Source organism: Apodemus sylvaticus, chromosome 20, assembly GCF_947179515.1.
Source record: "Apodemus sylvaticus chromosome 20, mApoSyl1.1, whole genome shotgun sequence".
In the NCBI taxonomy this organism is placed as follows: Eukaryota; Metazoa; Chordata; class Mammalia; order Rodentia; family Muridae; genus Apodemus; species Apodemus sylvaticus.
Window position 1 is genome coordinate 54,782,488 of NC_067491.1, and position 71,510 is coordinate 54,853,997.

Here is a 71,510-nt window from a genome sequence, read left to right on the forward strand (position 1 = left end):
TTTTGTTTAAAGTTCAAAGGTTGCTTTTCATACCTGTTGAATCCTTTGTCGAATACTTAGGCCATGAAATTCCATTTTTCTCCAGATACTGTATAATTGAATTCCTTGTTGATATGTTTTAATTTTCTTGGCAGAAAATGGGTAGACTGAAACACAAGGTTTGAGAAAGCTTTGGCTTAACCTCCCCAGATTTTGAACTTGCATGTCAGATCCTCTTTTTTTTTCCCCTAATGCCCCCCAGACTGACATAGGGACTCCTCCTAAGGTGATGTCTTGGGTTTTCTCCTTGGGGTACTGAGTCTAGAGGCTCCACCGTAAATGTAGCACTGTTTCTTTAGGGCACAGGGTGCGGAGTAGGAAGGACCCACTGACAACACAAGGCAGCAAGCACAGGCACTACAAATCCTGCTGAATGTTTCCTTAAATGCCACAAAACTTCATGTGGTGCCAGGTTTGTTCCAGCGAAGGGCAAGCTAAAAGGGTCATGAGTGACAGCTGTCATTTAGCTGCACTGGCACGCAGACTGATTTCTTTTTAATTAAGCTGCTAGGAGTTATTCACCAATCAACGCTGCTGTTCTTCCCCTGTCCAATAGGAAGCGCAGATAATCGATGGGTTGCTCCTGCTGCCATCTTGAAGCCCGTGCAGCTGCAGGAAGAGTCGTGGCAACTCTTCCCCAGTTAATGTCACTTCTTCCGATTTCGTGCTCCTTGGAGAGGACACAGTATGCATCAAAAGCAGAGGATGGTGAGTGTGTCGCGGGCTCCTGGATTCGAGGGTAGCAGATTTGTGACACTGCCCGGAGACCAGCGTCCAGTTCTGTCCCTTCCCTGTGAAACGGCTTCATGCCAGTCCGTTCAGTGTGAGCCTCGAACTTGGCGCCTCTGCAGAATTCGCAGCGCCGGCAGGTTGGTGATGCTGAACCCAAACTGCTGTTTTGAACGACAGTGGGTGTGTGAGCTCTGTTGCCGGTCCTTCTGCCTTTGCACTTTGGTTTGCTCTGCTTTCGGTTTCCTCTGTGATTCTTTTTTTTTTCTTCTGCGGCTGGGGTACCCCCAAAACCAAAAGAATACAAGCAGGCACAAGAGTCTCGCAAAGCAAGATCTGTTCTTCCCTGTCCAATAAGAAGCGCAGATAATCGAAGGATTCCGCTCTTGCTGGAATTTTGCTGAAAATTGCTTAATTTTTAATTAAGCAGAAAAACAAAACAAAACAAAACTGACCGGTCAGGGACCATAGCATAGACCGCATCCCAGAAGGAAAGTTTAGGATGAGACCTCAGAGCGAAGGGAACTGGAGAGGGCTGTAGCATTGTCCAATCGTGTTTTGACATAAGAGGTTGGGCAAAGGAGTCGTCAAAGTGATTTTGACTCCTGCGGCTTGTCACCGCAAAGGGGTAAACATTGGTGACGAAGCCTCCCCTGGGTCCCCTGGTTTCCAGGTCTTTTTCTCAGAATCTTGGTGGTCAGACTTCATCCTGGACATTTGGTGCGTAACTCAAAATGATGAGGGTACAAAGGAGCTGGTTCCTGGGCCTGGGAACGTGAACTCGTTTGTTTGATCCTGTCAGCAAGGTAGAGAGAAGTTGTCCTTGGGATGCCTGGATTCAGACAACTGTGTCCTTAGAGTACTGCTAACCCTAGTACTGAAGAGTACTGAACCCTAGGGCTCATTTATGTTAGGAAAGGCTGCTTGTTGTGTAGAAGGCATCTTTCTCCTCTGGAAATCTATTTCAACCTCTCTTTTGAGCTCTCCTCTTTTTAATAATAATGCAGGCCAAAATAGTTAAAAATAGAAATAAGGAAAATGGCAGGGGGGTGGAGCCCCGAAGGAGGGGTTCCTGTAACTGTAATCTCGTTTTTTGCTCTGGTGGGCTTCGCCGGACAGAAAGAATTAGGAGGGTTCTTCAATCAGTATTTAACTGGAATACAGTTCTTGGAAGAAATATTAAATCTTCAGCTTTTTTTTTTTTTTTTTTTTTTTTTTTTTTTTTTTTTGCCTTCTACTGCTTGTTCTATGTAGGTGGCAATTTCTGATGATTGAGAAAGTCTGGGATGGTCAGCCTGACGCAAAGGCACCTTTTTTTTTTTTTCCTGCTGAAAACATTTTTGAGCTTGAGTGCAGCACATTAAAAAAAATATTACGGTTAAGTGTGTGTGATACTTTGTGTTGTCCCCTGGGCCCTGGTGTGCTTGTGGAGGTCCAAGGACAATCCCCTTCCACTTTGACGTGGCTTCTGGGGATCAAAACTGAAGTCATTAGACTTACTTTGCAAATTTTCTTAAAAGTTGAGGCCTCTGAGATCTTTCTTCTCTACTCCTTTTTTTTGAGGGGGGGCGGGCAAGAGGCAGGGGATGGTGAGACAGGGTTTCTCTGTGTAGCTCTGGCTGACCTGGAACTTGCTCTGTAGACCAGGCTGGCCTCAAACTCATAGAGATCTTCCTGCCTCTGCTTCCCAAGTTCTGGGATTAAAGGCATGTGCTGCTACCACTGCCTGACTTTGGTGTGTGTGTGTGTGTGTGTGTGTGTTAAGAGAGGCAGGTTATTATGCACCTAACTAAGCTGAAGGTGACCTTGAACTTCTGATATCCCTGCCTCTATCTCTTTCTACCTCTAAGGTGTGACTGCAGGCTTGAGTTACAGAATTTAGGTTTTCTCCAATGGCTAGCAAGCACTGTAAGAACTCAGTGAGAATGTAAGCCTCATTCTCAGCTCTGGTGTATCATTTTTAAAAATTTGCATCAGGAAAGCTGATATACCAAGTGATATAATTGTAAATTTAAATGTGGAGTGTGTGTGCGCCAATTAAAAGGCAGTGACATAGTATTAGCATCTAATACCCATTTCTTCAACAGAAGAAAGGAATATGAATGTGTATGTGTGTGTATGAAAAACGACTCTGAATAGATGGATGGAGGGAAGAGGGGGATAGTTTGTAAGGGGAAGACAGTTGTAAGATTTTTCAGAAGGGAAGTATTTCCAAAGACTGATCACACTAAAGCAAGAACAAAATCCAGTAGGGGAACTCAGTAAATCCGGAGGCTCTAACTAGCACCTAGGATGCCTCTAACAGAAGTGTCTCAATTCCAAAGGGCTCAGATAGGCCTTCTCCTTAGGATGTGTTGCCTGTAGCACAGAAAACCTCTGTCCTGGTCTTATATATGCAGTGAACATCTCGTGGTTGTGGCTGCCCTCTCTGTCCTCTTGAGGTTTCCATTGCGACTTGGGCTTCATCTTTACTGTGTCACATGTTTGTCCTTGGTGGCTCCCTGCATCCAGGATTCCTCAGTCTTGTGTCCTTCATGCCCCACCCCCCAACTAGCACCACCTAGATAACTCAGTTGTAACTTCTTCCATCTCTCGATGGAACCTGACCCACTAGGGCCACCGTAGTAATCAGCTATTCCTCTTCCTCCTCTTCCTCCTCCTCCTTTTTCCTGAGACAAGGTCTTATTATGTAGCTCTGGCTGTCCTGGAACCCACTATGTAGAAAAGGCTAGCTTTGAACTCATAGAGATCTACCTACTTCTGCCTCCCAGGTGCTGGGATTAAAGGAATGTGTCACCATATTTTTGTTTTTATATTTGATTTTGGTGGTGGTGGTGATGGTGGTGTGTGTGTGTGTGTGTGTAAGTGATACCTAGCATTATTTTAAGAGGAGATCATGGATTCAAAAATATGCATATCTTAGACTTTGGAATACTAATGAGTGTTTTTGACATGAAAGCCAAGAGCTTGACTCTCTTTTTCAAATTTTTTTTAAATTTTTTTAATTTTATTTTTTCTGTGGATTGGTGTTTTGCCTGCATGTATGTCGGTGTGAGGATGTCAGATCCTGGAACTGGAGTTGTAAACTGACATGTGGTGTTGAGAATTGAGCCCGGGTCTAAGGAAGGGGCTGGAGATAATAGGCACAGAGTACTGAGTAATTGGCCAAATTTTGAAAGTAGATTAAGATATTGGTGATACAGCAGAAAAACATAGGATCATTTCTTTGTAACAGAATTCTTCCTATCGTTCTGGCAGTGGTTAACCAGCATGTGGGACTATCTGAGTGAAAAGTATAAATATATAAACTGAGCATTTGGGTAAAGTTTGATCATGAAGTCTTGGCTCGCTTAGTGAAAGGATAAAACAAAAATCTTTGTTCTTTGTGCCAGTTTTGGGAAAATTGTTAATAAGTGCAGACATTTAGTACAATAAGTATTTAAGAAAACCTCACTGTTGTAAACTGAGTCAGGCATCAGTTTTTTACCAAGGAATACTGAAAGCATCAGGTGGGAAGGGGGACAGCAACACAGAGAGATCAGTGTAGGTCTCAGATATTGTCTGATACATGCAGCTTTTGGACTGATGAAACATCAGTATAGGATGCTAAAATGTTCTTCTTAGAGACATGGAGGACCACCCAGGAGTGGGTCATCAAGTCTAAGTTCGGAGTTCTCTTCTTGGGCTTCCCTGATTCCTTGGTAAATGGAGGAGTCTTGGTAGAGAACCATCGTGGTCTGAGCAGAGGGAATCTCACCATTTTCCTTGTCTTCTACAGAAAAGATCTAGGGGGAAAGTAATATTGTAGTTTGAGGCTGCTGCTTTGGTGTTATGTCTCTGTGGGCCCCTGTTTGTGCAGTATTAAAATTAAATATGACAGCTTTTGTCTGGGTCCAACTTGTGCTAGTGATTACCAATATACTGAGGCTTTGGGCAGGTGGAGGAAATTTGGCACCACAGACAAGGAGTTTCCCTTGGTAACCTGTAACAGGAAGGAGGAAATGGAGAACCGCTGACAGTCTCCTCTGAAATGGTGACTTCCCCTCAGAGAGGGAAGATCAGAATATAGAATCTGGGACAGCCATGTAGAGTCGCTGCTTCGGATGCTGAGTGTCTTCAGGCGTCATGCCTGGAATAGATGCCGCACTTGTTTTTTCTTACTTCCATATCTCTTTGTGAGTTCCTTCATAATCTATCCTTTTGTGACTGCAGTGTTCCTTATGCAGACAGTGGCTTTTGTCCAAGCTTCCCAGTGAAGCACATAATCCCACCACAGATGTCCTGTGAAAGGCACTGTCTCATGTATTGGGTCGCTGGCTGAATGAGAGTTGGTGGAAAGGTTGGTTAGGAGTGTGCGCTTATGGTCATTGTAACTATAGGGTTGGGGCTAGAGAGAGATGGCTCAGTGGTTACGAGGTCGTTTTGGAGAGGACCCAAGTTCTATTCCTAGCACCTACAACCATCTGTTACTCCAGTGGCAGGGCATCAGATAACGTCTCGTGACCTCATGTGTACATATTCACACAGACATAGACATATCATGTGCACACAATTAAAAGTAAAGTCTAAAAGAAAAAAGGGTCTTGGTAGGCGAGGCTACCTATCTAGCAAGTCAGTAAAATGCTTTGCTCCCAGAATAGTTTTTCCCTCAGGGTTTCTGTAGGAAGTCAGAGGATGGAAATCTACAAGATGTTTATTTTTCACTAATCAAGTGGTAGGATATGCTGGCTTTTGATACAGAAAAGACAGGAAATCTGAGCCCTTGACTCTAGAGAATGTATTAACCTTTCTGTGGCAGATGCCCTGACGCAGCCTGCACAGCGAGAAAGACAACAAGCTTTAAAGGTAAAAGGATGAGTCGAGGAAAGTGTGGTGGTTTGGTAGGAATGGCCTCCATAGACAGTGTGGTGGGGCACTGTTAGGAGGCGTGGCCTTGTTGGAGTAGGTATGGCCTTGTCGTGAGAGTGTGTCGCTGTGGGGGCGGGCTTTGAGGTCATATATGCTCACGCTATGTCCAGTGTGGAACACAAACTCTCCTCGCTGCTGTGATGATAATGGACTAAGCATCTGAAACTGGAAGCCTGCCTCATTTAAATGCTGTCCTCTGTAAGAGTTGTCCTGGTCCTGATGTCTCTTCACAACAAAGAAAACCCAAACTAAGACAGAAAGGAAAGGATCCAACAATCCCCAGACAGGGGCTTAGGAAAGCAGTCTTGCCTTCTGTCTTGCTTAGGGTTCTTATTGTTGTGATGAAACACCACGCCCAGAAGCCGCTTGGGGAGGAACTGGTTAATATGGTGTACTTTCAATCACAGTTCATTGAAAGTCGAGACAGGAACTCAAACCAGGTGAGGAGCTGGATGCAGGAGTTGTTTCGGAGGCCATGGAGGGTGCTGCTTACTGATTTCCTCTCATAGTTTGCTCAGCCCGTTTCCCTATAGCACTCAGGATGACCAGCCCACAGATAGCGCCACCCTATCTCATGTAGTCAGTTTCTCAATTGAGGCCCTCTCATCGACTCCAGCTTGTGTCAAGCTGACATAAACTTGCTAGCGTGCTTTGGGAGTAGTTGCCTCGTTTCTTCAAATTTCACCACCATTTTTCCTCCTCATCTCCCAAAGATTTGATGCAGCCAGATCTATAATCCTCTGTAATTGTTACAAGTTATCTACCCACAAAGATTTTTGAATGTGTGCATTTGAGTGTGCGTGTGTGTATGCGTGTGTGCATATGTGTGTATGTGTGTGCAGGTGTGGGTGTGTGTATGTGTCTTGATTATCCCCAATACATCAGATCTACTCTATCAGTGGCCTGCCCGACACACATGAGAACAGAACAGAGAAAGGAGAGAAAGTCTAGGAAAGCAATTAAAAGTAGCATCGGAGTTCAGCGTTGGTCCAGAGAGCAGAGACACTATTAGGAGGCAGGAGAATTTATCCTGTTATACAGTTTCTTGATTGAGGCATTGGATTCATTTGGCTTTCTGTGAGTCTCTTCCAGTTCTTAGACAGGGAGGTGCCTGCTGACTGCACGTTCCTCCTTGTTTTGTATCCTTCTCTCAGTCACCTGTGTTGCCATCACAGCACAAGATTACAGATGTTTTAATGTTTCAATTATAGGCGGAGACACTTCATAATCTAAACAGATGTGAAACTAAGAAAAGGCAAGGCTGGAAAGAATTTTTGTTTTATGAGACAAGGTTTCTCTGTGCAGCCTTGGCTGTCCTGGAACTCACTCTGTAGACCAGGCTGGCCCTGAACTCACAGAGATCACCTGCCTCTTCCTCAGTCCTGGAATTAAGGGCCTGTGCCGCCATGCTTGGCCCAGGAATAATTCTTAAAATGCAATCAGCTGTAGGGATAGGTTCTGCTCCAAAAAGCAGAAATGATTTCAGAGAATCTAGAATCTCTAGATTAATTAGTTAAAACCTGCATTTTAAATATGGGATAGCAAAATGTAGCAGACTCACTTCAAATGAATTCAAATGATTGTGAATACACAATCAAAGGTAAAATGGAAAGGAGAGAAAGCGAGAGCGAGAGACTCTGCAGCTCCACCGAGCACAGACTACCCTGAGGGGAGGGGCAGGGATGTGTCTTTCTTCTGGTTGGAACCGAGAAAGCTGTGTAGGGAAGGGAGGCCTTAGCTTGATGACTTTGTCTTTTTCATTGTGCGCTTATTAGCCTTTGATGGTTGGGCTATCTCTTCAGCCCACGATGACTCTTTTTGACCAAATCGATTACTTTGGTCATCCATTGTAACCGTAGTCATCAATATACCGGCAGAATACTCAAGGGTTTAAATTATTGTTTGAGGCCTCGTTTTAGTATGCAGTTGAAAAGTTTATTTGCTAAGGTGTGTATCATGGTCAGATGGTTCTTTGTTTTGATGCTAGTCCAATTAGGATAAGCATAAGATACTAGCGAAATATCTCTAGAGATTCATTTTATGCCATGGTTAGAGAGTGGTGAGGGAAAGTTTTACTAGTGAGAGAGGAGGATTTGCTTTCTTTCCCTGTGGAATTTGCCAAATATGTTACTGGTAGATGGGGATCTGAACAGGGTGTTTCCAAGTTCTGTTTTATTTAATTTAATTTTATTTTACTTTAGTCTATGTGTCTGCCTGTCTGAGTATATCTATGTATGTGCACTACATCCATGAAGAGGCCAGCAGAGATCAGAAGAGGATGTTGGATGACAGGTGTTTGTGAGCTGTCATGTGGGTGCTGAGAATTGAGTCTGGGTCACTGGAAGAGCAGCCTTTACTGCTGAACTGTGTCTCTAACCCCCATTTCCAGTTCTTTGTCTTTGTTTAAACCAGTGATTCAACCTTCCTAATGCTGTGGTTCTTTAATACAGTTCCTCATGTTGTGTGGTGACACCCAAACATAAAATTATTTTTGTTCCTACTTCCTAACTGTAATTTTGCTACTGTTATGAATCATAATATAAGGTGACCCCTGTGAAAGGGTCAATCAACTCCAAAGGGGTCATGACCCACTGGTTTAAACTGTTGATCCTCATAAATTTCAAAAAGTAGAGAGGTCTAGTAAAACCATCATACAGATCAGAAATAAACCGTGAAGAATGACAATAGTTGTGGGGATACCCAAGAGTCCAAATTACTGTTTGAGGCCTCTCTTTAGTATAAAGTTGAAAAGAAGTTTAGTTGCTGAGGTGTGTATCATGTACAGATGGTTCTTTGTTTTGATGCTAGTCCAATTATGATAAGCATAAAGTAATAGAGAAGTAGCCCCAGAGATTTATTTATCAACATAATTTGCTTATTGTGCATATACCCAAAATCATTTCATGGCCCATAGGTTCCTCAAGCTTTACAGAATTTATTTGAATAGAAACGTGGTAATATGGGAGTGTTTTCATTGCATCAAGCAGTTATATATGTTGCGCGATGAATGTTGGGGTTCTAGGTTGCTAACTGGTTGATAGGTGTATTGTTCACAGAGGGCTAATTGCATAGCCCTAGTCAGTGGTGTCTCACGTGGCTAATCCAGCCCCTGCGTGAGCATGCCTCACTGTTGTCAGTGCTCATCATGGCCGCTTTGTTGTCTGTACCCTTCTTGTCCCAAACTTTAAGCTTGTTCACACTCATTTTCTGTGTCAAATTATCTCATTTTCTTTAAATTTAACTTCATTCAAGTTGTCAGGCTCTGGGCAGAATGAAGCCAAATTTTAGTTAAAATAAATCACAAGTGGCCTTTCTCCTGGATTCTTGTTCTCCTTTGGAACCTTGTGAGCCAGGCCTTGACAATTTCTATTTCTTTCCGCATCCTCACATTCTAAGCTCCTGTCAAGGTGGCCGGTTTGTCTTTGCTTCTCCTTGCAAGTATTCCTAACATCTCCTTTCCTCTGTGGCTCTCCGTCCTGTCAAGTTGGCAGTTAATTTTGACTTCCTCTCCCGTGGGTTATTTCAGGAGCCTGTGACCTTTGAAGATGTGGCTGTGAACTTCAGCCTAGGAGAGTGGGCTTTGCTGGACTCCAGTCAGAAGAAGCTCTACAGAGACGTGATGACGGAGACCTTTCTGAACCTGATCTCCATAGGTAACAACATACACCATGAGTTCTGTAATTATTCAGTTAAAGAACAGCTGCTTTTGCTTAATCTGTGTCGTTGTTGGAAGGGAGCTTGATGGAGAACGTAGCATTCCTGGTCTTATTGCACAATAACAAAATTTAGAAGTTAGTAAGTTTTTGTGTGATACTGAATGAAATCATAACGATTTCTTTGGGTTTGCTTTTTAGGGAATACAGAGGAAAAAGAAAATATCGAAGACAACTACCAAAGTCTAAGGAAAAATGTGAGGTAATACTCAGAGAGAGAGGAATTTATTACAAATATTTACAAGTGATAGGAAATGTGAGAACCCAGCAAATGGTTCAGTGCATCTCAATGCAATTGATTTAATCTCAAAAATTCCTCCCAAGCACACTGAGATGGAATATTCAGAATAGAGGATGACAACTCCGTAGTGTGTGAATATTGCCAAAATATAGTGCAAGATCTGTGTAAGATCTATTTTAGTATTTCATTGTGCCTAAATTGTCTTTTATACAGAACATTATTTAGTGTATTTTATCAAGTTACTGTTCAGCTTTGGATATAAGGTGTGTGCAGTAAAATGAATTTCAGGTTTACATTACAAACCTGTTATCAATAAATCATGTAAAGGATTTATTTTAAAACCCATAATGTTTGATGCACACCATTTTTCAATGAATATTCAACTTTATTAACTGTGGTACACATAATATGCATGAAACACCTAAAAGCAGTAGTATTTAAAAACTTTGTCTGCTATCTTTTTTTTTTTTTAAGATTTATTTATTTATTATCTATAAGTACAGTGTCTTCAGAAACCCCAGAAGATCTCATTACGGATGGTTGTGAGCCACTGTGTGGTTGCTGGGATTTGAACTCAGGACCTTTGGAAGAGCATTCAGTGCTCTTAACTGCTGAGCCATCTCTCCAGCCCCGCTTTGTCTGCTATCTTAAGGACTTGGTTGAATGGTCAGATAGCTCATTTATATTTACAAATTCTCATAGAAGCAAAACCAATCTTGCCATTGTCCCTCCTCCAGGGTCTTTGGCCCAGGCAGACTTGACACTTGCTCTTCTCCTGCTGCCCTAGAATAATCACAGGGCCCCAGCCTCAGCCTTCAGTCAGCACTTCTCTTGGTGTCCATAAGAGTGTAGTTATGCTTTTCTCCATTTTCAGAACTCAGGTGGTCGAGAGGAGTTGTGACTCCGGAGATGGCAGTCAATGTGGAGAAACCCAGCAACGAATTCCAGAGCATATCATTCATAGAAACACACCTCCTGAAATATCAGTGTATGAAAACAGTGTGCTTGCAAGAGACATCCTTGTTCATTCACCTTCACATGTGCACCTCAGATGTGAAACTGCAGAGAAACCCTCTAGGCCTCAGGAACCTGTGGAGAAGGCTTTTACACGGGACAAGTGTTGGAAAGATTCTACTTACTCTGAGTCCTTTCAGACAAATCAAAGTCTTCCTCGAGAGACACCCTATCGGAATAATGAAGCCTATAGGAGTCTTAATTCTGACCAGTATTGTGAGCGAATTCACACTGGGGATAAACTCCATGAATGGAAGCAAGTTGAGAAAGCCTTCTGGAGGTACAGTTACAGTCAAATATATGAAAGAATCACCATTGGAGAGAAACCATTTGTGTGTAAGCAGTATGGTGAAGCCATGATTAATTCCAATCACCTTATTAAGCATGAAATAATTAACCCCGAAGAAAAATGTTATACCTGTAAGCAGTGTGGGAAAGTATTCAGATATTCCTCATCCCTCCAGAATCATGAGAGAATTCATAGCGGGGAGAGGCCATATGTGTGTAAGCAGTGTGGAAAAGCCTTCATTCGTTCCTATGACCTCCTTATCCATGAACGAATTCACAGCGGAGAAAAACCTTACACATGTGAGCATTGTGGGAAGTCATTTACCCATTATAGCGGCTGGTACAGTCATGAAAGGATTCACACTAGAGAGAAACCCTATGTGTGCACACAGTGTGGAAAAGCATTTTCATGTTCCACGTCATTTCGGAGGCATGAACGAATTCACACCGGAGAGAAACCTTATCTCTGTAAGCACTGTGGGAAAGCCTTCACCCATTCCAGTGCTCGTTACATTCATGAGAGGATTCACACCGGAGAGAAACCCTATGTGTGCAAGCACTGTGGGAAAGCGTTCCTCCGTGCCAGTCATCTCAACAACCACGAAAGAATCCACACTGGGGAGAAACCCTATATTTGTAAGCATTGCGGGAAAGCCTTCATCCAACGTGATGCTTGTTATAATCACGAAAGAATTCACACTGGAGAGAAACCATATGTCTGTAAGGAATGTGGAAAAGCATTTAGGATTTCCACATCCCTTCGTGACCATGAAAGGATCCACACTGGAGAAAAACCTTACATATGTAATTACTGTGGGAAGGCATTTAGGGTTTCCACATGCCTTCACAAACACGAGCGAGCTCACGCTGAAAAGAAACCCAGTGGGTAGAACTTAAGACCATGTGTGTCCTGTGGAATTATCTTTGCTCAACTTGCTGTTAGGAAAAGTGTAACGCAGGGTCAGTCAGATGGCTCAGGGTGGGGGGGGGGGAAAGCACTTGCCCCAAGCTTGAGCGACATAGTTGGGTCCTCAGAACCCTGTGAAGAGAGAGAACTGAGTCTCCAAGGTTTGCCTCTGACTCGCACACATGCACGGCCATTTGCGTGCGTACCCTCACATACACTTAGAAAGAAATGGGATAATTGAAAATACCCTTTAAAATCTTGGGTTTCACCGTGCAGCCCTTTGGTTGTCCTGCAACTCACTCTGCAGACCAGGCCCACCTTAAACTCAGAGGTCCACCTGCCTCTGCCTCCTGAGTGTTGAGATTAAAGGTGTGCACGCCACTGCTGCCTGGCTTTAAAATGCCTTTTAATATTGTTTTTTATTTTTAGTTTTGTGTGAGTGTGTGGGTCTGTGCATGCGAGGGCTGGAGCATGCAGAGACCGGAGGTGTCAGATTTCCCTGCAGCTGGAGTCACAGGTGCCTGTTTCCCATGCGACTGCTGGAAAGCCAACGTGGGTCCTCTGGAGAACAGTATCTGCTGAGCCATCTTTCCAGTCTCTTAGGTGTAATTAAAAAATCTGGAAAGAAATTGCTGGAACATGAGACCTTAAAATGTGTAAATTTGGGCACATGTGAATGTGATGCGGAATAACAGCCAGTTCCATCAAATGTGCTAAGGCACGGGGTTTTTTTTTTTTGAAAATTACATTTGGAATAAATTACAATTCACGAACGTTAGGTTTACATAGGTGTATGCGCATGGTGTCCACATGTCAGGGTGAGCATGTGGAATTGGACAGTTCTCAGAAGTCAGTTCTGTGTTTTCCGCTCTATAGGTCCTCAGAAGGAACTCAGGTTGCCTTCAAAACCAGTACCTCAGCCTGCTGGGCAGGCTCGCTGTCCCTGCTTCATGCTTTTACTCAGTAAAGAAGTAGATGCTAAAAAATTACAAAATTGAATACAGTGGATTCGAACATACCTGGGAGAGTTAAGAACTCATTCCAACCAATGGGGGAAAAATCAGCATTAAAAATAATATAAATTGCATGTTGTCTCAAATGAGGTGAAAGGGGATTCCCTTCTGTATGTTGTAAAAGCAAGAAAATCGAGCACCCCAAACACGTTTTCTTTTGAAAGTGTGATTTTGTGGAACTTGTGATTTTGCCTATCATTTCTGCTGTTCAGAAAACCAAGGTTACAAAATCCTGTCTGGAAGAACAGCAGTGGCAGCAGTTCACACCACATGTATTGAAGTGATTTTTTTTAGTTCAATAAATCAATTTTTGTACTGAAATAAGTTCCCTCGATGAAGAACAGGCTGGATGATATTAAAGGTGTGTGCTACCAAGTTATGGTGATTGATTGGTCTTATTTCAATGGGCATTTTCTGAAAACCAAGTGAGGTAGTACCTTTTCCCATTTCATGTGAAACTGCTTGATTTGTGAAACTTAAGTGAATTATAAGAGTCCAGAAAATTTAGTTTATTTGTAGTTCTTTTGAATAATTATGGGTCATTTGAAGTTGAAAATAGGCTGCTTGTTGACTGTTAGTGTTTTCAGTTGTCCTTACGTGACAGGTTATATTTTCTTACTATTCTTAATTTATTGGCAGTTTCCTTAAATTTTATGTACACTTGGATTTTTTTTTAAGATTTATTTATTTTATTTATATGAGTACACTGTAGCTGTCTTCAGACACACACCAGAACAGGGCATCAGATCCCCTTACAGATGGTTGTGAGCCACCATGTGGTTGCTGGGAATTGAACTCAGGACCTCTGGAAGAGCAGTCGGTGTTCTTAACCACTGAGCCATCTCTCCAGCCCACACTTGGATTTTTTTTTCTTTTCTTTTCTTTTCTTTCTTTCTTTCTTTCTTTCTTTCTTTCTTTCTTTCTTTCTTTCTTTCTTTCTTTCTTTCTTTCTTTCTGTCTTTCTTTTTTTGTTTTTTTGTTTTGTTTTTTGTTTTTTGGATTTGTTTTTTTCTGAGACAGGGTTTCTCTGTATAGCCCTGGCTGTCCTGGAACTCACTCTGTAGATCAGGCTGGCCTTGAATTCAGAAATCCGCCTGCCTCTGCCTCCCAGAGTGCTGGGATTAAAGGCGTGCACCACCATGCCTGGCTTACACTTGGATTTTCTAACAGTAAAATTTCTTACACAGATTTTGTATTTTGTACCTTAAAATATATTTTCTTCAAGCAAGATGTTCGGGGGGCAAAAATTGTCTTAGTGAATAAAAGAATTTCCCACAAAGCCTGAGTGGGATTCCCAGAGCCCACGTGGCACCATGTGCGCCTGTGCTTGGAGGAATTCTCATTGATCTGTACATGTGCAGCTCAGAGTTTACACTACACTTGAACAAGGCGGTCAGGAATCTGTAGAAAGACTCAATAAATCTAAAGAGTGTGGGAAATGCTCTTTGCATCCTAATGCTTTTAGAGCCACAAGACAACTTTACAATTACCAAAAATTGCCGGGCAGTGTTGGCACACTCCTGTAATCCCAGCACTCTGGGAGGCAGAGGCAGGTGGATTTCTGAGTTCGAGGCCAGCCTGGTCTACAGAGTGAGTTCCAGGACAGCCAGGGCTATACAGAGAAACCCTGTCTCGAAAAAATCAAATAAAACAAACAAACAAAAAACCAAAAAATTACTTACCTACAGATACATGGAAGTGAATTACTGGAAAATCTTATGTATGTAAACAGTATGTGACAGTTGATTGTGGTATTGAAGCCCTTTAATCTAGCTGCTTAGTAGAGGGGTAGGAGAGTTTGGTGTATCTCTGATTCCCTAGGCCAGCCTAGTCTACATAGTTCCAGGCTAGCAAGGGCTCCCCTATCTAAACCAAACCAAACCAAAGCAAACCAAAGCAAACCAAAGCAAACCAAACCAAAAAAAACTGTATATGACAGTCTTTCCTCATTACATTTCCCTTAAAACTCATGAAAGAATTCATACTGGAGAAAAGGTCTATATTTGTAAGAATTGTGTAATCCTTCATTTATATAATATAAAGCTAGACAGAAGCCTTCTATATGCCAGCAGTGTGGAATGTCATGAGGTCACGTTCACAGTTAGTACAAGACTCACCAGAGAAATCCTATAAACATAATGTCTAAAAGTATTATTTCCATTTACCTCCACAGGTGTGAGTGGGCTGACACTGGAGAGAAACTGCATACTGTATACATGTACCTCGGAAACTATGTCAAATCACTATCATACACAGGAGAGCCATTGTATCCAATCACCTTCAAATACACAGATTTTTCTCTCAGATCAGGGAGAAAAAAGAGAATGTATTTAAGCCATGAGGGCAAGCCTTGACTGGCTGTAATTCTAATTGCCAACATGAAAATACACGAGAATAAATTTAGAGGCACAAAATGTGCAGATCTCAACATTCTGCAGTATTTTGAGCTCAAAAACTCATAGTAGGTTTATTTTTGAGTGTAATGCATGTTAAATTGCTTGTGGTCAGCTTGCTTCCATCCACAAATGAGAAGGACAATGTGTGTGTGTGTGTGTGTGTGTGTGTGTGTATGTGTGCATTCTCTCTCCATATATGTGTGTATTCTCTCTCCATATGTGTGTGTATACATATGAAAAGGCCTATATTTGTACAAACTGTGTAAACCTCTCTCTCTCTCTCTCTCTCTCTCTCTCTCTCTCACACACACACACACACACACACATGCATATATACATTTAGCCCAAAAGTTCAAATGCACACAGGCTCAAATTTGTCAGTTGGGTTTTTAAATTATTTTTTATCTATTTTATGTTTATTTGGTTATTTTTCTTGCATATATAACTGTGCTCCGCATCATGCAATGCCAAAGGAGACCAGGAGAGAGCATTGGGTCTACAGATGGCGTGAGCCACTGTATATGGAGGCAGGGACTTCAGTCTGGGACTTCTGGAAGAGCAGTGGTGAGTAGTTTTTTGTTTTTGTTTAAAGACAGGGTTTCTCTGTGTAGCCCTGGTTGTCCTAGAACTCACTCTGTAGACCAGGCTGGCCTCGAACTCACAGTGATCTTCCTGCCTTTGCTTCGGAGTGCTGAGATTAAAGGTATATGCTATAACCTCTCCTGTGCTCTTAACTGCTGGCCAATCTCCAGTTCTCCAAACTTTTGCTTTTATTAAAATATAATTAGTTATATCCTTACTCCTTCCATATTCACCCTCCCCTACTTCCATCCAAAGTCATTATTTCACTGCTGTTGGTACAGGTACATATAAATGAATAAATACATGAATACAGTTTGCTGAGTTTCTTCATTGTTTCCTGCATGTATATGCATCTCGGGCTGCCACTTCTGCCTTTCAGGTACTGAAACAAAAGGCATATGACAGCATGCTCCTCCACCCCTACAATAAGAATTTTAACACACACACACACACACACACACTCACACTCACACAATTTAAATACAAAGGTTAAAATTGAGTGGAAAAATAGGCCATGGAACATGAGAAAAATCTTTGCTAATTATAAAAACTTGCCTGAGTTGACTATGGATTAATATGTAGACTACATAAATAAAAGCTTATAGAAAAGAGTAATAATACACCAAATAACCAACATTAGACTGAACTTGTTGCTATGACTGAATCGAGTGCAGGAACTGCTATAGCTACAGAATCCACCAGACACTGAAAGGCTAAAACCAGGTGACTAGACTTCCTCCAGGAAACCTACAAAAGGTATGCTGGTGGGCAGTTTCTCCAGTCATTTCAGAGCAACTGCTGCTGGGACCAACATCACCATCTGAACAGGGGACTGAGAAACTGTGAAGTAAGTGCAAACTAAAACAATGCTTCAGGAGCGTCACAAAGCCACAGGCCAAAATCCCGTCAAATGGATACAGTTTGTCTCCGCTCTTCCCAGCACTACAGCAAGAAAGCAAACAAAGGGACCTAGGAATATGTACAGGGCATTATTTGTCAGGCTAAATCCCATTTCATTGCAGGCATACAGGAATGGTTCAACAGGTGTGAATCAGTAAATGTATTTTATTATATAAATGAACCCAAAGATGTACATCACGTAATTAGGATATACAAAAGGCCTTTGACAAAATCCTAAACCCCTTTATAATAAAGTCCTGGGGGACACTAGAAAGGGGTGGAACATATCTCAACAGGCATATATGAAAAATCTATAGCACCATTATGCTAAATGGTGGAAACCCACAATGCATTCCAAGTAAAATTATGAACAAGACTTAAGAAGTCAACTGTCACCAGTACTATTCAATATAACATTTGAAGTCCTGGATAAAGTAATAAGAGGGATAACTAGGAATGGAAGAGGCCAAGGTACCCCTATTTGGAGATGCCATATGCTACTATGAAAGACTACAAACACGTTACCAGGAAACTCCTGGAGCTGATAAGAATTTTCAGCAAAATGGCAGGTCACAAAATTAACACACTAAAATCAGTAGCCTCCCTATTTATCAAAACAAATAAACCCTGGGATAGATCTAACTAAGAAATTAAAGACCTATAGAATAAAAATTTAAATACTGAAGAAATTGAAGACACCAGAAGATGCAAAATCCTTTCATGCTAGTGAATAAGGATTAATACTGTGAAAATGATCTTTCTGCCAAAAGCATTCTACATATCTAGTGCAACTCCCATAAAGATTCTAATGAAGTTCTTCACAGAAGTAGAGAAAAAAACATCTTAAGATTCATAAGGCCCAGGAAAACCAATGAGAAGAAACAACAACAACAACAACAACAAGATCTTCAACAATAAAAATGCAGTTGCAAGTATCACTATTCCTGACTTCAAGTTATACTGTAGAAAAATAGCAATAGTAATAATTTAGTAGAAAAAAAAACAAATACTGATCAATGGAATACAATTGAAGATCCAGACAGAAATTCGAACAACTACAGTTGTTTGACTTTTATAAGACAAAAATATATATTGGGCAAAAGACAGGAAATGGTTCTTAGAAACCTGAATATCTACAAGTGGAAAAATGAAATGTGACCCTTATCACTCTTTCTGTTTAAAAAATAATCAATTTCAAATAGATAAAAGAGTTTAGTGTTAGACCTGAAATTTGAAGCTACTAAGAAGATAAAGTAGGGAATACATTAAAATACACAGGCACAGACAAGGACCTGTCCAGTAGCTCAGGAATAAGGCCAACAATTAACTGCTGACATGGTGTGGAATTTAAAAACTTTTATCCTGCAAATAATCTGTCAATCAAACAGTCTACAGACTGGGAGAAAACTCTCCACCATATCTAATAGGAGATTACTGCAGAGAATACATTAAGTACTACAAACCCCCAAACTAATGGAAAACAACTCCGTTAAAAATGGTGTATGCAATGAAAGTTTTCAAAGATGAAAAAAATTAGTAAGAAGATTATGAAAAGTATGTAATGAAAATTTGATCAACTTCATGTCTTCATCTTACATCTGCCAGAATGGCCAAGACTAAGAAAATAAATAATAAATGCTGATAAAAAAAACAAACAGGAAAATAATAATCCTGACGTAATGTTGACAAGAGTGCACATTGGTTAGTGCAGCCATGATGGGAATTATTGTAGAGGTTCTTTTAAAAGTAATCTAAAAATAGAACTGCCATATGACCTAGAAATACTATTGTGCACACACCCTAAGAGAGAGATACTTGTTCTAATGCATTGAAGGAAGTGGTACCTACCTGAAACTATCGATTGTTGAGTAGATCGTGAAAACTTGGTACTTATATATTCAGTGGAATCTCATTCATGGGTAAAGAATGAAATGAAATTGAAAGGAAAAGAGAACTGAGTGAGGTAACCCAGACTCAGGAAGACAAACACCTAAGGTTCTCCCTGCTAAGGATATGCAGCTCCTGTCTACACATTTGTATAGCAGTGCCCTTGACATTGTATGCTATAAGGGTCAGGTAAATAGACAGGGGTCACTCAAGTGAGCAAGGGGATGCTACAACCCATCAGAAATGAAGCTGGAAGGGAAGGAATACTGAAGGTAAAAAAAGTGTAACAGGGAAGTGGTAGGATAGGGATAAATAGTGGAAGAAATAACCAAATAGGAGCATATATGAAATATCCATGTAGAAAATTATACTTCTTGCAAGTATAAAGTTTAGAGTAGGAATGGAACCACCCTCAGTGGATGAATAATATTCCCACAAGGAGCCATGGGTTACTAAACGAAAAACCAAATGCCAAGTGCAGGACATGCCCCAGAGATCACCTGCCAGATGCAATCTGCTACCATTGCTCTTGGTTGCTTAGCAGCAATTGTTCAGACCCTATTGCTGAAGTTGCTGCACATGTTTTTGTCACAGGGCACAGAGAAATCGAGTTGGAACTGAAAGATGCATACCTACTGGCTGGCCTTCATAATGCCAGAGGCAGTTATGTCAGCTGACAGAGAAGAAGTCTCAACAGTCTTACATAAGTATATGTCCTGTGAACTTTAATAACAACCTATCAGGCAACATGTACCTTAAGAGTAAAATAGTGGAATAAATATTAGGGGGCTGAATTTCTGATGGGATTAGAGGGCCCCTCCCCTCTCCTTGCTTCCTCTCTCTTCTCAATTTTTTTTAAATAACAAAATAAAATGTAATAACATAAAACACAAACCATATCAATGTTGAACAAGGCAAAGCAACAAAAAGAGGTACAAGAATCAGAGACCCACCTGTTCAGACCCTCAGAGGTCTCATAAAACACTACACTGGAAGCTCTATGTGCAGAGGACCTGGTACAGACCTGCTTAGACCCAACGCCTGCTGCTTCAGCTTCTGTGAGTTCCTACGAGCTTTGCTTGATTGATTCGGAGGCTCTTGTTCTCCTGCTCTCCTCCATCCTCTGGCTTCTGCACGCTTTCCGCCCTTCTCTTGCAGGGTTTCCTGAGCTTGAGGGAAGGGATTGATGGCGATATCTCACTCTCCACATATTGTCTTGCTGTGAATCTCTGTATCTGTGCCCATGCGCTGTGGGAAGAAGCCTATCTGATGATGACTACATAAGGCAACAATCTATGAATATAGCAGAATATCATTTTATCAATAGTTATTTTTTTAGACAGAAGGATTTGATTTTACCCTATGTCCCTTGGGATATCTGATCTCTGGTTCTTGGTCACCCAGTATTGGGTATGGATTCCATGTCATGGAGAGGATCTTAAGTCAAATATCATTGATTATTCCCACAGGTTTTGTGGTACCATTGCCCTAGCATGTTTTGCAGGCAGGACAGACTGTAGATCAAACGGTTTGTGGCTGGGTTGGTATTTACACTTCTTTTCTGATAGCCTGCCAAGTACCTTCCCAAACCAAAGACACTAGATGTAGTGAGAGTTCTATGTAGGCATCAGCTCTGTCTCCACGTTCAATGAGTTGTGTGGATGCTGTTGAGAGTGGGGCCTTGCTTTCGGTTTTCAGACAACAGCCTATTATTTTGGCAGCATCCTGGGATTTCTATGGGGCCCCTGTAGCCAACAACTCAATTGGATGTATTCCTAATACTGGAAGTTTTGTTTGTTGACAAGAGATGCATACCTAGTTCTTCGAACCCAGTTTAAAAGCCTATGGCCGACGAGACCATAGGTCCTGGGGGAGGAGGAACTTATCACTATATTGCTACATGGTCACCTTGTCAAACCATCTTGTAAGCACTCACAACCAGAGATCAATGCTCCACACACTGACCAATTGCCATGAATAAGTAATGGCGGAGATTCCGGGTCATTCCCTCCCAGGACCAGGAAATAGTGCAGAAGAGTGAGTAGAACAAGGACAAAGGATAAAAAAGAGTGCTGTGAAACCATGTAAAAACTTGCTGAGCATAGTGGACTATGTCTTTAGTCCCAGCACAGGAGGCAGAGGACGACAGAACTCTGAGTTAGCAGACAGCCTGATCTACATAGCGAGTTCCAGAACATCCAGGGCTATATAACAGACACTGTCTGAGAGAAATGATGTGTGTGTCATGTATGTTAGGAACTCACTGCACCTATGGTTATCTGTACCAGACTGGGCCTATGAGCATTTAATCATGAATAAGGGAAAGAAACATGAATCTCCACATATCCAGTAAGGAGCTAGCGACAATTCCTGGTTGTTGGAGAGAAGCAGTCATCTTTTCAGTGGCTGAGACAATTTGCTCTTCAGAAGATAATTTTTAATGCATGCTTGAGCAAGAAACTTGAGTTAGACTCAGTGGGGACACATATAAGACATGGAAAAAAGAAGGGGACTTGTTAAGGATCCCAGCGCGAGAGGGAGGGTGAAGGAAAGGAATGGGGGAGAGAACAGGGTGTATGTGCATAAAACTGTCAGAAAAAATTAGAGCAAGAAGGGGCTGGAGAGGAGGCTCGGCAGTTAAGATCTCTTGCTAGTCTTCAGAGCTGACTTCAGTTCTCAGCACCTATTTCAGCTGTCTGACAACAACCTACAACTCCAAGGATCTGATAATTATGTTCTCCACAGGCACTCGTATAGCTATACACTCACCAATAACAATTTTTTATTATCATTTCCCCCCCAAAAACCCTGCAAAATATATGGCTTGTGCATTTTAATCCTGGCCATTGGAAGTCAGAGGCAGGTGAATCTGTTATGTTTGAGGCCAGGCTGTATAGAGTTAGTACCAGGACAGCCAGAACTATACTGTAAGACCCTTTCTTAAACAAACAAAAACCTGCAAAGCACATATACAAAAATCTCATTGAGCCAGAGGTAGTGGTGTAAGTTTTAATTCCAACTCTTTGGAGGCAAAGGCAGGAACTATGTGCGCTCTAGGCCAGCCAAGCCTACATAGTGAGATCCTGTGTACAAACAAAAAAGAAGCAAAATACTCTTATTCGAACACATACACTGAAAAGTACAAAATATAAAATTTATACAAACACCAGAAACATTCGATTTTTCACATGAATGTAAGGATTGCAAAGGAATTAATGTTTTTAAAATAGCATGATAGTGAGAATGTACTTTTAAGCTTACATTTTTCACTTTCAAATGAACCACACTTACCAACAAACTAGATAAAGTCTACTAATGTATCTCAGTTCAATGAATCCAACAGCTCTACAGTAAAGTAGAAAAAGCACTACCTCACTTCACTAAACAATACCCATTGAACTGAAATTAATCAAATTTACAGCACCTTGATTCAAATGTTTTTTTTTTTTTAATACTGTTGTGGTTGCTATTGTTAGAGATAGAGTCTTGGGTAGCTTCAGCAGTTCAAGCACCAGACAATATAGGCAAGCAAAATCATGACTTTATTCACCAAATCTTATTTCAGAACTATAAAAAACAATAATGCAAACTAAAGATATCATATAAGAATCAAACAATGATAAAATGCTCATAATTTTACTGGACTCCAGGTTATTTCCAGAAATATTTTGTGCAAATAAATTTGCTCAGTCTCCAGTTTATTATTCCTATAAGATTAGACTATGTAATAATTTTTTTGAAAAAACACAACTTTCTCCTATTTGCTTTATACATATATATTTTATTAAGACTCATTTTCTTTATCTGTATGTGTATTGCATGTGTTCTATACGTACACAGGCCAGAGGGCATCACAGTTCTTGGATTTGGAATTAAGCCACACAATGCTGATGCTGAGAAACAAACGGGTCCTCTGGCAGAGCAGCGTGGGCTTTGAACAGCTGAACTCTCTCTCTAGCTTTGTTCTCTTGTCTTCTTGCAAAGAAAATTCCACTTGCTTGTAACTGGCTTGTCCTAAACTTCCCATGTGGCGCTCAAATCCACTATCTCCATTATAGTTCTCTAATCTTTACTATCCCCACCTTGCCCAGTGCTAGAAAAAAAGGCACATCCTACCATACCCAGTGCTATAGGATTTTACCCTATATATGCTTGCATATCAGGGATACAACTACACCTTTTGAAGGTTTCAGTTGTTCTCCATAAGTATATACATTTTAAATAACAAGTTTATATGTGAGCCTACACGTGTACATGGAATTCAGAGGTAAATTTTTGGGAATTAATTTTCTCTCTCTACCATATGGGTCCCTGGGACGGAACTTAGAGTATCAAGCTTAGTAACAAGCACCTGTACCCACTGCCTTCTTGTGAGCTGTTCTCACCTTTCTTTCATACATGTAACATGTGCACAGACAAGGCCACCAGATACACTGCTGAAAATGTGTCATTTCGTTTGTGTCAGCTCTTTCGTGTATGTAAAGGTATGTGGAACACATAAAAGCGTCTCTCTTCTTACATGTGTAAGGTTTCTCTCCAGTGAATTCTCTCGTGCTTCACAAGGTAGCTACAATCACTGAATGCTTTCCCACATTTTTTACATACATAGGGTTTTTCTCCAGTGTGAATTCGTTCATGACGGTAACGGGCACTCTGATGTGTGAAGGCTTTTCCACAGTGCTTACATATGTAAGGTTTCTCCCCAGTGTGAGTCCTTTCATGGTTTCGAAGGTATGTGGAGCACCTAAATGCCTTTTCACAATATTTACATGCGTAGGGCTTCTCTCCAGTGTGAGTTCTTTCATGATTGTGACAAGCCTTACGTTGAATGAAGGCTTTTCCGCAATGCTTGCACGGATACGGTTTCTCCCCAGTGTGGATCTTTTCATGACTGATAAGATGACTGGAATGAATGAATGCCTTGCCACACTTCTTACACACATAGGGCTTCTCTCCAGTATGAATTCTTTCATGACTGTACCGGGTACTGGAATGGGTGAAGGCTTTCCCACAGTGCTTACATGTGTAAGGTTTCTCTCCAGTGTGAGTCCTTTCATGGTTGCGCAGGCATGTGGACCATGTAAAGGCCTTCCCACACTGCTTACACACATAGGGCTTCTCTCCAGTGTGAGTTCTCTCATGATTGTAACAAGCATCGCGTTGGATGAAGGATTTGCCGCACTGCTTGCACGCGTAAGGTTTTTCTCCAGTGTGAATTCTTTCGTGGTTGCGAAGGGATGTAGAACAAGTAAATGCTTTCCCACACTGCTTGCAGACGTAGGGTTTCTCTTCGGTGTGAATTATTTCGTGTCTGTAGCAGGCGCTGTGGTGGCTGAAGGCTTTTCCACAATGCTTACATGTATAAGGCTTTTCTCCGGTGTGAATTCTTTCGTGGACGAGAAGGTGTGAGGAACGAATGAAGGCTTTGCCACACTGCTTACACACATAGGGTGTATCTCCACTGTGAATTCTTTCGTGTTTCTGGAGGTATGAATAGTGTCTAAAGGCTTTTCCACACTGGTTACACACATAACACTCCTCTCCCGCATGGATTCTTTCATGGTAGACAAGTTGGCTGAAATGAACAAAGGCTTCTCCACATTGCTTACACATAAATGGTTTCACCCCAGTGTGGATTTTTTCATACATCTGAAAATAAGCATATCTCCGAACGGCTTTTTCAAACTGATTATATGTACCTTCACTGTAAATTCTCTCATAATTTTGGTTAGGAGTGAGACTCCTATAGGCTTCATTAGGTTGTTTCTTTTGGTAAAGTATCTCTCCCGGACGTTCTGGTCTGTGGAATGGCTCAGAAGAAGTGACATCTGCATAATGTTTCCCGCACTGAAAAGCTACACGCACAAGTCCCTCATCCTCAAATGGTTGCTCTCCAGTTTCATCTGTGAGACGCACATACGAAGGGGAGTAGCCGCTGATGCCTCTTGCACACACACTGCTTTCATACACGCCTGTTGCAGAAGGCATGTCCTTGTTAACAACGAACTCTGGAATCCGGTGGTGGGCTTCTCCACACTGACAACTATCTTCATATTTACAATCTCTCCCAATCATCTGAGTTCTGCAAAAAAAAAAAAAAATGAAAAGAGCATAACTAATATTTTATGAATAGTCAAGAAAAGCACCGGAGGCTGGGAGCTGTGGCTCACTTCGGTTAACTCCAGCTGAGAGTGCCCAGGAGGCAGCAGCAGGGTGGCACCAGCTTTAGAGCCCACATAGAAAGAGCCTGTTCTAAGTGTTGAGTTTACTCTTATAAGGATTTTTTTCTTCAGGAGTTTGGAACCTTGTGGGTTCCTCATGCTCCACTAGAACACCCTGCACCCATTCCTATAGAGGTGATACTAACGAGATTCCATGTGCTATGTAAAAAAACAAAAACAAAATAAAAAAAAAAAGAAAAGAAAAGAAAGAAACCATTCTTTTAAAAAGACAAGACAAGAAACTACCAGAAGAGGGATGTGAGGAAGGATGCTGGAGGAGTTGGGGAGGAAGGAGAATAGATCTATGATTAGATATGTTGCATACATGTATGAGATTATCAAAGAATAAGTTTTTAAAAATGTCTATACCAGTTAACAATGGGGAATACGACTTATGCAAAGGATGTGGATCAAGCCTGATGCAATTGAGATATATGAATATCCTTCATGAACTTTATTGAAGCTAGACCCCAACTTAAAACTAAAGTTCACTGTACTCGATATATATCCAAATCCTAAAGTAAACCTGATAAAAATATATTAAATACTTTTGTGCACGAAGAGAAGGTTGTACATATACAACGTCTTACACTGCTTAATGTAACACATTTAGGAAATATTAATAGATTAAAGAAATGGAATCCTCAACAACTCTGGATGCACAAACTCAGTGCAGGTTTTAGAGAAATTTGTCAAAGAATCAATTTACATGTAGATGTAGATTGAATCATTGGTTTTCATATTTCCTAAAACAAATTGCAAGCATTTGATTCCAATCCCCCTCTTTGAATGTGGATTACCGCAGATGACTTCTGACATTTGCATGGTCCTCTTCAATGTTTTCTTCTGTTTTCCCTGGAAGCAAATCAAAAGAAATCATACGACTTATCCAACACTAGAAAACACTTACTCTACTTTTTACTGCAGTCTGACATGACCTGCTCCTTCACCATCATGCCCCCTTTCCATATTCAAGTCATGAAACTACACAGACAAGCAAGACACGGCTCACTGAAGCAGCAGAAGAATCAGTGTTTTTACCTATGGAGATCAGGTTCAGAAAGGTTTCTGTCATTACGTCTCTATAGAGCTTCTTCTGACTGGAATCCAACAGAGCCCACTCTCCTGGACTGAAGTTTACAGCCACATCCTCAAAGGTCACTGGCTCCTGAAACAATAGGGAAATGGTTAGTGTTAACTGACAATGTGACCAGACCTGCCACCTTGACAGAACCAGGCAGCTGCAGTGAGAGCTGGAAGACAAGAATGCTGATGGAACTGTAGAAGGCATCCACCTGTGACATCCCACCTGTGACATCCCACCTGTGACGTCCCACCTATAACATCCCACCTGTGACGTCCCACCTGTGACATCCCACCTGTGACATCCCACCTGTGACATCCCACCTGTGACGTCCCACCTGCGACGTCCCACCTGCGACATCCCACCTGTGACATCTTAGAGAGAAATGGGAGCTCTACCAGAAACAGACAGAGGGCATCTGTGTCCTACCTTTACCACAAATCTGGATTCATTCTGCTCAGGGTTTAAGATGAAGTTGACTATAAAGACAGTGGACTAGTTTATTTGACAGAAGAAAGGAGAGTTGCAATCTTAAAGTCTTGGACAAGAAGATCACAGACAAGGCAGCTGTATTGATTAAAGAGGTCAGCAGTGGACACTGGGGCAATACAGAGGTAGGCAGAAATAGGGAATAGCAAAAATGTGGGACTGCACTTGGCTTGGATAGTGTAAACATCCATTTCTGAAAATTGCATCTGGTAACTTATTGTCAATCTAATACCCTCTATGCGCCAGAATGCAAGTATGTCTTCTTTAAACAATCAAAATACATTATTCCACATGGCAACACTTTGCTAAAATCTGGACTATATTCAAATACAAATTAGAGCCCATCCAGACTCTCTGTGTCTGAACGGAACTAGTTTTAGGTATACAGGCACTAAGGCACATTTTCCAAACGACCCTCTAAGAATAATCTATGCTTAAGAATAATTTCTATATTACGCTTATGGATAATGGGGCATGGATATTACCACATTCTGATGAATTATGGCAAAGGACATATGCTGTGAACAAAGACTTATTCAAAACCAGTCTATTAATCAGAATCATCTGGGCATGTTACCCTCCTTAGCAACCGAACTCCACTTTCATCTTTATAACAAAAGCAAGCCAGAAATGAATACCCTCACTTCTCAGTACTGAAACCCAACTTGGCAGCTAATTTTTTTTTAAGGGTCGGACAGATGGCTCAGTAGTTAAAACTGTTCCTCTTAAACAGGAATGGATTTGTTCTCAGCACCCACTTCCAGGTGGCTTGTATCTGCAGTAACTCTAATCCCAGGGGATCGGAGTCCTTTGGGCATCCCCTGGGGCTAACACGCTCATGCACACCAACATACATTTAGACAAAATTACAAAGAATCTATAGCAAAAGTGCACCTTGGTGCGCATGTGGTTCCCGTAACGAGTGGGGCGGGGGCTGTGTTGGTCTCTGTTCCCTGCCACTGGATGCCCTTCCCCTCTATCTGGACTGCTTAGATGGACCTCTGTGAGGGAGGATGTGCCTAGACCTGCTGGGACTGAGGCCCCAGGGTGGGATGCTACCGAAAGGGAGGGGGCTCCCTTCTCTGAGGCTGGGGGCAATGGGAGAAGTGATTTGTAAGGGTGGGACTGGGAAGAGAAGAGGGAGGGGGCTGTGATGAGGATGTAAAGTGAATAAAAAACAATTTAAAAATTGAAGAACAAAGAAAATATATCTTTTCATAAAAAGCTAGGTTTCTTTTTCCACACTCCATTTCCCCCCCCTCCTTAGGTCCGCACACGCGTGTGAGTGACAGAGTGTCACCGCCTCAGGAGTTGGTGTGTGCTTGTGAAGACAAGCAGAAAAGTGAAAGGACAAAGAGAAAAAAAAACCCTTTGTGGGTGTAGATTACAGAAAACAGTTACAAGCTACTGTGTCGCTGGCCACATGGAATACTGAGAAAGGATGGTGAGTAATCGCTGTGTTCTGGCCCCGGGGCGTGGAGCAAATCGAGCCCCTCCTCCCCAGGCGTAACTGCTGAGCCGCAGATCCCTCAACCTGCCCAGGAGAGCAAGCCTCTGACTGGGGAGCCTTTGCTAGAGTACTCCTGTCTTTAAAACTTCTGGTCTCTGCCTACAGTATATAACTAAGAGTCACGGTGATGTCAGCCCATGTCAAGATAGCCAGGTCACCGAATTGGGCAATCAGCCCCGTCTGGTTAAGACAAACTGTCAGGTCAATATTTGTCCAATATGAGTAACTTCCATCTTCCTTTCTGTGGCTTACTACCATCTTGTGACCTTTTCAAATCTCTCTGCTTCTACACTAGTACAATGTGCACCCTTGAGGGCTCAGAAGCCCCCCCTCTCCTTTTGTAACATAAGTTGCAATAACCTGTTCTAACTATGGTGTGATAGCCATTTTATGGATTATTTCTCTCCTATATCCTAATCAAATCCCAAGGAAGCAGGCTCTCTCAAATCACAGCACTTCCTTGACTCTCTTTACTAGATACACCTTCACCAACTCTCATTCAAACAGTAACTCAGCTCATGACTCGATGCCTTTACAAGAGGCTTATCGGGAGCTGGTGTTCTCCAGCTTGAGATTGCCACAGACATCTTTAGTTATGAAAGCAAAGCAAAGGCTTTAGCAACATGGGACTTCACTCGTCTTGGGCTGGGTACATATAACACTCAACAAGGCACCAAAGCACGTGGTAGCAGCCTGGGACACCCTCCCACACGCCTGCATCAAACGATGGAAATAAATTTCTCCCCTTGAAAACCTTTAACAGAGACGATTTCTAGTCAAATACAAACCAGTATGCAAACCAGTATGCATCCAGGACATGTGGGAACTGGACCAATCCAGTATTAGCCAGTTTTTGCTGTAAGCTTATTAGGACAAACTGCCCATCAAAGGGTTGGGTTTTGTTTGTTTGTTTGTTTAGGAGAACCATTATTTACAGTTTTATGCCTAAATATACTTAGGAGTGCATATGATTGAAACCAGATGCATTATGAAAAATAACATATAAGGTCTCTGCCAATGCTGAAGATGTGATTTTATGGAAGAAAATAAGTGGCAAAAATATAAAGGAAACAGGGCACATAGTCTTAGGACCTCAATGTCACACATGAAAGCAATCTCTTCATCATAGATGTGTCAAAGTATGAAATTCTCACAATACTTCAGACTAAGCCAGTCGAACCACGGCATAAATTTGGGAAGAGCTCACAAGATCTACTTCCTGATGGCTGTTGGGGAAGAGTCAGTATTCCTTTGTGCCTGCAGGTAGGCTGATCACGCTGCAGTGGATGAGGCCACACCCATCCATATTCATCAGTATTTCCTAATAGCTGAGGATGGTGAACATTTTTTTTAAGATTTTTTTTTTATGCATGTGAGTACACTGTTGTCTTCAGACACACCAGAAGAGGGCATCAGATCCCATTGCAGATGGTTGTGAGTCACCATGGGGTTGCTGGAATTTGAACCCATTACCTTCAGAAGAGCAGTCAGTGCCCTTAACCGCTGAGCCATCTCTCCAGCCCTAGTGAACACTTTTAAGTATGTACCAGTCATTGCATTTCTTATGAGAATGTTCTGTTCAGTTCTAAAGCTATGATCGTTTTCCTCCTCCTCCTCCTCCTCCTCCTCCTTTTTCTTTTGGGTTTCTCTGTGTAGCCCTGACTGACCTGGAACTCCCTCTGTAGATCAGGCTAGCCTTGAACTCAGAGATCCACCTGCCTCTGCCTCCTGAGTGCTGGGATTAAAGGCATGTGCCGCCATGCCTGGATGCCACAGTCCACACTTTTTTTTTTTTTAACTTTTGATCGTTTCTTTGTGAGTTTCACATTATGTACCCAGTACTGCTCATCTCCCTGTCCCCTCATATATGCCCTTTGCCCTGCAAACTCCCCCTTGGGGGAAAAAAACCCCGCAAAGCAACAAAAACCAAAGCATAGAAAACGTCTCGCCGGTCGGTGGTGGCGCACGCCTGTAATTCGAGGCCAGCCTGGTCTATAGAGTGAGTTCCAGGACAGCCAGGGCTTTACAGAAAAACCCTGTCTTGAAAAAACCAAATCCAAAAAAAAAAAAAAAAAACAAACAAAACAAAACAAAAAAAACAAAAAAAGAAGAAGAGGAAGAAACGTCCCATTGCGGAAGCTGTGGTACGTCAGTGTGGCCCACAGTATATTTTTCTGTCCACACATCTTCACTCGCAAGCGTTGTTGCGGTGGATTACTGGTCGGGTATGAGTCTCTGACTGCTGTGACACCAGCAATACTGGATCCTCACCGGGACTCCTCCTGGTCATCCTGTTGTTGTCCCGTGTCATGGAAGTTCTGCAGCTTTGTAACCGCAGGACTGGCCCGTTCATACATCCCAACTGTTCAGAGATGATACAGACTTGGGGGTGAGCTAACTCGGAGCTCTGGATCTGGGTCCGGGTGGTAGCTGAGCGGTGAGCCTGCTGGGGCTCCCTTATCTCCACCACCAGAGTGAGCGTGTCAGCACCGCTCACCCAATGCCACCTTCGGCAGGAGGGGAGATCCGCTACACTTTTGCTGTCAGAGCTGGATCCCCTGCACCCATGCCTCCCGAGCCAGCTCCACTGTGCTGCGCAGTCGAGGCACAGGGCCTGTTTTCCCAAGCGCTGCATTCTGTGAGGGGCTGGGAGAGCGCTCCTGTTCTCACACCCTCGGGGCTGACTCATAGGCTTTCGCCATCAGGGTCAACTCCACCGAGTGGCCTGGGTGAGGTGCAAGGCCCACTCACGTGGGTGTTGGAGCCAGTAAGGGGCCAGGCTAGCTCTTCTCCTCTCATGCCTTTGTAGCCAGCACTCCAGGCGAAGGGGGGTGGGCAGAGCAGAACCCCAGCACCCACACCACCTCACTGTAGATGAGTGCCGGGTCAGATCTCTTGCGCTCTCGTCCTTGGGGCCAGCTCTCCCGTGTTCTCACCCTCAGGGCTGGTGGTTCATCCGTGCTCCCCTCCACCAAGGCCAGCCCTATTGTGCTGCCCAGGTGAGGTGCAGGGCCCACTCTCCCTAGCGCTACAGCTCATGAGGGCCAGGGTCAGCTCACCCGCTCTCATCACCCTGAGGTCATCTCTCCTGACTCTCCTAGGTGGTGAGGGGTAGAGGGCATCTCCCCTCAACCCAGGCCACCTCACAGCAGAGTGGCAGGGCCAGCTTCCCCAATGTTTTTGCCCTCGGGGATCTGCACTCCTCCCACCGGGGTCAGCTCTGCTGTGAGGCCCAGGTGAGGTGCACAGCCTACTCTCAAGTGCTGCAGCTGGTGAGGGGCAGGCATCGCTCTCCCGAGCTGATGACACTTTGGGCAGCTTTCCTGACTGCCAGAAGTGGCGAGGAGGGTGCAGGGGGCATCACCTTTGCGTGTATACCACCCCGTGGTAAATGAATGGTGGGGCCAGCTCTCCCATATTCACACCCTTCATGATGGCCACCACATGCCCACCAGGCAGGGCCAGCTCCAGGGTGTTTCCTGGGCAGGGTGCAGAGCCCTCTTTTCCTAGTGCTGCCTCAGGTGAGACATGGGGCCGGCTCTCCAGAGCACTACATCCAGTGAGGGGCAGTTATGCATAGACCCTGCACCTCTACGGTGGCTGCCATGACCAGGAACATCCCCGTGTTCTCTCGTGGTAATACAAGCCCTGGAAATCAACACTGACCCCTGCAATGGCCACATCGCCTTGGACTCAGTCATGGCCTTCAGTGGCAGCTTGGGCTGAAACCTAATCACGGTCCCAGGTGGCGGGGCTGGCACCTTGTTACAGGTGACTCCTGTCCACCCTGTAGCCTCCAGTTCCATCTCTCTTCATAATGCTCAAGCTGTTCCATTTCCCTTTCTCTCCGATCTGAGCACCACAGACGCACACTGGGGTTGCTCCTGCTACAGGCTAGCTGTGCGACTGGGTGGCCCCTGGGTGGCTATCCATCCTGTGTGGTATGGCACTAAGTGGGTGACTGTGGTTCCCTGTGCCATGCACTGCAGGGCAGGTCTGTGGCTGGCATGGCTGTCTGCAGTTCTGTCTTCCTCCTCCTGCACTGTGCTGCCTGGATTTAATTTGATTTCATCTGGTTTTTATGAGTCCTAGTCACAAGACACCTCTGGCCATCAAGCGAGGCATCGGGCTAGGACGAACAGAGGACTGACTGCCATCAGCTCTACTACTGACTGACATAAGAACACCACTGCCAAGGTGTGTCTGACCATTGTTGTGTGTGTGTGTGTGTGTGGCGGGCGGGGGGGGGCACAGTCGACATTTTAGTGGGTGTTTGATGTCTTGATTTTCAGTTGTCTTATATGTTTTAGACACTAATCCTATTAGATGTATAGTTGAATTTCTTCCATTCCATGGGCTGCCTTTTCACTGAACCCGTTACTTCGCAGTACAAAAGCTTTTCAGTTTCATGAAATCCCATTTGGCTTGTTAGTTCAAACTATAGAGTCCTAGTCAGAAAGTCCTAACCTGTGCCTGTAAACTGAATTGTACCCTATAAAGCTTTTATGGAGAAATTTCTGGATATCAAATTGTGCGTTAAGGTCCTTAATCCGTTTGGAGTTGAGTTTTGTGCCAGGTAATGATCCAGTTTCATTTGTCTGTACCCTGCACATTAAGAAGCTCACCTGAGTCAAATGGATATCATGAGGAATATAAAGGGTAAAAGATGCTGGGCTGAATGTAGGTTCAAGGGAGCCCTTGTGGTGAAAATGTAAACTAGTGTGTACCCGCTGGTAATCAGTCTGGAGACTTTGGAAATTAAACAAACAAACAAACAAAGGCTGAAAGGATGGTTCAACGGTCCACAGGGAGTGCTTCCAGAGGCTACAGGTTATATTGTTAGCACCTACATGGTATCTCATAACTGTCTGTAATTCCTTTAATACTTCCTTCTGGCTTCCACAGATACTACATACTTATAGTCTACAGACACCCATGAAAATATCCATACAAATAAAAATAAATGAAACATTTTAAACATGAAATAGATTTACCACATGGCCTAGTTATCCCACTCCTGTATGTCCAAAGCACTTTGTATCTTATTATAGAGACACTTGCATACCCATGTTCATTGCTGACCAATTCATGATACGTAGGAAACAGAATCAACCTAGATATTCTTCAGCTTATGAATGGATAATGAAAGTATGGCACCCATGCTTCATGGAACATTATTTGGCTCTAGAGAAAAATAAAACCCGCATGAAAATTTCAGGCACATAAATGGAACTAGAAAAAAAAATTATACCCCAAGCTCAAAAACAGAAGCCCTGAAAAGTCTTTCTCAGATAAGGTTTCTAGATTCAGATCTTTTGTTTTTGTGTTTGTTAGTAATATATGGAGGATAAGAAAGCAAAAGTAGGCTATTGTGTCATGTGTGTGTGTGTGTGTGTGTGTGTGTGTGTGTAAGGGGAGTTAGAATATGGGTAAACTGAAAGTAGAGAGGAATACTGGGGACAAAAGGGCTCGAGTAGGTTTGGGAATGACAGAGATAGGAAAAGGAGGGACCAGAAAAAGTCTTAAACAAAATGAAATGCGCATGAAGAAGTTATCTGGGCACCTATGGTTGTGCAAATCACGGGGATAGTAGAACATGTGCAACATGAATACACAGTGAGAAAATACTGGAAACTGAAGATTTCAGGAGGGTGTAGATGGACCATGAGGGAAAAGGAGGGTTAGGAACTTGGTTAACCAAAACTAGAGATGTGTGAAGTAGCCTCATGAAGCACTACTAATTTGTAAGCTAAATAAAATAGTTTTAAAATAGTTTTCTTGGAGAGAATAGGAAACAAAGTCTTATTATGTAACCCTTGTCGGCCTGGAACTCTGTATGCAGACCAGGCTGGCCACACCCCCACATAGATTTAAACAAACAAAAGTACCACATATTAGTAAATAATGTTGCTCCCAAATGCCATAGGGACAGGTCATCATTATGTAGGTTATTGGTCAGAGAGCACCCCACCTGCACCCCTCAGTGGCATCCTGTTTTGGGGTTTCCATTGCTGTGAAGAGACATGATAACCAAGGCAATTTATATAAAGGACAACATTTAATTGGTGCTGGCTCGCATGGCAGGAAGCAAGGGAGCATCCAGGCAGACACAGTGCTACAGACAGAGCTGAGACTTCTGCATCTTGGTCCAACTGCAGCCAGGAGAGAGACTGGCATCCTCAGACATCAAGGAGGACATTGTCTTCTGAAATAGGTGCAGCCTGAGCATAGTAGGAGACGTCCCACGTTCATTCCCACAGTGACGCCCTTCCTCCAGCAAGGCCACACTTCCTAACAGTACCACTCCCTTTGGGCCAAGCATATTCAAATCACCACATTCCTCTCCCTGGTCTCCATAGCCCTGTTCAAACATAGGACTCTATGGGGGCCATACTTAGCTCTAGCGCAACGCAAAAATATATTTAGTCCAACTTGAAAAATCCCCATGAGAAAGAGGAACACTCCTCCACTGCTGGTGGGGTTGCAAGCCGGTACTACCACTCTGGAAATCAGTCTGGTGGTTCCTTAGAAACCTCGGAATGATACTTCCGGAGGACCCTGCTATACCACTCCTGGGAATGTACCCAGAGGATTCCCCAGCATGTAATAAGGACACATGCTCCACTATGTTTATAGCAGCCCTATTTATAATAGCCAGAAGCTGGAAAGAACCCAGATGTCCCTCAACAGAGGAATAGATACAGAAAATGTGGTTTATATACACAATGAAGTACTATTCAGCCATTAGAAACAATGAATTCATGAAATTCTTAGACAAATGGATGGAACTGCAGAACATTATCCTAAGTGAGGTAACCCAGTCCCAAAAGATCAATCATGGTGTGCACTCACTGATAAGCAGATATTAGCCTAGAAGCTTGGAATACCCAAGACACAATTCATATATCAAATGATGCCCAAGAAGAAGGAAGGAGTGGTCCCTGGTCCTGGAAAGGCTCAGTGCAGCAGTGTAGGGGAATACCAGGACAGGGAAGTGGGAAGGGGTGGATTGGGGAACAGTGGGAGGGAAGAGGGCTTATGGGACTTTCGGGGAGGGGGATCCAGGAAAGGGAAAATCACTTGAAATGTAAATAAAGAATATATTGAATAAAAAAAAATCCCCATAGCCTATCAAGTCTCATCAGTGTTGAAAGCCCAAAGTTCAATGTCCCTTTTGAGATTCATGCAATTTCTTAACTGTAATTTCCTATAAAATCAAAATCACAATGCAGATCACATACTTCCAACATATCAAGGAATAGGATATACATAATTATTTCAAAACATCATAGCAAGAAAATACTGGAACAAAGCAAGAAAATACCAGCCCTGCAAACTCCTAACTCCATGTCTATGTCCAATGTTAAAGCACTCTTGAGATCTCTCACTCCTTTCATCCTTGTTGACTGCTGTTGACAGATCTGGCTTTCAGCAGCAACAGAATTCATTATTTTGGGCTGGTTCCACTCCCTGTCAGCAGCTTTCCTCAGCAGGTATCCCATGGCTCTGACATCTTTAATATATTGGGATCTCCAAGGCAACTTCAACTTTACAGCTTTTTGTTCCAATGTCTGGGACCCACACATGATCTTTTGGGCTCCTCCAAAGGGTTCCAGTCACTTCTCCAGTTCTGTTCTTTGTAGCACTCTAGGCTCTGGTTGACTCCACTCCACTGCTGCTGCTGTTCTTGGCTATCATTCCAGAGTACTGTTATCTCCAATATGCCATAGTCTTCTGCTGCAACTAGGCTTCACCAACAGCCTCTCATAGGCTCCTTTCATAGTGCCAAGCCTCAACTTTCTTTGCATGACACCTTCAGCCAACTGCAACTGAGGCTGCACCTTCACCAATGGCCTTCCTTGGCCTCTTACAGTACCTAGCCTCAGCTGCTCTCCATGACCCTTTCATGTCTTCAAAACCATTATACATTACACATTACCAAGTCCAGGTGCAGCATGAGATACAACACTAGCTATCTCTGGATTATAGCTTCTTTATATTTGCAGATAACACTCCCAGAAGATTTCACCTTAGTGATGCTGTTCTCTTTTCAATTACCGTTAATTTCTTAGCTCCAGCTAACCAGCATCAATTGTCCTAGTAGTCCCTTCTATTCTTGACTCTAAAGCCAGAGCCACATAGCTAAAGCTGCCAAGTTCTGATGCTTGCTTGCACTGGATCATGGCCCCCTTGTTCTATTATATCACCACCAACTTTCTGCTTTTCAGCTTCTTTACTGCTGAATCTTGGCTGTCTGGAAGCTTGCTCTTTAGGTTGACTTTGAATTCAGAGATCTACATGCCTCTGCCTCCTGCGTTCTGGGACCAAAGGCATGCACCACCACATCTGGATCTAAGATTTTTCTCTACTCAGAACTTGCTGTATACCAGGCTGGCCTTGAACTCGGAGGTCTGCTTGCCTGTGTCCTGAGATTAAAGGCGTGTACTAAGCATTATGCCTGGACCTGAGCTTTCCATGGCCACTGTTCCTCAAGATCTGGATCAAAAACCTGTGTACTCCATTTCTGGATTGTAGTTCATTCCAGATTAAAAATCCAAATGAAAACAAGGACCAAGTAATAATAATCCCTAACATGATATAGCTATTCAATGGCAAATGCGCAAACAATAAACTTAGCTGGTAGGATCTTGCCCCAGAGTAAGCACAAAGTAATCTGTTTATCTCCTCAAATACAGGATTTAGCTTTACTGTACTTCCTGGCCCCTTTTATTACTTGAACCAAACGTTTTGCATTTTTCCTTCCTAAGCTGGCTAAGCTTGATCAAAATGCTCTCCATGAGAGTACACCAGAGGACAAAGTCTCTGCTGAGCTTTTCTGAGACTTCCTTTGTCAATGCGATCAATATAAATCTCTTTTCCTTAGCCTCAGCAGCCTCTTCAGACAAGGATATAAAGCAGCCACACTCTTATATAAAATATAAGAATAAGCTCTAGAGATCAAATCGCCCTCAGCCCAATGTCTTCCGTATTCCTACTAGGGTGGCCATCAAGTCCCACTCAAAGCATTCCACAGCTTTCCAAACCCAAAGTCCCCAAATCTACATTCCTCCAAACAAAGAAATGCTCAGGCCTATCTCACAGCAACAGCCTACTACTGTCCCGAACAGGACAGTGCGGGGACAGTGAGAGGACAGTGTGGGGACAGTGCGGGGACAGTGCAGGGTAATGTCAGAAACATTGCTGGGGTAGTGTGATGACCGTGCTGTGACTGTGCCGGCACTGTGCAGGGATAGTGAATGGACAGTGAGGTTCGTCATATTTTCCTGAAGTGAGAACATAATGGCTGGAGGATGTGAGCAGCACTGTGAAATGCTGCGTTCAGTCCGTGACATGGCTGCTGCATACATGAGTTAACAATAGCTGTGGTTACCCACACACGTTCTGCATGAGTTCACGCCAGTGAAAAACTCCAGCGCTGGTCTTGGGAATGGCTTCCAAAGTCCCGCCATTAACTGAGAAGCAACGCTGGAATGTCAGGATTTCACTTTGGATCAGCAACGGCTCATGTTTTCTGATCCCCTTAACACCACTACTAAACTCCATCTCTTATGTGACTATTTTTTCCATATAAGAGAGATAGTTATGTCTTCTACTCTAATGTCCTATATCATTCCCTTTCACATGGTATGCTTGAGCACGAATACTCACACAGGCATACGCGCACACTTACACACACACACACACACACACACACACACACACACACACACACACCCCAGACATTCAAATGGACACTAGTAAACAAAAATTTGTATGTTATGTCTTTTATGTGTAACTCCTCTCATTGCAATAAACTATATGACTATATTTTGCTTGTTTTTTTTCTTTAAATTTTATTTAGTTTTTTATGTGTGTGTGTGTGTGTGTGTGTGTATGTGTATAATTTGTGTGTAGGCTCTAGAGGCCAGAGGAGAATGTCAGGAACTGGATTTACAGGTGTTTGCGAGCTGCCCAACCTGGCTTTGGGAACAGAATTCAGGTCCTCTGCCAAAGCAGCAAGCATTCTTGACAGTTGAGCCAACCGTCTCTAGAGACCCTACACATTCCTTTTAATTTGGTATTATTTTCTTTTCAACTTCTATTAGGAAATCAAAAGTGCTCTTTTCTAAATACTGTTTACTCAGAGTTTTAAGAAATTTACTGTACAAGTAATTTAAATTAATTTTCTTTTCTTTTTTTAGGATTCATTTTCTTTTCTTTTCTTTTTTTTAAGATTTATTTATTATATGTAAGTACACTGTAGCTGTCTTCAGACACTCCAGAAGAGGGCATCAGATCTCATTTCAAATGGTTGTGAGCCATCATGTGGTTGCTGGGATTTGAACTCATGACCTTTGGAAGAGCAGCCGGTGCTCTTAACTGCTGAGCCATCTCTCCAGCCCTTAAATTCATTTTCAAATAATAGTTTCATAACTGTTTCATAACAGTGTGTGCTTCTCCATGGTCTTTCTCATTTTAATATGTAACTGCTCATTATTTTACCTGTAATTTGCCAAAATTATCTAACACACTGCTAACATTCCCATCAACTGGAGCATGAACACGACACTGAGAGAATCTTAAAAAGTAACACTTTTCTTTGTATCATTTAATACTTCTTAAACACAGCAGGATATACAATCAATATACAGTAAGTAATATCATTTCTCTACTCCGATAAAGACTAGAATGAAAGAGAAAATCGGGAACAAAATATCATTCATGGTAACAGGAAAAGAATTACTTAGAAATAAACCCCAGCAAATGGGTAAAAAAACAAAAAACAAACAAACAAACAAAAAACACGCTTCAGCGATGACAACTTCAAACAGTAAAAAGACTGAATACTCAAGTCCATGAACTAACAGAAATAATACTGTACAAATGAATATTCTACTGAAAATATTAACTTATCCTCCCCTCCCCCCCTCCGGCTTCCTCAAAGAAAGAATGTCATCTGGCAAATACTCATCACGTACTCCCAGTCACAATTTCTTCTGTTTGGAGAAGCAGCCTGCGGCACACAAGCAAACGACGAACATTCATTCACAAGCACTTCATCTCCTTAGCAGGTCTCACAAACACCAAGTCTAGGAAAGCTTTTAAAAACAAAGCAAAAAAAAAAAAAATCAAACTTATATGTCTCTACGGGCAGAACACACACACACACACACACACATACACTGAGAGAGAGAGAGAGAGAGAGAGAGAGAGAGAGAGAGAGATGCATTTATTTATAAGCTGAGGCTTGGGGAACATAGCCATGTCCAGGCCTAGTGTTCAAGTGCAGAGCTAAGAAGAACATAACTTACAAAGGCGATGAGAGAAATTAAACATCTAACGCAGCAGACACACCTGTAAGGCTCACCCCACCCACGTCCCGTTACCCCACAGTCTGGGCTCGGCGTCTCCAACCTGCCAGTGCTGCAGGGTCTGCGGAGGCGCCGGCGAGCACTCACCGCATGAAGACCGGGGCCAGGGACGCAGCGGCTTCCCTAGGACAGTCCAGGTCGGGCTCCGGTGCCCCGCCGCCTGCTCCTCACACAATCCCAATGTTTTGGGGGCCACCACCGGGCCAGTGCCCGGCTCCCAGGCACACTCTGCTGCACAGCACCAAGGGAACCGCAGGCAACAGCGCCACAACCTCTGCAGTGCCACAAACTTTTCACTTACGACTCCAGGAGCCCAAGGCACACTCACCATGTCCTCTTTCAGATGCATCCAGGTGTTCTTCCTAATAGGCGTAAAAACTAGAGATGTAGTCCAGTCCCAACACCACAGACCTTCCCAGCAGCACAGGACTCAAACATGGCAGCAAGGGCGGGGCCTCCCGAATATACGGGTTCCTCATTGGACAGTTCACGAATAGCAGTAACAACATCCCCGATTGAGGAAAGGTAGTGACAGCCTTGAGCTTAAAAGCCTTTAAGTAATAACATTCGTCTTCCCCCATGCAGGTTCTTTTGTACGCCCGTTTTTTGTTTTGGTTTGTTTTTGTATTGTTTTGTTTTTAAGCTGGGCCAAGTCCGTTCCGACCTGTTTTATAACTTTGCATTTAAGAGGAACAGGCTACGTTTTGCTGCTCACACTCGGTTCTTAATGACCTCTGAGCCCCTCTATTGCTTGGATCACAGTGTCCAAGTTTGCCTAAGTTCTTAATTGGAAAACCCGCAGACTCAAAGGAATCCCTAGGTCTGTCCAGAGACAGGAACCAGGAGCGCCTACTATGCAAACTCATAAATTTGAAATGAGGCAAAGTGTTGTAAAGCTCTCTCATACCTTATGTTTCAATTTATTGATTTTGTTTGCTTGTTTTTTTGTGGTTGCTTTGATGCAGAATCTCTGTTATGTGGCTGTGTCTGTCCAAGTATTCATCATAAAGACCAGGCTTGTCACGAATTTACAGGAATCCATCTGCCTTTGCTTCGGGAGTACTGGGATTTAACGGTGTGGGCCATTATGCACTGCTACTCAACCAATCCTTTTTTTTAAACCAATAAAATTAGGTCAACAACCAATGAATACAATTATCAAATTACAGAAACAGGAAGTTACTTAGCAGCAATATTCAACATAGAATTCAAGACATAGGAAGAGTAACTCTTCAATTCAGACAAAAAAAAGTTCCTTGGCCCAAAGTCTGGCGGAATGTCTACACCCACAAATGTAAACATAATCACAAGCTTCAAGATTGCAGTGATGAACAGTCCTTCTGTGGTGCTGAGGCAGAGACAACTGAGAAGTCTGGGAACTCTGAGAGGAAGCCTTCTATTGCTTCCTCTGGGGGGGTGGGGGACCCCTCTTTCAACACCTTAACATTCGCAAAAAGGACAATGCTGTCTACGCGAGCATTAAGGTATATAGGTGAGATTATTTGAGTCTGGAGGGCAGATCCTCTAATATCCAGGTTCTTGGGTCTCCATGCTGTGACTTGTAGAGACAGAAGAGGAAGCTGTGGGGGAGCTTGAATACACACTGTTGGTATTCTGTCTGAGCTCCACCCCACACTTACCTGGCAACAGCCAGGAATGCCCCACCCCATAGACCTGGCCCACTATAAAAGGGGCTACTTGCCCTCCTCTCTCTCCCCCTCATCCTACTCACATCTCTCTGCCCCTTGGGCTCTCCTCCCCTCCTCCCTATCTTCACGTGGTCATGGCCGGCCTCCACTTCTCTACTCTCTCTCTCTCTCTCTCTCTCTCTCTCTCTCTCTCTCTCTCTCTGCCTTTCTAACTCCCATCCTCTACCCTGAATAAACTCTATTCTATACCATGTCTGTGCGCGTGTGGTCCCTCAGGGGGGAAGAGGTGCTTGGACATGGGCCTGCCTGGGCACCCCCTTCCCCCACACCGCCGTGCCACACTCCCTTAACCCCCATTCTCTCTTCTTAAGCCCCCTTTCATTGATGCATTGGCTTTTCATACACCATGTCTGGACTGTGGCTTGGTCCTTAGGTGGTAAAGTACACCAGAGGACAAAGTCTATGCTGAGCTTTTCTGAGACTTCCTTTGTCAATGCGATCAATATAAATCTCTTTACCTTAGCCTCAGCAGCCTCTTCAGACAAGGATATAAAGCAGCCACACTCTCCACCTAAGCGCAAGAATAAGCCCCAGAGATCAAATCGCCCTCAGCCCAATGTCTTCCGTATTCCTACTAGGGTGGCCATCAAGTCCCACTCAAAGCATTCCACAGCTTTCCAAACCCAAAGTCCCCAAATCTACATTCCTCCAAACAAAAACATAGTGTGTTCTCTCTAACTATGGAGTAGCAACCATTTTGTCGACTATTTCTTTCCCACATATGACTCTAACCCTTAGGGAAACAGGCTTTCTTGAATCAGTGTTTCCTTCACTTTCTTGACTGGCTAGATAGCCTGACAGGAGTCTGTTTTTGTAATGGTTCTAGGCATCACTCTTACTAACAGATAACTCTCATGTCAACAGTAGGTGAACTTCAGAGTCAATGCCTCTATAAGAAGATTTTGGCAATTTCTCTGTTCAGATCTGCACCCTGATTTTTAATTGCATTATTTGGTTTGTTGATATCTAGTATACTCCATTATGTAAAATAAACAAATAAATATTAAAAATAAATAAATATAAAAAATAAATGGGACCTCATGAAACTGGACTTTGGATTTGGAAAGCAGTGGAATGTTTTAAGTGGGGTTCAATGGGCCATCCTAGAAGGAACACAGAAGACACTGGTGCTGAGGATGATTTGAACTGTGCAGACCTGGCCCAAGAGGTTTCAGTGGAGAAGAATATTAGTATGTGGACTAGAGACTGTTTTTGTGAAATTTTGGTGAAGAATGTGGCTGCTTTTTGCCATTGTCCAAAGTGTCTGCCTGAGGTTAAGGTGAAGAGATTTAGATTAATTACTTTGACAAATGCATTGGTACAGGAGATGATCTCCTGAATAGAGCACCAATGAAATCAGGCTCTAAGATTAACAGTTGATAAAAGGGACCTCATGAAACTGAAAGGCTTCTGTAGGCAAAGGACATTGTCAATAGGATAATATGGCTGCTCACAAATTGGGGAAAAAAATCTTCATTAACACTACATCCAACTGAGGGCTAACATTTAAAATATATGATGAACTCAAGAAGTTACACACCAACAACCCAAATAATCCAATTAAAAAATGGGGCACAGAGCCAAACAGAATCTTCCACAGAGGAATCTCAAATGGCCTTGAAGCACTTAAAGAAATGTTCAAAGTTCTTAGTTATCAGGGAAATGCAAATCAAACTGACCCTGAGATTACATCTTATACAGGTCAGAATGGCTAATATCAAAAACTCAAGAGACAGCACATGCTGGTGAGGATGTGGTGCAAGGAGAACACTCTTCCATTGCTGGTGGGAGTGCAAACTTGTACCACTTTGAAAAGCAATTGGGGTTTTCTTAGAAAAACTGAGAATAGGGTCTACCTCAAGGCGCAGCTACATTAGTCCCCAAAAGATGCTCCACCATTCCCCTAAGACACTTGCTTAACTATATTCAAAGCAGCTTTATTCATAATAGCCAGGAACTGGAAACAACCTAGATGTCTTTCAACTGAAGATTGGATAAAGAAAATGTGATACATTACATAATGGAATAGTATTCACACACACACACACACACACACACACACACACACCATCATCATCATCATCATCATGAATTTTGCAGGTAAACGGCTAGAACTTGAGAATATCATCCTTCATGAGGTAATTCAGACCCAAAAGACAGGCAAGGTATGAACTCATTTATAAGTGGATATCAGCCATAAAATACAGGATATCCATGCTATACTCCACAGACCCAGGGAAGTTAAACAAGAAGGAAGGACCAAATGAAGGTGCTTGAATCTCACTTAGAATGAGGAATAGAATAGTCATAAGAGGCAATGAGGGAGGGAACAGGGTGGGAGAGGGGATAGGAAGGGGAATGGGAGTGGCTTCAAGGTCAGGTGTGGGGAGGGATAAGAGAAATGGCCAGTTGGCCATGAGAATGAATGGCATCTCCAGGACCTGCGAAAGACTTGGGATAGGGGAGGCACCCAAGAATCAATAGGAGTGACCTTAGCTGTGAATCACAGCACTGGGGATATGGAACACAAATGTAGTAGGTCAGTACATGTAGGACAGAGGGAACTTGTATTGCCTTTGGTGAAAAACATGTAAAAGTATGTGGAATTAAAAAGGAAGAGTGTTTTCTTACTAAATCCTGCAACATCCATCATCAATTATCTTAGTTTGGGTTTCCAGGAAAAACAAAAACCACAGGATACCCAAAACAATTCTGAACAATAGAAGAACTTCTAAAGAAATCATCATCCCTGATCTCAGACTGTTGTACAGAGCAATAGTGATAACATCTGTATGGCACTGGTACACAAACAGACAGACTGACCAAAGGGACAGAATGGAAGACCCAGAAATAAACCCACATACCTATGGACACTTGGTTTTTCCAAAGAACCCAACACTAATGGGGAAAAAGAGAGACCATCATCAATAAATGGTGCTGGTCTCACTGGATGTCTGTATGCAGAAGATGCAAATAGAGCCATATCTATGACCCTGCACAGAACTCAAGTCCAAACGGACCAAAGACCTCAATATAAAACCAGATACAGTAAACATAATAGAGCAGAAAGTGGGGAATAGCCTTGAATTAATTGGGACAGGAGACAACTTCCTGAATAGACCACCAATGGCTCAGGTTTTAAGATCAACAATTGATAAATGGGACCTTGTGAAACTGAAAAGCTTTTTATAAGGCAAAGAACACTGTCAATAGGACAATATGGCTGCCCACAGATTGGGGGAAAAAAACTTCACTAATGCTGCATCCAACAGAGGTCTAAATTTCAAAATATATGATGAACTCAAGAAGTTAGACACCAACAACCCAATTACAAAATGGTGTACAGAGTGAATATAAAATGGCTGAGAAACACTTAAAGAAGTGTTCGACATCCTTAGTAATCAGGGGAATGCAAATCAAAATGACCCTGAGATTCTACCTTATACCAGTCAGAGTTGCTAAGATCAAAATCTCAAGTAACAGAATGTGCTGGTGAGGATATGAAGAAAGAGGATCATTCCTCTATTGCTGGTGTGATTGCAAACTTGTACGATCACTCTGCAAATCAATCTGGCATTTTCTTAGAAAATTGGAAACAGTCCTACCTGAACACCCAGTGATACTACTCCTGGGCATATACCCAAAGTTGCTCCACCATACCACAAGGACACATGCTCCACTATGATCAGAGTGGTCTTATTCAGAAGCTGGAAACAACCCAGATGTCCCTCAAGTGAAGAGTGGATACAAAAAATGTGGTTCATTTACATAATGGAATACTATTTATTCATTAAAAACAAGAACATCATGCATTTTGCAGGCAAATTGATGGAACTACAAAATATTATCCTGAGTGAGGTAACCCAGACCCAAAAGGACATGCATGGTGTGTACATACTGATAAGTGGATTTTAGTACAGGCTACCCATGATCCACCCCACACACCCAAAGAAGTTAAAGAAGGAAAACCCAAGTGAGGATGCTGAAATCCCACTTGAAGGCAGAACAAAATAGTCATGGGAGGCAGAGGGAGGCAGTGACCTGGGTGAGAGAGGGGAGGGGTGGAGGAATCGGGATCAGGCGTGGGAAGAGACAGGAGAGAGGCGCAGTGGGCCAGGAGAATGAGTGGAAATCTGCAGCTGCTGAGGAGGAAGCGTGTGAATCTGTAGGCGGTCCATGAGCCCTGGAACAGGGGAGGCTCCCAGGAGCCAACGCAGGTAACTTCAGTGAAGATGCCTTACAGTGGGGACATGGAGCCTGCAGAGGCCACCTCCTGTAGCCAGGCAGGGCCCCTAGCATAGGAAAACAGACACCAACCTACACACAAAACTTTCATCCCCAAATTAGTCCTGTCTAAAAGAAATGCAGGCACAAAGATGGAGCATAGACTGAACGAATGACCAACCAATAATCTTCCCGACATGAGACCCATCCCATGGGTAAGCACCAATCCCTGACACTATTAATGCTACTTTATTGTGCTTGCAGACAGGACCCTGGCATAACGATCCTCTGAGAGGCTCTACCTAGCAGCTGACTGGAACCGATGCAGAGACCCACAGCCAAACATTGGATTGAGGTTGGGGACCCTTATGGAAGAATTGGAGGCAGGTTTGAAGGCGATAGGAACCCCACAGGAAGACCAACGGTGTCAACTAACCTGAATCCTTGGCACCTCTCAGAGACTGAGACTGTGTAAGAGCCTACACGGACTGAATCGAGGCCCCTGGCGTGCATGTAGCAGAGGACTGCCTTTTCTGGCCTCAGTGGGAGAGGATGGACCTGATCCTGCAGAGACTTGATATGTCAGGGTATGGTGATAGCCACTGGGACCCACCACCTCAGAGGCGAAGGGAGGATGGTGGAAGGACTCTGTTAGGGGGAACCAGGAGTGGGAGAGCATTTGGGATGTAAATTAATTAAGTAAAAATTATAGCAACATTGTACAATATTTGGTTAATATATCAAACCCCATCATTTTGCTTTATATAACAATGTCATCAATCCTGCTTGAAATGACATTTAGTAGGATGAAGAGAAGGAGAAAGACAGGGAGACAGAGACAGACACACAGAGAAACAGAAAATTCAGTTTTAAATATTTTGTGATTAATGTATTTATTCACTTTACTTCTCAATATCAGCCCCCCTCCTCCTAGTACCCCCTCATTCAGATCCTCCCCCCATTCCACCCTCTACCCCCACACCACCTCCTCACCCTCACTCCCTTCAGCCTACCCCATCCACCCACACCCACCAGGAGCACAACAAGTTACCGCAGTATTAGGTGTATCCACTCCCACTGATGCCAGACAAGGCACCCAGTTAGGGGTCCATGATCCATGGCAGACAGGCCCGCACCAGATTCAGGGACAGTCTCTGCTCGTTGTTGGGAGATGTGCACGAAGACCAAGCTGCACATCTGCTCCATAAATGCAGAGAGCCACGCTTGCTCATTGGTTGGTGGTTCAGTCTCTGGGATCCTCAAGTGTCTAGGTTAGTTGACTCTGTTGGTCTTCGTGTGGAGGCCCCGTCCTCTTTGGGTTCCTCAATCCTTCCCCCAACTCTTCTATAAGACTCCCTAAGCTCCATCTAATGTTTGGGTGTGGGTCTCTGTCTTTTTCCATTGGCTGCTGGGTGGGGCCTCCCAGAGGATAGTTTTGCTAGGCTGTAAGCATAACAGAATAGCATTACTAATGTCAGGGATTGGTTCTGTCCCATGGATTGAATATCAGTTTGGGGCAGTCATTAGTTGGCCTCTGTCTGTGTCTATCTTCGCCCATGCATGCCCTGTAGGCGGGGCACACTTTGGGTCGAAGGTTTAGTGGGTGGGTGGGTTGCTATCCTTATCTTTCCCCTCAGAGTCCTTCCTGGCTACAGGAAATGGCCAATTCAGGATCCATATTTTCCCTACCCCCAGGAGTTTCAGCTACAGTTGCTTCCATAGGCCCTCAGGAACTTCCCTTCATCCCAGGTCTCTCAAATGTCCCAGAAATTGGCCCCTCACCCCCACTCCCACTCCCAATTTCCGTTTTCTCTCCCCTGCTCTCCCTACATCTCCTTCCCTACCCACCTCAGCCCACTCTTCATCCCCTCCCCCACCCTATTCCCCCCACCCACCCATCCACCTCCATGGTCTATTTTATTTCTCCTTCTGAAGAAGATTCAACCATCCTCCCTTGGGCCCTCCTTTTTATTTGGCTTCTTTGGGTCTGCTGATTATAATGTGGTTAACTTGTGGTTATGACTAATATCCACTCATAATTTAGTACATACCATGCATGTCCTTTTGGGTTTGAGTTATCTCACTAAGGATGATATTTCCTAGTTCTAGCCACTTGCCTGCAAAATTCATGATGTCCTCATTTTTAATGGCTGAGTAGTATTCCATTGTGTAAATGAACCACATTTTCTTTATCCATTCTTCAATTGAGGGACATCTAGATTATGTCCAGTTTCTGGCTATTATGAATAAAGCTGTGTCTTAGTTAGGGTTTTACTGATGTGAACAGACACCATGACCAAAGCAACTCTTATGAAGGACAACATTTAATTGATACTGGCTTCCAGATTTAGAGGTTCAGTCCATTATCATCAAGTTGGGAGCATGGTAGAGTCCAGGCATGCATGGCACCAGAGGAGCTGAGAGTTCTACATCTTGAAGACTATGAGAAGATTGGCATGGCAGCCAGGAGGAGGGTCTCCAAACCCAACCTGAAGGGAATAGGAACCCCACAGGAATACCAGCAGAGTCAATTAACTTAACCCCCTGGGAGCTCTCAGGGGTTTAAGCTGAGACATAAACCAAAGAGCACACATGGACTGGAACAAGGCCTTGGAACATATTGTAGCAAATTTTCAGTTCAGTCTCCATGTGGGTCCCTAAACAACTAGGTCAGAGGCTCTCTCTCAAGCTGTAGCCTGACTGTGGTATTCATTTCCCAACATGGCTGCCTTGTCTGGCCTCAGTCGGAGAGGATGCATCTAATCTGGCAGTGACTTGATTGCCAGAGTAGGTTGATACGTAGGGGCAGGCCCACATCCTCAGAGGAAAAGGGGTGGGGAGAGAAGGGGGAGGGTTCTGAAGGGGAGCAGCATTTGGGATGCAAATAAATAAATTTAAATTAAGAAAATCACTTTCTCATGTAGTAGCAAAGAGGCGGGAAAAAGATGTCTTTCTCAGTACCTATTAACTGTCATCAGTCACTGGAAGGGGTAACTCTCAGCAGGTTTTTTCTCTCTGGACCCTTTCAGACTGCATATCTATCCTGTGGTGCATGTCAGAACACAGTAGGCTTTCTCACCACCATGTTTTGGCAGGGTGTGGACCATGACAAGTAGATATATTTGCTCTGGATGTTTTTAGGCTGTGCTGAAATGTAAGCGTTTCTGGTGTGTTTTTTCCTTATGTGGAAACTCTAGCCTTATTTATTTATTGTACGTATTTGTGAGTGTGTGTCCACAGTGTATACACCGTGCAAACAGGTAAACACACCCAAGTCCACTCCAAGGCCAGAGAAGGACCACATGCGAAGACCAGATGAGGACTCCAAGTGTCCCAATGGACCGATCACTCTCTTACTCCCTTAAGATGATCTCTTGCTGATCCTGGAGCTAAGTAGACTAACAGCAAACTGGGTCATTTGGTCTCCGGGCCCCTCAGCACTGAGGTTACAAGTACACATATTCTCTAGGGTTTCTTGTATGGGTGTTGGGGGTCTGAAGTGAATCCGCATAGGGATGATGCACATGTATACATCAGATGTCCTTGCCAACTGATCCATCCCCCAGCCTCTGAAAAGTCTCTCCCTTAGAACCGAAAACAGTGTTGGATAACGACTTTTCCAAGTTTTATCTTTACCTTTGGCATTAGTTGCTCGTTTCATTATTATGACCAGATGCCTAATAGAAGCAGCTTAAAGGAGGAAATAAGTGTTTTGGTTCACACCCCAGGGGATGCAGTCCATCCGTTGGGTCTGGAGGCAGGGGGCTGCTTATTTGCATCACAGTGGATGGAATAGGACTGGGAGTACAGGAGGCCACTTTTCTCCTTTCACCTCTTGTTTTCAGTCTGAAACTCCAGCCAGTAGGGTGGTCCTGCGCATGCTCAGAGCAGGACACATGCTCAGAGCAGGACACACCCGATTTAGTGGGTTTTATTTCAATCAAGTAGACAATCAGAATCAATTGCAACATTTTAGTATGTAATTTTATGTGTCTGAGGAAGGAAGGAATGCAGTTTGCTTCAAAGTATCAATTTGCCCTAGCATCACACATGATTGCAATTCTTCCATATTTATTTATTTAGAGTAGTAGAGTGGCCCAGCCCACTAGTGGAGGTCAGAAGACTGAAGAGGTCAAGCTCAAAGCGTTTGAAAAATTCCACCAAGACCCCAGAGCAAAAAGACACCTTCCTTCCTGGGTTACAGTTCCTCAGGAAAATCGCAGGGCAGACTGACCTTGCCCACCTAAAGACAAGGGAAGTCCTTGCTGCCCCATTCCCTAAGGACCAATCAGTTTAAAGTCATTGTGCCTAGTTGCTGATGCCTAGAGCTAGAGTAAGATAAAGTTCATCTGCCTTAGAATTCCAATGTGCTTTAAATCAAGCCTGTGGACTCACGTGGTTGCCTCTCTATTCTGGTAATGGGAGACCCTATCGTGCTGGACTTCTACAGAATAAAATGCCCTTTGTATTGACAGCAAGTGCTTTTACTAGCTGAGCCCTTTCCTCTGCTCTAGACTGTGACTTCTGACGGACTCTCTGCTGCATCGTGAACTTACTTTGTGGTTATGTGTAGCCCATTAAATTCTGCTTTTATTTTTAATAATATTTTAACCACTCTGTTACTACTGTCTTAATGGAATGTATTAATGAGGTGTATAGTAATGCTAAAAAGAAGTAAGAAACGAGGCTGGACAGATGATTCTGTGGTTAAGGGTACTGCTGCCCTTACAGAGGACCCGAGTTCCGTTCCCATGACCCTTTGCCAGCTCACAAACTTCTATAACTCGAGTTCTAGGGCATCAAACACCCTCTTCTAGTCTCTGCAGGCACCAGACATGCACACGGCACAAGGCAAACCACAGGAAAATAAAATAAAATAAAATAAAATAAAATAAAATAAAATAAAATAAAATAAAATAAAATAAAATAAAATAAAATAAAATAAAACACTTTAAAAAAAATAGCTAAGAATCCTGATGTGGTAGCATATGTCTTAAAATACAACACTTGAGAGACAGAGAAAAGCAGATCTCTGTGAGTTTGAAGCCACGCTGGTCTACAGAGTGAGTTCCAGGACAGCCAGGGCTATCTAGAGAGAATACATCCCAGAACAAAATAAGCAAGCAAACAAAGCATTAAAATAGCTAAGAGAAGCAACTTTATAGTGGATTTAGGGGTTCCAAATGTCTCCGTGCACGGCTGACTGGCTCCATTTCTTTGAGTCAATGACAAGGCAGAACATTACAACCACGAGAATCAGTTTAAGAGAAGAATTATGCCCTCCATGGAAGTTGAGAAATAGAGAGCCAAGTGCTTAATACAAAACATACAACTCAGGGTCATGTTACTACTACTTCTAATTAAATCCTGCTGGCTACACTTCCCAACCACTTTCATGAGTCAGTTTACTTAGGAAACTAACGGCGAAGAACTGAAAATTAAAAATCAGAGTAGTTATAGCCCAAGGCTCCCTTCACCCTCCAGCACTGGACACAGACCTTGGGTGTGTGACTCTTTCGGAGACTTGCCATAGCCAAACAAAAATAGACGGTCCCCTTTATTTGCATTAGGCAAGATATCTTTTTTGTTGTTGTTGTTGCTATTCCAAAGATTTTAATCATTCATCAGACATCCCGGATTTCATAAAACCTTACGATCGGCGACTGGCATGTGTGTTTGGGAAATAATAAAATCTGCAGCATATTCTTGATCAAACTTTTCGGTGACTGTGGGATTCTAATGCATTTATTTTGCTGAAGTCTATCCCAGGAGAAATTCCTAGACCCAGACAAAATTCAAAATAGGATCGCAAGTATTTGTGAGAATATGCAGTCTCAAGACAGATATTGGTGGGTCTTTTGCGTATATTTTATTGTTGTGGTTCTTTTGCTTGTTTTCTTCATCTTGAGTTTATTTAAAGCAGTAAAGTTTCTTTATTTCCAAGTTGCATGCAGCACTGAGACATAAATGGCAGGGGCAGGTTCTAGTAAAACAGCTTCTTGGCCTGCTTGATCTCCCCTGGGGGCCAATAACACCCTATAAAGCATTTCTAAGAAACTCTACACCTCTATAGAACTTCCTACTAAAAACATAACCCTATTAAATTGCATTTAAATAGGATATTTTTACTAAACTATATATTCACTTAAGTATCAAGCAACAGAAAAGCTGAAGTTGAGGTCATGGATTTAAGTTTTATCTTCTCTGTTTATTGGCTGCTTTTTCCTGGACTAGTCAGAGTGACCTTCATGTTGTTCACCTACTGGGCCAGCTTTGTAGCTGATGTAGCCAAGCCTTTCTCAATGGAGGCAACTGTTACCCTTGCGCACAGGATGGTTCCGCTTCCGTCGTGTTGGTCTCTTACCTGCCCTAGAAATTCTTGGGGCATTATTTAATATCTTCCTTTGCTTTGGTCGAGATCTCGAAACAGGATGGTGGTAGTCCTTGTCATTGATGTCGTCGTTGTCGACATCATCAGTGTCATCATCATCATCGTCATCATCATCATCGTCATCAGATTCCAGGGATAAATAGATATACTTAACTTCCTTGAAGCATCCTTCTAAGCCGTCCTGCTCCACCACACAGGAATTTTCCTCCTTGCTTTCAGTTCTCCAGTATGCTAGCCGTTTGATGGGCCATTTCCTTGTTGTGTGCTGAGAAACAGGTTTGTTAGACACTGTGCCCAAGACACTGCTGGGGTTTTTGTTGCCTTGGTCTTGTCCCCCACTCAAAAACGCCTGAAGGCTGGAGGGAGCTGGTGAAGGAGGTGAGGACTGCAATTCAGGCATCAACACAGTATCCTGGATATCCTCCTTATTGCTGGAAGAATCTGCTTCATCAGTGAGGACAGCACTGCCAGGTCCTCCCACCTGTTTCCTGGCCTTAAGTGGATCAAGAATTCCATCGGATTCACTTCCATTCTTAAGCTTGCTTTCAACCCCTTCCGCCATTTCCTCATCTGTTTTATAGTTCTCTATAATGGTGATTTTGGTTTCGCCTGGTTCATGCCTTTGGTTTTGGTCAGGGCAAAACTTCACATGGGGCAAATTTGGGGTAATTTTTGGTCTTACTACCAGATTCTCTTTCTCTTTGCCCAATCTCTTATCAATCTGCAGCTCATCATCTGGATCCAAGTCAAACTTTTCTACCATCACTTGTTCTTCCACCAACCTTGATTTATCTTCCTTCTTTGTGATTTTGGCTCTCCAAGAATTGGACAAGCTCTTCACCCTCTTGGTACTGCCGTTAGCTATCAGCAGAGGCACTGGGCTCTCATTCTCTTCAAAGACATTGTCATATTTTGAGTCATCATCTAAGTCATTCAAAAAAGTACTGGTGATGTTAAACTCTATGTTTTGGGAAGAGCCTACCTTCCATTGTTGATTATTTAGATCCATGAAACTACAGCTATGTTGGTAATTAGGCCTCAGAGCTGGTCTCTCCTTGTTCATTTCTTTTTCCTTCTTGAAGATGTCTTTATACTTTGGGCTATTCTTTTCTGAACCACTTTTGGAGGGCAGTGATAGTGTAGACTTGGATACTGAAGTGGAAAGAGCTGGTCTAATTAAGGAAGAGGAATTGGTGTGGAGCTGCTGGTGCCTAAAGGTATTACTTGTCTTTGGGATGTTCTGTTGGAAGGTATCTTCAACCAGACAGATTTCCCTAGCCAGATCTTCAATGAGCTGTACGGTCTGCACTTCCTTTGGGATCTCATCCTCATGGTCTGGCAGAGCTTCTTTCCTGGTCCAGGCTTGAAAAGCTAAGTTTAGAGCTTTACTGCCACGGACCAAGTAGGATGCAGGACATCTCCCATTCTCCCGCAAACCTTCAAAGACGTCCACGATGTGCTTTCCCACATGCCAACAGATGGTCTCAAAACTTGGAAACCTGAAGAGGTCTGTTGTACTCTGATGCTTCTCAGTCTCATAGGCTTTGAGCTGCATGTCCATGTTAAAACTGTGTAAGAAGTTTCCCCTAAATGCTAGGCAATCCACAGGGGTCAGCACAGCATAGATCCATCCTGCAGGAATGAAAAGTGTCTGTCCTTGCTTCACAGAACACTTGTAACATCTGTCTACCTGGTCCCCAAAGAACATTTCTTTTTGGTTAGAAGAGTTGCTCCAACTCTCAAAAAGAGTCAGGTTATCATCTGTTGGGTGGATCAGGTAAAAGATCTTCTCACCCTTAAGTACATGGTACCAAGCTGAAGTGCCACCAAATTCAATGTGAAAATCTGTATAGCTATTCTGCATACTCATAAGGCAATACTTCTGTACCTTGGGTTTCTCAAAGTCACACTCTTCTGGCCATAAGTTTTCAACCCAGGAAAGCTTATGAACTATCTTGGGCACCTCTACTATATTAGACAGTCTAGTATTAGAGAATTCCAAATTAATAACATTAAAGATCTTTTCCCTCTTCCTGCTGTAATAATATTTCACAAAATCACCCAGCATCATCTTGCTGCTAGCCTGACAGGCCACATCAATCACATCAATCTGTCTGTCAGAACCAACGTATTGTTCAACATCTTTGACAGTGAATGATGTCGGTGGAAGTGTCATCCCCAACCCATCCTTCTTCAAGACAAGGATAGGTATACTGAAGCTACTTTCTTCCAGGAATTCCACTGTCAACTGACTTCCTGTGGGCTTCAAAATCACTTTGTCCGAGTTGTCAAAAGTCTTACCCTGGATGTGGTGGATAAAGATAGTGCTCCCAGTCTTTACTGGCTCCCTCTTGAGAACTTCACACTCTTTAGATGATCCATGCCACTTCTTCATAATGGAAGGCCCAAATACAGCTTCACAGTCTGGGCAGTGGTAGACGTCAATGTTGACAGCGTTTTCTTCTTCAATCCCAACACAGCTCCCATGAAACCAGTCCTGGCACAGGTCACACTCAATCATAAAGTGGTTCGCATTGTAAGGCTGCCGACAAAGGCAATACACAGGCACCAAGGCCATCTTCACAGGTTTTGACCAAGTTTTGGGGTGGTCAAAGAGGGCGAGAAGGTAGCAGCAACACCCTCCCTGTTGATGATGGATCACCGAGACCCAGACTTAGAGTCTCTTTCACTGAGAGAGAACAGAGAAGCAGTTCTATGTCTTGCTCACATTTGAGCCCTTTCCAGGTCACTTTCTTTGGGCCTGCGGTCAGGTGGTGACTTTCTGGTGTTTCCCATAAATACCTGAGAGCTCTGAAGAAGCTTCTGTAACCACTCCGTCACTGGCCTCCTGCTTCATGGGTTCTAGAATTCTGCTCCCTTTATTATGACACAAACTACAGCATAAAGGCTGAAGGAGGAGCCTGCAAAGAGACCTTCTCTCATCCACAAAATAGGAGGGACAAGAGGTCAAGATACTGGTCAGCTTATTAGAAAGTTACCTCAGAGTCTCTAAGGACAAGGCAAACAAGACTAGGTTCTCAACTCACAGTCCTGAAGTCGGGGTTGGTAATGACTATCATATCCTCAAACCTAAATTAAACCTCAATTTTGTGACTTCCACATGACAGGAATTCCCTCACATCTCTGATCTCTTTGAAACTGCTGTAAATAAACAACAAGAACAACAAAATCCTGATACTAAGCAAAGGTTTTGTTTTTTTCTTACAGCTCCAAATACCAGGCATTTCGCAGCAGCCACCTCAGATTGACAAGGACTCTCTTGTACCCCCATTTGACAAGAGATTTTATTTCAATTCTTTAACTCCCCAAACTTCTGAGAGGCTCTTTATGCCTCCATGACTGAAATAAAGCGTTTCATACTTCAAAACTAAGAGGAATGTCCTTGACTGCAAACCCTACATGACTTCAATCTCCAGCCTCCAACTCCTCAACCCCGGGGAACTGAGTGAGCCCCAGAGACTCACCCATTGAGCAAACCTTCACTAAGCAGAGGCCCCAAGAGAGCTGGCCACGCCCCCAGAGACGCACACTTTAAATTCTGGTATTGTCAAGTAAAAGCTTGAAACATTGGCTACTTCTAGAATCACAAGCTGTGTTGCTTTGTGCCTGTAGCCAGCGGGCATCTCAGGACAGCCTTCAAGATGCGATTACCTAGGGATTTCTGAGAGGAAAGCAGAGACTGCAGACAGCCACACCAAGGGAATAACACAAGCTGAAGGATCTGAGTTCAATCCCCGACCTCACATAGTGGGGAGAGAGAAGAACTATCACAACTCATCTTCTGATTCCCACAATACCGAGGGAGAAAACTCACACAGTGAATCGATTTGTGATTATATTCTCATGAAAAAAACCAAATGGGAAACTGACAAAGGGGGGGTCATGGATTTGGTCAAATAGTTGTTTTGACATTACTCAGATATCATGTAGACGTTTCCGTTTAATGTAGCAAAACAAATGTAGAGAATCTATTATACTTACTCATTTATGAAATAATTATACACAAGGAGCTATTATAAATCAATGAATAAAAATAAAAGATCTTCTACCCTGGTGTTGACCAATATTTCATTGCCGTGACAAATCGTATTTGATTAGCAATACTACCTACACTATTTATGTGCTGCTGAACTTAATTTGAATTTTTTTAATTGAGACTTTTTGCATCTGTGTTCATCACATACTACTTTAGGATATTCTAGGCCTCATTCAAAGCTGACAGAATGTCTGGCCTAGTGAAATGCACTGAGACCAATCCCTGGGACCTGCATGGTGGAAGGTGAGAACTGAGTATCCCAAGTTTCCTCATACACTGTGCCCACACAAAGAAAATGTTAGTTTTTTTTCTTTTTTCTTTTTTTTAAGAAAATGTATGCTGTACAAATGCCTCAGCAGTTAAGAGCAGTTGCTGTTCTTCCAGAGGACTTGAATAGGATTCCCAGCGTCCACATAGCAGTTTACAACAGTCTTCAACTCCAGCCCTACAGAGTCAGACACCTTTTGGCCTCCCCAGGCACCAAACATACATGCAGGAAACAAAAAAACCCCATGACAATAAAATTAAATACATATAAAATTAAAATAAAATAAAAATAAAAAGGCCTGGCATTCTTACAAATTCTTTGTAAACAAATAGATCAAGGTAGTGTTTTTCTCTACTATTTATGTCTTCTTTTAAATTCATAATATGTTTTTTATATTTTTGTAGCTTTCTTCTTTTAGGGCATTGAATCTCTGTCTCTCTGTCTCTCTGCCTCTCTGTCTCTCTGTCTCTGTCTCCATTTCTGTCTCTGTCTCTTTTTCTTATTGTGCATGCACACATGTATAAATATTTACATCTGTGTGGGGCATATGTGTAGACTCAAAGTTCACAGTGTCTTCCTTGAAGATTCCCCACTGTATTCCTTGAGGCTCTCCTTGTCCCTGGAGCTTGCTAGTTCTAGCTAATCTTATTAGTCAAATTGCCTTGGCAATCCTCTGTCTTTGTCTCCTGGGTGTTGGGATTTTAGGTGGCTGTCACGCCTTCCCTGCTGCTAGTCGGGTTTAGTCTCCAGGTTTCATACTTACTTGCAAGGCAAGGACTCTATTCATGAAACTACATTTCCAGTCCCCATTTTCCTCTTAAATATATTCCTATATAGTTTTTTAATTTTATCATAAGCATGATTTTTTAAATAAAATCCTGGTTACTATGGATAAAACAATTAGTGAAAAAAGAGGCCATGAATTTGCAAGAGAGCCGGAAAAGAATATGTTGGAGGGAATAAAGAAGGGAGAAATGGTGAAATCTTACTCTAATCTCAAAAAATAAAAATATGTAAACATAATAAATGGTTTTTAATTTTTAAGTTCTGATTAAGTGTTGCTATTTCCAAAAAGGAAAAAAAAAGCCAATTGCCAATAAAAGTCTGGAAGCGCTTCCCCACCTAGACTACATATAGGAAACAGTCTGTACACAGGGAAAGCCTACAGAATACATACATGGTGGGAGTGGGTAGTAAATATCTCAAAATAGCGTCATGGACCCTGAGGTCTAGTGCTTTTGGTCTTTTCCCCTAGCAAACTAGCCCACTCCCACTCTTGAGGATATTTTTCTTTTCCTTATAAATTCTCTCTCTTTCTCTTTCTAAGTATATGTCCGTCTCTCAATGCTTTGTCCTGGGGCACAAGAACCTGAAAACTTCACTCAGTGCTGCCAGGACTCTAAGTTAGAAGCTACAGATCAGGAGATGGATATACACACATAGGTATAGGTTACGTTCTTGGGGGGGGGGTGAAACTGTATTTGATATCACTATGCTTTCTGGATAATGCTTTGGTTTGACCTCTATAGGTACTGTACTTATATGTATATATATATACACACACACACACAATTTAAAAAAATGAAAATAAAATCTTTAAAAATAAGATACTCTATGTTTAGAAAATAGATAGCATGTGTGATAAGAGCACTGAGAAACCCTATACAAGTTCGAGTGTATTCATATTGATTTACCTGCATTTGTCTTTAAAAATTCTTGAAGTGCATAAAACCAGCAGCAATCCTGCTTGCTTATGAATTATAAACATAACACGTGTGTGTTTTGTATGCACATGGATATTATGCAGGTGTGCATGCTCATGCAGAAGTTAAAGCAGGCCACCAGATGTTCTCCTCCATCATTCTCTGCCTTATTTCTTCAAGACAGAGTCAGTCACTAAACCAGCTAGCTCACCAGTTTATGTAGGCTAGTTGGCTAGTAAGCTCTCAGAATATGTCTCCACAGATTCTGCTAGGACCACAGGCACATATAGTCATGCCATGCCTGGTTTTTACCTGGGTGATAAAGATGTGAACTTAGGTACTTATTATTATTATTATTATTATTATTATTATTATTATTATTTACTTTTATTACCATTATTACTATGATTATTATTGTATTTTCCAGATAGGATTTCTCTGTGGAGGCTAGCTGTCCTGGAACTCACTCTGTAAACCAGGATGGCCTCTAACTCAGACCTCCACCTGTCTCTGGCTCCCACATGATGAGATTAAAAACATTCTTCACCACAGCCTGGCTTGAACTTAGGTCTTTAATGGTTGCAGTGCAAGCACGTTCAACCACTAAGCCTTTCCCCATCCCTAAACACAATTTTACCAATTTGCTTTCTCTTTTCTACAGAAGTTAAACAATGTATAGTCTGGGTGAACATAAAGGTAGCAGGGAATGTGGAGAAATCTTCAGCCAGATCGCAGGTACAGCCATGAACAAGAAAACTCTTCCTGGAGTTAAAGTATTTGAAAGACAGGTGTGTGAAGAAAGCCTCACTGGTGACTCCTCCCTAATTGTCCTATTCATGTGCATCCTGGACACAAGCCTCATAAATATGAGCTATGTGGTAGGGGCTCTGTAAAGCTAAAGAGTGTGGGAAAGCTCTCGTTTGTCCCGAATGCATTCTGGGAAGAGAAGAGATGTGAACATAAGCTATATGTGAGGAAGCCTTCCAGAGTCAGAGCTGCCTTCAGAAAGCTCTGGAAAGTGGCGGGGGAGAGAACGCACATGTGCGTGAGCACTGCGGCAAAGCCTTCACGAAGCACAGCGTCGTACAGAGGCTAACGCTGGACAGGAAGCGCATGCGCACAGCGGCGTGGGCGAGCCGGTCTAGCTTGAGTGGCCTTCCAAGACATGAACGAACTCACTGGAGAAACACCTTACAGATGTAAGAAATGTGACAGAACCTTCAGTTATCTAAGTAACTTTCATGGCCATGAAAGAACTCAACACTGGTGAAAAACCCTGTTTGTAAGCAGCGTGGGAAAGCGTTCATTTACTACAATACCACGATTCATTTCGAAGACATGAACGATGCCACACTGGAGAGAAACCCTCTGTATGTAAAGTTTGTGAGAAAGCCTTCACAGTTCCTTACACTATCATGAAAGGATTCAGAGTGGTGAGAAGCCTTATGTCTGTGAACAGTGTGGGAGAAGTTTTATTTCCTCCCGTTCTATTCGAATACATGAACGAACTCACACTGGAGAGAAGCCTTATAAATGCAATCAGTGTGGTAAGGTTTTTAGCGTTGACTGTTCTCTCCATCGCCATGCAAGAGTTGACAGTGGAGTGAGACCTTCTCTCTGCAAGCAGTGTGGAAAGCCTTCGCTGCTCACAGGTCCCATCAATGGCACGAAAGGATTCACAGTGGAGCGAGACCTTACATATGTAAACAGTGTGGAAAAGCCTTTTCTTCCTCGAGTCATTGTCAGAGACATGAACAAATGCACACTGGCGAGAAACCCTATGTATGTAAGCAGTGTAAGAAAGTCTTCAGTCTGTCTAGTTCTCTTTAAAAAAAAAGGCATGAAAAGATACGCTGGAGAGAATTTCTAGGAATAGATTCATCAAAAACCTTGTTGCATCATTTTCCTAGTAAACACAATAATGTGTAGTGATGAGAATGTCACTGTAAAGTTTGTAGAAATGCCTTAAATCATCTTGCTTGAATAACAAACATGATAGAGCATGATCTTTAAAAAGATGTGCCAAAGTCTTCAGTTTACCCATATCTAAGAGTGCACTGGATATTAAAACTTAAAACTGTAAATAAATAACAAAACTCGAGAATTGTAGCAAATTTATTATAGGATCTATAAATCCTCATTTAGTCCTTTAAATGTGTTATAAAAGAAAAAAATTGATGTAAAGTAATTTATATAAAATGTTCCAGAAATTATACCACCTGAGAGAAATGTTTTTAAAATTATAAGCATATAATAATGGTTAGCCATTCGGTATTAATGTAAGTTTATGGATTATGTATTGCTTTTATAAATATAGGGTTTTAAAAAAATTATGTGTATATCTGTATTTGTCTATGTCTGAGCTTGTGCACATGAATGCAGATTCCCCTTGAGGCCAGAAGAAGGCAACTGATTCCTCTAGCACTGGTCTTATAAGCTGTTGTGAGCAACTTCGCATGGCTTCTGGGAACTGAATTCAGATCCTTTGTAAGGGCAGAATGGTCTCTTAAATACTGACCCATCTCTTCAGTTCCTGGACATTTTATTTCTGGATTTGGTTTTTTTTTCAAGACAGGGTTTCTCTGTGTAGCCCTGGCTGTCCTGGAACTCACTCTGTAGACCAGGCTGGCCTCGAACTCAGAAATCCGCCTGCCTCTGCCTCCCAGAGTGCTGGGATTACAGATGTGTGCCAGCACCGCCTGGCTGACATTTTATTTCTAATGGCCACTCTTTATTTTTTATTTATTTTTTATTTTTTTAGACAGGGACTCTTTAGGTAGCCCTGGGTGTCCTAGAATTCATTATATGGACCAAGCTAGACTTGAACTCACAGAGCTTCACCTACCTCTGCCTCCTAATAGCTGCGAATAAAAGTGAATGCCCCCATGCCCTGCTAATGGCCATTCATGAAATTGTTAAAAATAACTGTCTAAAATTTGTTTAAAGAAAGGAGGGAAGGGGCTCCAGTTTCAAAAGTGATTTTTGAAGAAAGATTTATTTATTTTTAACTTTTTATGTATACTGGTGTTTTATGCACATGTATATCTATACCATGTATGTGCTGTACCCTAGGCGGCCAGAAAAAGGCATCATGTCTCCTGAAACTGGTGTTAACAGTGAGCTGCAGTGTAGAAATCAAACCCAGGTCCTCTAGGAAACATTCCTCCAACCCAGTAGTGACATTTTTAACAAAATTATGTTCTCATTTCATATATAACCATATTTGGTCTGTATGTAAATTAAAATATTATTTCTACAGTCTAATGTGTAAGGCTTATTTTTCTTTATTTTTCACACATTGGGTGGCCAGGTGTGGTCCACATAGCTGATTCCATCACTTGGGTAGCTGAGTATTGCGATGAGTTCAATGAGCTGTGGTTTCAGGAGTTCAGTTGTCATGAGCCTTAGCTATGTAATGAGGTCCAGGCTAGTCTTAAAGAACAAAATAAAATGAATGAAAATATTTTCACTGATGGGTCATTGAAAAATAAATTTTTGTTAACTGTTGTAAATTTCCTATTGTCCTTAAGCAATGGCCCCTCCTCCCCCCTCCCATCTCATCTTTGTATTCTCTGTGTTGGTCAGTGACTATCTGGGAAACAAAGGGAGGAATTGGTTTATTTGGGTTCATCATGGTATTGTGGAGCAATGCAGTTCATATTATAGAGGGCACAAAGGTCTTAAAAGAGTCAAAGGTCTTTAACAGGAAGAGTCCAGTACATAATGATAGCTCCAGGGACTCCCTCCCCAAACAACTAATTAGAGCAGAGCTGTCTCAATCCAGTAATTCTTTGCAGATGATAACACAGACATACCCAGACATCTGATTTACTAATGTTCTAGACTTCTCACAACTCAGTCAAGTTGATAAATGTAGATTTATCACCACAGTGATTTTTCTATATAAAATGGTAGTGGGAATTTTGTAATTTTTACTTTCTGATAAATGTTTTCCTTAAGACTTGTTGTATATTAGACTTTAACTGTTTTAACCAGTATGTTTGCCATTTAGAAATGTTATCTTCATTTATTGAATAGATCCTTGCAAACATCCCTCAATAATCATAAGTTAGATAAACTTCATTATCGGCTTAAGTTTTTTCTTTCCTATTTGAGTCATTGTTATTGTGTGCTTATAAATAGTGATGGTTTTCCCTCTTATGAATTGCATTTTCACTTACTTTTTCTTTGCTCATTCTTCCAAAAGATACATTTGCTAGTACATATGTAACTTCTTTCCAGAGAACACAAGAATCACACTTTTTGTGAAATACTATAGAATGAGTTGTGCATGGTCCAACATTAAGACCCTTCCAGATTTAACTTTTGGCAGAACTGCTGTTTTTTTTTTTTTTATTCGATATAATTTATTTACATTTCAAATGATTTCCCCTTTTCTAGCCCCCCCACTCCCCGAAAGTCCCGCAAGCCCCCTTCTCTTCCCCTGTCCTCCCACCCACCCCTTCCCACTTCCCCGTTCTGGTTTTGCTGAATACTGTTTCACTGAGTCTTTCCAGAACCAGGGGCCACTCCTCCTTTCTTCTTGTACCTCATTTGGTGTGTGGATTATGTTTTGGGTATTCCAGTTTTCTAGGTTAATATCCACTTATTAGTGAGTGCATACCATGATTCACCTTTTGAGTCTGGGTTACCTCACTTAGTATGATATTCTCTAGCTCCATCCATTTGCCTAAGAATTTCATGAATTCATTGTTTCTAATGGCTGAATAGTACTCCATTGTGTATATATACCACATTTTTTGCATCCACTCTTCTGTTGAGGGATACCTGGGTTCTTTCCAGCATCTGGCAATTACAAATAGGGCTGCTATGAACATAGTAGAACATGTATCCTTATTACATGGTGGGGAGTCTTCTGGGTATATGCGCAGGAGTGGTATAGCAGGATCTTCTGGAAGTAAGGTGCCCAGTTTTCGGAGGAACCGCCAGACTGATTTCCAGAGTGGTTGTACCAATTTGCAACCCCACCAGCAGTGGAGGAGTGTTCCTCTTTCTCCACACCCTCTCCAACACCTGCTGTCTCCTGAATTTTTAATCTTAGCCATTCTGACTGGTGTAAGATGAAATCTTAGGGTTGTTTTGATTTGCATTTCCCTAATGACTAATGAAGTTGAGCATTTTTTAAGATGCTTCTCCGCCATCCGAAGTTCTTCAGGTGAGAATTCTTTGTTTAACTCTGTACCCCATTTTTTAATAGGGTTGTTTGGTTTTCTGGAGTCTAACTTCTTGAGTTCTTTATATATATTGGATATTAGCCCTCTATCTGATGTAGGATTGGTGAAGATCTTTTCCCAATTTGTTGGTTGCCGATTTGTCCTCTTGATGGTGTCCTTTGCCTTACAGAAACTTTGTAATTTTATGAGGTCCCATTTGTCAATTCTTGCTCTTAGAGCATACGCTATTGGTGTTCTGTTCAGAAACTTTCTCCCTGTACCAATGTCCTCAAGGGTCTTCCCCAGTTTTTTTTCTATTAGCTTCAGAGTCCTTGATCCATTTGGATTTGAGCTTAGTACAAGGAGACAAGGATGGATCAATTCGCATTCTTCTGCATGCTGACCTCCAGTTGAACCAGCACCATTTGTTGAAAAGGCTATCTTTTTTCCATTGGATGTTTTCAGCCTCTTTGTCGAGGATCAAGTGGCCATAGGTGTGTGGGTTCATTTCTGGATCTTCAATCCTGTTCCATTGATCCTCCTGCCTGTCACTGTACCAATACCATGCAGTTTTTAACACTATTGCTCTGTAGTATTGCTTGAGGTCAGGGATACTGATTCCCCCAGATTTCCTTTTGTTGCTGAGAATAGTTTTAGCTATCCTGGGTTTTTTGTTGTTCCAGATGAATTTGATAATTGCTCTTTCTAACTCTGTGAAGAATTGAGTTGGGATTTTGATGGGTATTGCATTGAATCTGTATAGTGCTTTAGGCAAAATGGCCATTTTAACTATATTGATTCTGCCAATCCATGAGCATGGGAGGTTTTCCCATTTTTTGAGGTCTTCTTCCATTTCCTTCTTCAGAGTCTTGAAGTTCTTGTCATACAGATCTTTCACATGTTTGGTAAGAGTCACCCCAAGATACTTTATACTGTTTGAGGCTATTGTGAAGGGGGTCATTTCCCTAATTTCTTTCTCAGCCTGCTTATCCTTTGAGTATAGGAAGGCCACTGATTTGCTTGAGTTGACTTTATAACCTGCCACTTTGCTGAAGTTGTTTATCAGCTGTAGGAGCTCTCTAGTGGAGTTCTTTGGGTCACTTAGGTAGACGATCATGTCGTCTGCAAATAATGATAGTTTGACTTCTTCCTTTCCAATTTGTATCCCTTTGACCTCCTTATGTTGTCGAATTGCCCGAGCTAGTACCTCAAGTACAATATTGAAAAGATAAGGAGAAAGGGGGCAGCCTTGTCTGGTCCCTGATTTCAGTGGGATTGCTTCAAGTTTCTCTCCATTTAGTTTGATGCTGGCTACCGGTTTGCTGTATATTGCTTTTACTATGTTTAGGTATGGGCCTTGAATTCCTGTTCTCTCCAAGACTTTAAGCATGAAGGGATGCTGAATTTTGTCAAATGCTTTTTCAGCATCCAATGAAATGACCATGTGGTTTTGTTCTTTGAGTTTGTTTATGTAGTGGATTGTATTGATGGATTTCCGTATATTGAACCAACCCTGCATTCCCGGGATAAAGCCTACTTGATCATGGTGGATGATCGTTTTGATGTGTTCTTGGATTCGGTTGGCAAGAATTTTATTGAGTATTTTTGCATCGATGTTCATAAGGGAAATTGGTCTGAAGTTCTCTTTCTTTGTTGGATCTTTGTGTGGCTTTGGTATCAGCGTAATTATGGCTTCGTAGAAGGAATTGGGTAGTGTTCCTTCTGTTTCTATTTTGTGGAATAGTTTGAAGAGTATTGGTGTTAACTCTTCTTTGAAGGTCTGGTAGAATTCTGCACTGAAGCCATCTGGTCCTGTGCTTTTTTTGGTTGGAAGACTTTCTATGACTCCTTCTATTTCTTTAGGCATTATGGGACTGTTTAGATGGTCTAGTTGGTCCTGATTTAATTTTGGTATTTGGTATCTGTCAAGGAAATTGTCCATTTCCTCCAGATTCTCCAGTTGTGTTGAGTATAGGCTCTTGTAGTAGGATCTGATGATTTTTTGGATTTCCTCAGTTTCCGTTGTTATATCTCCCTTTTCATTTCTAAGTTTGTTAATTTGGATACTTTCTCTGTGCCCTTTGGTCATTCTGGCTAAGGGTTTATCTATCTTGTTGATTTTCTCAAAGAACCAGCTCCTGGTATTGTTGATTTTTTGTATGGTTCTCTTTGTTTCTACTTGATTGATTTCGGCCCTGAGTTTGATGATTTCCTGCCTTCTACTCCTCCTGGGCGAAATAGCTTCTTTTTGTTCCAGGGCTTTCAGGTGTGTCATTAAGCTGGTAATGTATGCTCTCTCCATTTTCTTTTTGGAGGCACTCAGGGCTATGAGTTTTCCTCTTAGCACTGCTTTCATTGTGTCCCATAGATTTGGGTATGTTGTGTTTTCATTTTCATTGTGTTCTAAAAAGTCTTTAATTTCTTTCTTTATTTCTTCCTTGACCAAGGTATCATTGAGTAGAGTATTGTTCAGTTTCCACGTGTATGTGGGCTTTCTGTTGTTTCTGTTGCTATTGAAGACCACTTTTACTCCATAGTGATCAGATAGGAGGCATGGGATTAGTTCGATCTTCTTATATTTGTTGAGGTCTGTCTTGTGACCAATTATATGGTCGATTTTGGAGAAGGTACCATGAGGTGCTGAGAAAAAGGTATATTCTTTTGTTTTAGGATAGAATGTTCTATATATATCTGTTAAATCTAATTGGTCCAAAGCTTCAATTAGTTTCATTGTGTCCCTGTTTAGTTTCTGTTTTCCTGATCGGTCCATTGAGGAAAGTGCAGTGTTGAAGTCACCCACAATTATTGTGTTAGGTGCAATGTGTGCTTTTAGTTTTAATAAAGTTTCTTTTACAAAAGAGGGTGCCCTTGCATTTGGGGCATAGATGTTCAGGATTGTCAGTTCTTCTTTTTGTATTTTTCCTTTGACCAGCAAGAAGTGTCCCTCAGGGTCTCTTTTGATGACTTTGGGTTGAAAGTCAATTTTATCTGATATTAAAATGGCTACTCCAGCTTGTTTCCTGAGACCATTTGCTTGTAAAATTGTCTTCCAGCCTTTTACTCTAAGGTAGTGTTTGTCTTTGACCCTGAGGTGTGTTTCCTGTAAGCAGCAAAATGTAGGGTCCTGTTTACGTATCCATTCAGTTAGTCTGTGTCTTTTTATTGGGGCATTAAGTCCATTGATGTTAAGAGATATTAAGGAATAGTGATTGTTACTTCCTATCATTTTTGACGTTATTTTTTAAATTTGAATGCTTAACTTCTTTTGGGTTTGATGAAAGGTTACTATCTTGCTTTTTCCAGGGTGAAGTTTCCCTCCTTGTATTGGTGTTGTCCTCCTATTATCCTTTTTAGGGCCGGGTTTGTGGATAGATATTGGGTAAACTTGGTTTTGTCATGAAATATCTTAGTTTCTCCATCTATGGTGATTGAGAGTTTTGCTGGATATAGTAGTTTTGGTTGGCATTTGTGTTCTCTTAGAGTCTGCATGAGATCTGCCCAGGACCTTCTAGCCTTCATAGTCTCAGGTGAAAAGTCTGCTGTGATTCTGATAGGTCTTCCTTTATATGTTACTTGGCCTTTTTCTCTTACTGCCTTTAGTATTCTTTCTTTGTTTAGAACATTTGGTGTTTTGATTATTATGTGACGGGAAGTATTTCTGTTCTGGTCCAGTCTGTTTGGAGTTCTGTAGGCTTCTTGTATATTCATGGGCATCTCTCTCTTTAGGTTAGGGAAGTTTTCTTCCATAATTTTATTGAAGATATTTGCTGGCCCTTTAAGTTGTAAATCTTCACTCTCCTCTATGCCTATAATCCTTAGGTTTGGTCTTCTCATTGTGTCCTGGATTTCCTGGATATTTTGGGTTACAAGCTTTTTGCATTTTGCATTTTCTTTAACTGTTGAGTCCATGGTTTCTATGGAATCTTCAGCATCTGAGATTCTTTCTTCTATCTCTTGTATTCTGTTGTTGATATTTGTATCTCTGTCCCCTGATTTCTTCCCAAGGCTTTCTATCTCCAAAGTTGTCTCCCTTTGAGTTTTCTTAGTTGTTTCTACTTCTGATTTTAGATCCTGGATGGTTTTGCTTAGCTCCTTCACTTGCATGTTTGTGTTTTCCTGTAATTCTTTAAGAGATTTTTGTGTTTTCTCTTTCATGAGCTCAGCCTGTTGACCAAAGTTCTCCTGTATTTCTTTAAGAGATTTTTGTGTTTCGTCTTTCATGACCTCAGCCTGTTGAGCAAAGTTCTCCTGTATTTCTTTAAGTGTTTTTTGCATTTCCTCCTTGTTGGCTTTTGTATTCTCCTGGATTTCTTTCAATGATTTTTGTGTTTCCCTTGCAAGGGCTTCTAACTTTTGATCCATTGTCTCCTGAATTTCTTTATGTATGACCTTCATGTGTTCCTGTACCAGCATCATGACCAGTGATTTTAAATCCAAATCTTGTTTTACTGGTGTGATGGGGTATCCAGGACATGTTGGTAGAGGAGAATTGGGTTCAGATGTTGCCATATTGCCTTGATTTCTGTTAGTGACGTTCCTGCGTTTGCCTTTTGCCATCTAGATCTCACTGGTGTTAGTTTATCTTGTCAGTGCTGGACTCACCAGTGCAAGCTGCCCCTTCCCAGTTGGCCTCTGGTGCACAGCTTACCTCCTGCACTGCTTGTAGACAGTGTGCTGCTGCCCAGGCTGTTCAGATCCCAAAGCAGGCACCCGAAGGCTCCTGCTGGGGCCCGCTGGATTCACTGGAGCACACTGACTTCTCCCAGCTGGCCGCCCGGAAGCCCAGCTAGCCACTTGCAGGACTTGGAGATGTAATGCTGCAGCCCAGACTGATCTGGATCCGGAAGCGAAGAGAGTAGAGCTAAGGGCTTCTGCCTGAGGCCTTGCCCCAGATTGTGTCTGTGGAGCAGATGGAGCCCGTGTGCACTCCCAGGGAGTGCCGAGGGTGTATGCTACTGTGACCTCCCCTGTGTTCTGCTCACTCCGCTGGGCAGCCGATCTGCCAACCGGGCTGTCGCACACAAGGTTAGCCTGGCCGCCCAGTCCCTGAGTCCAGGCAAAAGCCTGGGAGGCCAAGGTCCGAGCAAAGTTCCCCTAAGGCTTTGACTGTTAATTGGGTTTGCCAGGTGACTAGGATGGCGGGCGTGTGCGCCCGCGCTCCCTGAAAGCGCCGGGAGAGTCTGCTTTGCTAACAATCACCTGGGCGGGTTGACTCACAGATGGCCCACCAAGCCGCCCAGTTCTTGGGGTCAGTCCTGTGCCTTTTGGGGCCTGGACCCCCGCTTTGTTAGCCTTAGGCTATGCCTGTTACAGGTCTGCCCGCCTGAGCTCTCTGTCGTCCTGCAGGCAAAATGGCGGCGGCGCGCTCGCAGGCCTGGGCAAAAAACCTCCTGGTTGGGTTGGCACCCCGATGGCCCCCCGACCCGCCCAGGGCCTGGGTGCAGGCCAACGCCCGTCGGGCTCAGACCACCGCGGTGTTGGCCTCGGATTATGTTTGTGTACCTTAGTCTGTCCGATTCCTGGAGTACAGAACCAAGATGGATGCTCCTCTCCTGACTGGTGGGAGGCTGAGTTCTCAGAACTGCTGTTTATTTTACACATATGATATGTCCTCCTTCAGAGGATACACTGAAGACAGTTCTATCCTGGGTAATCAGAGTAGTTCTTCAGAGGCTGAAATAATGGGGCAGAAAAAAACCTTAAAGGCACATACCAGTCAGATTCATTAGTGAGAACTGGGGAATTTGGGTTCTTTTTCAGAATATAATGCTTTACAGATTTTGAAATACATGTGCATACGGGCTGCCCACTTTTGGGTTGATCCACCCTAGTCACTGATGAATATTACTTTTTCATAAAATTTGATCTGCCTATGAATATAAGGCCATTTTTGACCTATTTTTTGCTTTTATGACATTATCAAAACACAAGTATTTCTTACAATGTATATTGGATCCTGTACTCCAATAAAAGAGATACATTTCAGTTTTGGTAGAATTTTGTTTCAGTAAAGGCAATACAAAATGAAAACAGACAAAGTTAAAAATACACTTAGCCCACTGAATTCCAAATATAAGCTAATACTTGACTGTGTCCCAATCAACTCCATTAGTCTATGATTGGGCAAAATAAACCAGCACAGTGTCAACCTTACAATAAGTGGAATAACTCATGCAATCCATTGGACATTCAGTAGTATGTAGTATGTTACTGTGCCTCTGAACAGGTAGCAAACAGACTGTGTTGTTGCTGGATACTACTAGCTGCCAGGAGTCATTCTCACTTAGATCTCAAAACCTCCTCCTTCCAGCTCTCTTACATGCTCAAGCTCGCTTTTGGAAGAAGAAATATTAGCTCTCAGGTTTGCAATTATCAAGTTGGTCAGCACATATAGAACTTATGCTGGTTAGAACAAACAGAGCTCACCTGCAGTTAAGTTACTATAACTATCTCTTTCCACTTCACCTCCTCGGGATCATTTTAGTTTGCTAGCTTCCTTGAGGCCCAAGCCAGCTTTGTCATGAGATTCTGAGAGAAAATTCTGAGACTACTTCCTAGAGACAATGTTTAGAGATAGTGCTTACCCCCTGAGAGACTGTTCCCTAGAGACAATGTTTCCCTTCTCATACCCCTTCCCTACATCCTGCTTGCTTTCCTTTATATTGCAGTGTGTAAAACAATAAAGTTTGACAGCTTGATCAGAATCAGACTTGCTGTCCCCTTCTCGTGTCTCTTGTCTCCTCCTCTCCTAGGTGGTCCAAGGACCCTGTTGACTGTCCTGCAGGTCGGGACAACTAGCTAACATCATGAAAAATTATATTGCATATTACTTCCCCAGATTTAGAAAATAGGAGATATTTCCTGTCCAATGTATTTGTTCCACAGCATTTCAACAAGAAAAACTCACAACAAAGATTACCAGAAACCCATGATCATCCTTGTCCCAGTTAGAAGTAGTAATACACTGTGCTTGTAATAGTTCTTCAATTTCCTCTGTAGGTCTAACCAGCGAAATAGGAGTCTAAGAAGACATAGCATCAGTTATAGTGACTTATTTACTTATAGTAAAAGGTTAGGGTGTAGGGAGAGATTTCAGAAGCATCAAGATTAGCATGAGAGAGCTGGAGATGATTCAGTGGTTAAGAGCACTGTTCTTGCAGAGGACTGAAGTTCAGTTCCAGCACCCACTTGAGTACTAGGCACATATGTGGTATATTGCACACATGCAGGCAAAACACACAAATCTACCTTTTAAGATTAAGACAAGAACTGCAATCTTTCTGGCTGTTAGCCATATGCAATAAAATCACCTGTGTACAAAATGCACATGTGGAAGATTCATGAAAGGACTGTCTCCAACTCAGTCCCTTGGAACTTGAACCTAGGTCAAACTGGCACATTTCCAACTTCATTTCATTTTCTACTTGAATAAAATACCCCCTGTATTATCCAGGGATCTCAGTCCAAATTATTGCTTGGAGACAAGAACCTAGAAATTACTGTGAGTGCACTCCGAAATCAGAATTGCATCCATAACAGCCCATGAACAGCCAGCTAGAAGGTACAATCAGGATGTCTTGAGATTCCTTCCTTAGCAAAAGCATCCACTATATCACCTATTCCTTCCTTTCTTGAACCCTTGAAATGGTTATCAAGTTTCCACAAGAGTCTTTAAGTCATCCTCTGTGTCCAGGGGTTTATGTTATTTGGCAGCAGAGAGGACTGAAATTTGTCTCCTGGACAACAGGATATTTAGTCCCAGCAAACAAGCATCTGAATTGGCCACAAGCTTTTAGGCCCACCACACCCTAAATTGACATAGCTGCCCTTGAGAGTCTGTAACTAAACTGCGAGGACTGAACAGATCAGCAATCCCAGTCAAACCTGGGAAGTGTGCAGGGCCATGATTCCTCCCCTCTTAGACTCATGCTTCAAGGACACACTGGCGCATACATGCATGTGCCCTGCCTACAGCCAGCCAGCCACATGGCCAGAGATGATCGTGCTTGTTTAGGAGTGGCTGTGATGGTCCTAGTAGAAAACAAGGATGCTTACATGGTTACTCAGGGGCCCCGATGCCCCACCCCACCTTTTTGAACTTTGCTAGGGTTGTTTTCACCAACCCCCACTTCTTCTTCTTCTTCTTCCTCTTCCTCCTCCTCCTCCTCCTCCTCCTCCTCCTCCTCCTCCTCCTCCTCTTCTTCTTCTTCTTCTCCTTCTTCTCCTTCTTCTCCTTCTTCTCCTTCTTCTCCTTCTTCTCCTTCTTCTCCTTCTTCTCCTTCTTCTCCTTCTTCTCCTTCTTCTCCTTCTTCTCCTTCTTCTCCTTCTTCTCCTTCTTCTCCTTCTTCTCCTTCTTCTCCTTCTTCTCCTTCTTCTCCTTCTTCTCCTTCTTCTCCTTCTTCTCCTTCTTCTCCTTCTTCTCCTTCTTCTCCTCCTTCTCCTCCTTCTCCTCCTTCTTCTCCTTCTTCTCCTTCTTCTCCTTCTTCTCCTTCTTCTCCTTCTTCTCCTTCTTCTCCTTCTTCTCCTTCTTCTCCTTCTTCTCCTTCTTCTCCTTCTTCTCCTTCTTCTCCTTCTTCTCCTTCTTCTCCTTCTTCTCCTTCTTCTCCTTCTTCTCCTTCTTCTCCTTCTTCTCCTTCTTCTCCTTCTTCTCCTTCTTCTCCTTCTTCTCCTTCTTCTCCTTCTTCTCCTCCT

The 71,510-nt window shown here is 42.6% G+C and overlaps 3 protein-coding genes and 1 pseudogene across 4 annotated transcripts; 2 read left to right on the top strand and 2 right to left on the bottom strand.

The window, feature by feature from the left end:
* The first annotated feature begins 617 nt into the window (after window positions 1-617).
* Window positions 618-13,715, top strand: LOC127670398 (zinc finger protein 501-like). Its single transcript, XM_052164753.1, has 4 exons — window positions 618-747; window positions 9,203-9,329; window positions 9,531-9,591; window positions 10,505-13,715. The coding sequence occupies exons 1-4, from the start codon at window positions 727-729 to the stop codon at window positions 11,820-11,822; spliced, it is 1,527 nt and encodes a 508-aa protein (XP_052020713.1). The 5' UTR covers window positions 618-726; the 3' UTR covers window positions 11,823-13,715.
* A 9,324-nt stretch (window positions 13,716-23,039) lies between these two features.
* On the bottom strand, window positions 23,040-39,733 carry LOC127670396 (zinc finger protein 883-like). Its single transcript, XM_052164750.1, has 4 exons — window positions 39,622-39,733; window positions 25,880-26,006; window positions 25,639-25,693; window positions 23,040-24,699 (listed from the first exon to the last, which is right to left on the bottom strand). The coding sequence occupies exons 1-4, from the start codon at window positions 39,640-39,642 to the stop codon at window positions 23,133-23,135; spliced, it is 1,770 nt and encodes a 589-aa protein (XP_052020710.1). The 5' UTR covers window positions 39,643-39,733; the 3' UTR covers window positions 23,040-23,132.
* Window positions 39,734-51,525: 11,792 nt separating this feature from the next.
* Window positions 51,526-54,195, bottom strand: LOC127670394 (histone lysine demethylase PHF8-like). 2 transcript variants are annotated; one of them, XM_052164747.1, is made up of 2 exons: window positions 52,879-54,195; window positions 51,526-52,599 (listed from the first exon to the last, which is right to left on the bottom strand). In XM_052164747.1, the coding sequence occupies exons 1-2, from the start codon at window positions 54,193-54,195 to the stop codon at window positions 51,526-51,528; spliced, it is 2,391 nt and encodes a 796-aa protein (XP_052020707.1). The 2 variants fall into 2 exon arrangements, with proteins under 2 accessions (XP_052020707.1, XP_052020706.1); XM_052164746.1 differs by having other exon boundaries at window positions 51,526-54,195.
* Window positions 54,196-58,316: 4,121 nt separating this feature from the next.
* LOC127670562 (zinc finger protein 709-like) lies at window positions 58,317-59,475 on the top strand (annotated as a pseudogene).
* The last annotated feature ends 12,035 nt before the right edge of the window (window positions 59,476-71,510 follow it).

What these genes read in the sequence shown, in the direction of transcription:
- LOC127670398 (XM_052164753.1), top strand. Translation starts at nt 727, where the DNA reads ATGCATCAAAAGCAGAGGATG. An exon ending in TGCATCAAAAGCAGAGGATG is followed by an intron (nt 748 to 9,202) that starts GTGAGTGTGTCG and finishes GGGTTATTTCAG; the next exon opens with GAGCCTGTGACCTTTGAAGA. An exon ending in AGTCTAAGGAAAAATGTGAG is followed by an intron (nt 9,592 to 10,504) that starts GTAATACTCAGA and finishes CTCCATTTTCAG; the next exon opens with AACTCAGGTGGTCGAGAGGA.
- LOC127670396 (XM_052164750.1), bottom strand. Translation starts at nt 39,642, where the DNA reads ATGCATCTGAAAGAGGACATG. An exon ending in TGCATCTGAAAGAGGACATG is followed by an intron (nt 26,007 to 39,621) that starts GTGAGTGTGCCT and finishes CTATTGTTTCAG; the next exon opens with GAGCCAGTGACCTTTGAGGA. An exon ending in AATGTCAGAAGTCATCTGCG is followed by an intron (nt 24,700 to 25,638) that starts GTAATCCACATT and finishes TTTTTTTTGCAG; the next exon opens with AACTCAGATGATTGGGAGAG.
- LOC127670394 (XM_052164746.1), bottom strand. Translation starts at nt 54,195, where the DNA reads ATGGCCTTGGTGCCTGTGTATTGCCTTTGTCGGCAGCCTTACAATGCG.